Source organism: Rana temporaria, chromosome 9 (assembly GCF_905171775.1).
Source record: "Rana temporaria chromosome 9, aRanTem1.1, whole genome shotgun sequence".
Taxonomy (NCBI): domain Eukaryota; kingdom Metazoa; phylum Chordata; class Amphibia; order Anura; family Ranidae; genus Rana; species Rana temporaria.
The window spans coordinates 160,472,585-160,544,673 of NC_053497.1; the positions used below are offsets into that span (position 1 = coordinate 160,472,585).

Below are 72,089 nucleotides of genomic sequence, written 5' to 3' on the forward strand. Positions count from 1 at the left end.
TAGTTCACTGTATTAGTTTTAAACAGTTTGCTGCACTCAATTGCACTTATTCTTGGACTTGAGTTATAGTTCACTATAGATTTTGGTTCACTGTTTTCTTTTGATATAGGTTTTTCAATGGATTGTTATCAGTTTTGACTGATTTATTATTCACTTTTAGATTTTTCAATGTGCGCTCATCACTTATACTTTTATACCTTTGTTTTTGTCGTTGGCACATATTAGATTTGAGAAGCATTTTGGTTTTACACCAGTCATTCACTTTTCACTGTTGGCCAGCGCTGTAGTTCATCCTTTTATTATGCGTTCATCTGTGTTGGCCGTCGGTTTGAGGATTGTTGGAAAGACTGGAGCCCCGGTCCGTACATTTACAGTGACAAGATGGTCCTCAAATGTCCTGGGAAGATAGACCAAGTTTATTCTATTACCACCACCAACAAGAGAGGAGACATCATCACCTTGCCTGACCCAAGATTTTACAAGTAGGCCCAATGCTTGCATTGTCACTTTTGTTTGCTGCTTTAAAGAAGTTGCGGACGGGAATGATTGCCCTTTTTCAGTTTTGTTTTCATTTACATCGGATCCACATTTTGTTATATGTGCAGAACTTCGGGGGGTTTGATGAGTTAGTAAGAATAGGGTCCCACCGGCTTCTCTATAGCACAAGAAAAAGAAAAGAAGAAGAGGAAAAACATTTTTTTTTATTTTTCTTTTCTCTTGATTGCTTTGATCTGAGTATGGACTGCCTTATGATGGTAGTACCAGCACACTGACCGCTAGGGGCAGTGTTCTGCAACTTCTACCACCGCAGAGACTGACTTGTACATATGTTTCTCACAAGTCTTGCATTTTTGAGAAACTCTCAGCACTTCGTTTTTTTTTTTCCTGATGTGTCCCTTTGGGAGGAAAGGAGGTTTCGCTTTTTACTGGGGAATGTGCAGCTTCAGTTACAACCTTAGTGACTTTAAACTGCATAACTGATGTGTATAAGAAAGAAAAATGTTACTGCGCTGATCTAATTATCCAGAGGGTTTAATCTCTGGAGGTGTGGACTGTGGACTGATATAATACACCATCAACCATATGTGAAATATATATATCAGGGCCACAATGTACCCAATATTGGGTGTAGATAACCTAAATACAAACAATCTATAAAGATATATAAATTAAATTTAAATTGTGCAAGTGTGACACAGTAATTTTAAACTTGAATCACAGTTATGAATTAGTGTATCGGCATACACATCAATCAATATGCCACAGTGCTCCTGTGAAGAAAAATGGCTATTATTACTACTACTAGCCAGCTAAATGGTGAAAACAAACAATACAGAAAAATATATATATATATATATAAAAAATTCAGAAGACAAACACACAATGTGCGATGTGCCAACTGCACCGTGAATTATCCAATAGCTGATATTGGAAACAGATGGGCCTGATTCCCAAAAGAGATACGCAGACTTAACTGCTGTTCAGTCTGTGCCTAACTTTGGAAACGATCCTCAAAAGGCTTTTTCCAAAGTTAGGCAGAAAATCTGACATGTGTAAGACACTTACAGGGTCAGATCTTAGGATGTAGTACCGCATACGCCGCTGGGGGCATTTCTCATTGAAATGCAGCTTTGAGTATGCAAATGAGGACTTAAGCAGATCCACAACGCTTTTTAGCACTGTGATTTCTGCGTAAGTTCCGATTTTGCCTGCGCAAAACTAGGGCTGGTTTTACAATGTGGAAAGTTAGTCACACCTTGTAAAGGCCCATTCAAGCGACGGCATTTGGTATGCATTCCCGAGGGAGAACTCCACGGCAATTTTTAAATTCAAAACCGGCATGGGTTCCCTCCCAGGAGCATACCAGGCCCTTAGGTCTGGTATGGGTTGTAAGGAGACCCCCCCCACGCCGAAAATTCGACGTAGGGGGTCCCCCTACAATCCATACCAGACCCGTATCCAAAGCACGCTACCCGGTCGGTCAGGAAGGGAGTGGGGACGAGCGAGCGCCCCCCCCCTCCTGAGCCGTGCCAGGCCGCATGCCCTCAACATGGGGGGGTTGGGTGCTCTGGGGCAGGGGGGCGCACTGCGGGCCCCCCCACCCCAGAGCACCCTGTCCCCATGTTGATGAGGACAGGACCTCTTCCCGACAACCCTTGCCGTTGGTTGTCGGGGTCTGCGGGCGGGGGCTTATCGGAATCTGGGAGTCCCCTTTAATAAGGGGGCCCCCAGATACCGGCCCCCCACCCTAAGTGAATGGATATGGGGTACATCGTACCCCTACCCATTCACCTGGAGGCAAAAAGTAAAAGTTATTAAACACACAACACAAGGGTTTTTAAAATAATTTATTATTCTGCTCCGGAGGCCCCCCCTGTCTTCTTTATTAGCTCTAATACCAGGGGGGGCTTCTTCTTCCGCTCTCCGGGGGTCTTCTCCGCTCTCCGGAGGGGGGCTTCTTCTTCCGCTCTCCGGGGGGGGGGCTTCTCCGCTCTCCGGGGGTCTTCTTCTATCTTCGCCGCTCTCCGCTGTTGACTCGGCGAACCCCGGTTCTTCTGCAGATGTCCGGTGCCTTCTTCTTCAGCGCTGGCTGCCTGCTATCTTTGTGTGTTAGCTCAATTACTAGCAGGCAGCCATCGCGGTCTTCTGTGACGTCAGGTTCTTCTTCTCCCCTCTTCCGATGTTGACTCGTCGCCTCTTGTCGCTGCAATGATGGAAGCGCGCCTTGCATCCCATTTATATAGGCATCACCGTCCCATCATGCTCCGGCAGGTATCCACGTGGTGGGTGCCTACCCACGTGCACCCACCACGTGGGTACCTACCGGAGCATGATGGGACGGTGATGCCTATATAAATGGGATGCAAGGCGCGCTTCCATCATTGCAGTGTCAAGAGGCGACGAGTCAACATCGGAAGAGGGGAGAAGAAGAACCTGACGTCACAGAAGACCGCGCTGGCTGCCTGTTAGTAATTGAGCTAACACACAAAGATAGCAGGCAGCCAGCGCTGAAGAAGAAGGCACCGGACATCTGCAGAAGAACCGGGGTTCGCCGAGTCAACAGCGGAGAGCGGCAAAGATAGAAGAAGACCCCCGGAGAGCGGAGAAGCCCCCCCCCCGGAGAGCGGAAGAAGAAGCCCCCCCCGGAGAGCGGAGAAGACCCCCGGAGAGCGGAAGAAGAAGCCCCCCTGGTATTAGAGCTAATAAAGAAGACAGGGGGGGCCTCCGGAGCAGAATAATAAATTATTTTAAAAACCCTTGTGTTGTGTGTTTAATAACTTTAACTTTTTGCCTCCAGGTGAATGGGTAGGGGTACGATGTACCCCATATCCATTCACTTAGGGTGGGGGGCCGGTATCTGGGGGCCCCCTTATTAAAGGGGACTCCCAGATTCCGATAAGCCCCCGCCCGCAGACCCCGACAACCAACGGCAAGGGTTGTCGGGAAGAGGTCCTTTCCTCATCAACATGGGGACAGGGTGCTCTGGGGTGGGGGGCCCGCAGTGCGCCCCCCTGCCCCAGAGCACCCAACCCACCCATGTTGAGGGCATGCGGCCTGGCACGGCTCAGGAGGGGGGGGGGGCGCTCGCTCGTCCCCACTCCCATTCCTGACCGGCCGGGTAGCGTGCTTTGGATACGGGTCTGGTATGGATTGTAGGGGGACCCCCTACGTCGATTTTTCGGCGTGGGGGGGTCTCCTTACAACCCATACCAGACCTAAGGGCCTGGTATGCTCCTGGGGGGGGGAACCCATGCCGGTTTTTTCTTTGAAAATTGGCATGGAGTTCTCCCTCTCAGGAATGCATGCTGAGCGACGCTGTCTTTTTTTTTATAATTATTTGTTTTCCCGGCGCGTATATTTTTTTTCACCCGTCGCAACTTTAGTGTCCCGTCGCAATCCACAAAGCCGCCCGGCGTCAATTACGTTCGCGCGCTGCACGTCGGGAAAATTACGTCACACGAATGCGCAGTACGGCCGGCGCGGGAGCGCGCCTCATTTAAATTTTAAACGCCCCACGGAGAGGAGGACCGCCTTGCGACGGCGGCACTTAAGTTACACGGCCTGAAATTTCTAGGTAAGTGCTTTGTGGATCAGGCACTTAGGTAGAAATTTTAAGTCAGTGTAACTTAACTGCTGAAATTTAAGTTAGGCAGCTTTTTTGGGAATCAGGCCCAGATAATCCCAAAAAAATGTCAAAGAATAAAATAATTATCAAACAACCAGTAAAATGTGCAATGTGCTAGCTGCACTGAAAATAGTCCAATGGCAGGCAATCTTTCTCTTATACAATAGGTTCCAGTAAACAAAAGGTTCAATGTTGGTAGTGCTGTATACAGAAAAGTGCCGCTATCTCTTCCACCCGACAAAGATGTGCCACCATCACCAATGGTTAAACTCAACACTCACCAGACCCCAGATAATATTAGGCCCCAAAGTGGTGTCTTTTCTTTGTCCGTCAGTGGGTATTGCCTCCTTTTCTCATTTACAAGGTATCCTTAAATCCTCAAAAACAAGGGGCTCATCATGGTGTAGTATATTAAAATATATTTATTAAAAAAGGTAAAAAATAACACTTACAATATAAAATGCCTCTGACCGGCACTGAGTGTCTTTGGCAGTGTCAACCGTTAAAATCCGCTGACCAGCATTTAAATGGCGTCCTAGAAGGTGTGCGTACCCCACTTTTCTCCGCATGTGTTGCTACAAGGGGTCCTTGCGTGCTGGTGTGCTTCACCCTCTGTGTGTGTGTCCAGACAGCCTCTACGCGTTTCGCTATTGCGTCGTCAGGAGAGCTGATGTGTATTTGTATATGTTCTTCCAATTTTTGTCTTGCAGGTTGCTGACCATTCTATCAAAACTGTTGGAGAATGGGACAGGATAGATAGTCAGGAATGTAAATAAAGTTAATATGCATCACTGTGAATAACTGTACAGATCAATGTTTTATATTTTTATATTTTTATATTCCTATCTATTTCCTACTATACTGTAATGCAGATTCAGGTCAGGTATTTAGGCTTGAATACCTTTTGGTAATAAAGAGCACAGCAAAAGACACCTGTTGCGGACATTCCTTTACTACTACTATATGCACCATATACCCCTAGGAATTCGGAGAGCCACGAGGTAAATGTGCCACCCCAAACAAACCAGCAGCTCCTCCGGGGGTAGTGCTACAGATGTAAGGGAGGAGTGAATACAATTATTTAAGGGGGCACTGATATAAAGGTTTCCCCTTATCTCAGTAACATCAAAGTCGGCAGGATTGGGGGGCGTGGCCTGGAACGGCATGTGAGTAGCTGCTTTCTCACAGAGCTCCCGCCTGTTACCCTGCTTTGATCCTGTTCCCGGCAGCAGCACGCTGATTTAAAGCCACTAGCACAGATGCCAGCCCCATACCAACACAGGCAGAGGAGACAGAGGGAAACAGTGAGGACGTGCAGCTTACCCTTGCTGAGATCTTAAGGGCTGTTAACAAATGTACTGCCTCAGTTGATACTCTGCAAAAACGCTTTGGTGGCCTGGAGGAGGATGTGTCTTTGATCAGGCAGGACATTCAAAAGATTAGAGAGCGGATCACTGCGGCTGAAAGCAGGATTAGTGATGTGGAGGATAAGAGAAACACAGCATAATACCAGGATGGTGGCTGCAGTGGATCAGTGGATCAGCGCGCAGATGACCTCGACAACAGGATGAGGAGAAACAACGTGAGAATTGTCGGTCTCCCAGAAAAAACAGAGGGTAGAGACCCCACCAAGTTTATTGAAAAGTGGCTGTTGGAGGTATTTGGGAAGGATGCATTTACACCCTTGTATGCTGTGGAGAGGGCTCATAGGGTGCCCCTGTGTCCCCTTCCCCCGGGTCATCCCCCTCGTCCTGTCCTTGCCCATCCATTACACTATAGAGACAGGGAGACCATTCTACGAATTGCCAGAGAGAAGCAAAACATACGATTTAATGGAGCACGTATTTCCTTTTACCCTGATTTTTCCTTGGATGTACAGAAACGCAGGGCGCGGTTCACGGAGGTCAAGAAAAGACTGCAGCGGTTACAGGCCCCCTATGTTGTATCCTGCCCGACTCAGAATCAGAGCAAGGGGCCAGGTTCACTTTTTTGAACAGGCGGCAGATGCGTCGGCCTGGCTGGATATGAATGAAAATGCTTTTCGCCCGGCCGAACGGAGAGAGGCGGAAGGGGACTGACATGCCCTGGGAGCAGGACGTTCCAGTTTTGCCGGGAACACAAGATGATTTGTTGCTCTTCGTCCCCCCACGGAAAGAGTGAGTGAGACCACGACGGAATGTTATCTAAGAATTGGATTCCTTACGTTTTTCTTGATGAGATTTCCCGACTGGTGGTTGTGAGGCCAGCGGAGAGGAGGACCTGTTGTCCTATAATCCTGCGGACCCGTTGTCCTATAATCACAGCTTTTGTGCATTTCCCAGGCAGGGGGATTGCACAGGGCAGTGCTAGAGTGCAGTTGCACTCAGAGGTTCAGACAGTTTTGAACAATTTATGCAGTATGGTACAGTACTTACAACACTTACAGGCTTGGATAATGTCCTTGATGCATATGTTACAGGTTTTTTGGTACTGGGAGGGGGAGGAGGTGCAAGATTTGGATCGTTTTGGAATGTGATATGCTGCCATTGCCAAGTTGAGAGTATATTATGGTGGGTGGGTTGAATGTGCTTAAAGTGGTGTCCTGGAATGTTAGGGGCTTACGTGATCCTCTTAACCACTTAAGGACCGGACCAATATGCTGCTACATGACCCAAGGGGTTTTTACAATTCGGCACTGCGTCGCTTTAACAGACAATTGCGCGGTCGTGCGACGTGGCTCCCAAACAAAATTGGCGTCTTTTTTCCCCCACAAATGGAGCTTTCTTTTGGTGGTATTTGATCACCCCTGCGGTTTTTATTTTTTGCGCTATAAACAAAAATAGAGTGACAATTTTGAAAAAAATTCAATATTTTTTACTTTTTGCTATAATAAATATCCCCCAAAAACATATATATAAAAAAAAAAATCTCAGTTTAGGCCGATACGTATTCTTCTACATATTTTTGGTTAAAAAAAATCGCAATAAGCGTTTATCGATTGGTTTGCGCAAAATTTATAGCGTTTACAAAATAGGGGATAGTTTTATTGCATTTTTATTAATTATATTTTTTTTACTACTAATGGCGGCGATCAGCAATTTTTTTCGTGACTGCGACATTATGGCGGACACTTTGGACAATTTTGACATATTTTTGGGACCATTGTCATTTTCACAGCAAAAAATGCATTTAAATTGCATTGTTTATTGTGAAAATAACTTGTAATAATTTAACTGCTACTTAGACCCACTGGTTGAGGCTCTTGCCACACCCCGCTGAGGAAGCTGATTGAGGAGGTGGGATGGATAGATTTGTGGAGGGTTAGGAACCCTGGGAAATGTCAGTTTTCTTGTTTTTCAAAATCACATATGTCCCTGTCACGCATTGACCTGTGTATATGTTCGGAGCCCCCGGTCCGCTCGGTGACAGATATTACTTATGCCCTGAGGGGAATCTCGGACCACTCGCCATTGATTGTGGACCTGGAGGTATGTTCCCCTTCAGCGCTGCGTAGGGCTCCATGGAAGCTTAATGTCTTCTGGCTTGATCTCCTACCATCACCATCCCAAATGTTACAGGATATAGTTGACTTCTGGGGGGTGCAGGTAGATTATCCGGATGTAGGGGTGAGCTGGGACACATTCAAGGCCTTTCTTAGGGGGTTGTTCATAAATGAAATAAACAGTTTTTAAAAAGATTCAAATGCACTGAGTGAGGGGGTGGAGCGCTTGGTTCATGACTTGGAGGCCAAATTTGTAGCAGACCCTAGTGAGGAACATAGAGATGCATGGGTGTCTGCGCAGGACATGCTGAATCGGCTCGCCTCTTCGGCGGCTGAGCGGACGCGCTTCTTCAGCAAACTCGCCTTCTATGAGGAGGGGGGGCATACCAGTCGCCTCCTGGCAAAAATCTCCCATGCTCAGCAGGCGTCGCCATCTATTGGTGCCTTGTGGACATCTGATGGCAAGATGACTAGTTCTCCGGATGACATAATGAATATTCTTAGCTCCTTTTATTCAAATTTATATTGCTCCCGCAAAAATTACACAGATGCCTCCCTGCAGGAGCATCTTGACAAAATAGAGTTACCTACTCTGACAGATCTGGATAGGCAACAACTAGATGCTCCTCTGACTTTGGAGGAGCTTCAAATAGTGACCGGTATGTTCACTAACGCCCAAGCGCCGGGGGAGGATGGACTACCTATAGAGGTGTATAAGAACTATGGGCAACAGCTATTACCTAAACTACTGGGTGTAAGAGAACTATTAAAGCTCTTCGCGCGCATCCGCGGGAGCGTGTGTGGGAGCGCGCCCGCGCGTCCCTTGGCACCAGACAGCTTTTTTAAAGGGCGCACTGACCCCAGCCTAGTGCTGACGGATCTCAGCGGTTCCTGTCCCTTTTTCCAGTGCGTATTCCTGTTGCTCCTTTTTTTTCCCACCTCAGGCTCAACCACAGCAAGAGACTTTGCTCATGATTTTATTCATAATTCCGTCTCCACTTTTGGTTTTGCATAATTTGTGGTGTTTCAAACGTTATTTTATATATTTTTACTTTTTTTCATTATTATTAGTTATTTTTACTAATCTCTTTTCATTCAATTAATATAAACCTTACCCACCCTCTTCCGCCCCCCACCCCTAATGGTTTGTCCCTTACTTTTTATTTTTTACTTTACTTTTTTTTTTTTTTTTTATCTACTTCTTCAGCTGCTGTCTACTATAATTTTCTCCAGATATTGCTCCGTTGATTTAAAATCTCTCCACGGCTTCCATCTCTTTCTATATGTATTAAATTGGCCCTCATTACAGCTACATAGATGTTCCAGATTGTTGTAATTTTCCACCCTTTTGAACCATTCTTTTATGTCGGGTTTTCTAATACTTAACCAGTTTTTTGGTATCAGTCCCTTTGCGGCATTTATCAATGATGGAATTAATGTTTTCTTATAGCTACTATTTGACTCTTTTGATTCATGGAACAAACAAGCTTGTATGGTATTAGGTACTTTTTTTCCAGTTATGGCTTCAATATACACCAGAATTTCCTGCCAATATTCCTTTATCCTTGGACAGTCCCACCATATGTGTGTAGTTGTTCCTATCTGTCCACATTCTCTCCAACACAATGGCGTTTTATCTTTACTAAATTTATGCATAATTTCAGGTGTCCTGTGCCATCTCGCGATACATTTATAATTCATTTTGATTGTAGTTATGTCAATTGCGGTGTTATGTACAGATGCTATTATTCTTTCTACTTGTTGGTCTTCAAACTTCCTGTTTATTTCTTTTTCCCATTTTCCTATAAAGTATGGATTTCCTTGTGAATCTAGTTCTGTCAAAATTTGATATACTTTTGATATAAAATGCCGTAATGGGATTTTTATACAGCATAGTTTTTCCAAAGCTGTTATTTTTTTTCTTCTCTTATAGGCGAGGGTATTGACTTTACCAGATGCTTTAGTTGTATATATTCCCATTCACTAATGTCCCATATATTCTTTTCCTTTATCTCTCGGAATGTTTTTATTTTCCCTTGCTCCATGATATCCTTTATTTGTGCTGCTCCCATTTTAGTTCCCAGCCGAGTCCTTTTCCCAGGGATAAAAAAATAGTTTCCGTAAGTGAAATTAAAGGTGAATTATAAATCCATTTATTCTGTCTATAAATTAAGTCCCAAACTTTGAAAACATTTTTTGTTATTCCATGTGTATCTTCATCCAACACTCTATATTTTTGTGGTACCCATAGATTTTTGTGCAGTGTTGTTTTACTTATACTATTTTCCATTCAAATCCATTTTTTTTCTTTTTCTTTATCTTTATTCCCCCATTCTACCATACATGCAATAATCGTGGCTTTATAATATCTATTTATGTCCGGTGCTGCTAATCCTCTGTGTTTTTTTTCTCTTGTTATTGTGGCAAAATTGACTCTCTGCTTTTTGTTTTTCCATATGTATTTTATCAACATTGATTTAAGGATCTCAAAAAAACTCTGCGGAATTTCTATGGGTAGCATCTGGAATTTGTATGTTATTTTTGGGAGGATGACCATCTTAAAAGCATTTATCCTTCCTAGCAATGAAAGTGATCTTGTTATATTCTTTTTTAGGTCTGTTTTATTTAATTTAAAAGGGGAACATAGTTAGCCATATATAGGCCCGCTACCGTAGATGTCAATTTGATCCCCAAGTAGGGCAGCTCTTCTCTTACCCATGTGAATGGGTACTGCTTTTGTAGCCAGAGTTCTTCTTTCTTCTCCACCCCTATATTTAAAATTTCTGTTTTTATAGGATTTATTTTAAAGTTCTAAAGTTCTCCGTATTTTTTTATTTCTTAGCTACATTTGGCAAGGTCACTCTTGGGTTAGTTATGTACATTAGGATATCATCGGCGTAGGCCGCTATCTTATGTTCTTCTTCGCCTATTCTCGCCCCTTCTATATTTTGGTTATTTCGCAGAGTAGCCAGGAAAGGTTCCAACGTCAATACATATAGAAGTGGCGAAAGCGGGCACCCTTGTCTAGTCCCATTAAACATTTAAAAAGGTGCTGACACATTACCATTGACCTTGACCATTGCCGTTGGTCTACTGTACAGGTTTTGAATCCAATGTCTAATCTTGGGTCCCAATCCCAGATGTTGCAGTGTATCCATCATAAACCCCCAATCCACTCTGTCGAATGCTTTCTCAGCATCTATTGACAAGAGTAGGACTGGGGGTTTTCCACTTTTATTTTTCTGCAGTAGTAATATGTTTTTTAAGCTATTGTCTCTCCCTTCTCTTCCGGGTATAAATCCTGTCTGATCCGGGTTGACTAAATCTGGCATTAGGTTCTTTAAACGGGTGGCCAAGACTTTGGCATATAGTTTTGTATCAGCATTAAGAAGTGCTTTAGGCCTATAGCTGGAACACAAAGTCTTGTCTTTTCCGGGTTCTGGTATTATAGTAATATGGGCCATTAGAGATTTGCGCCTTATTTCTTCATCTTCCCCTATTTGATTAAAGTAATCACATAGTCTCCGAGACTATGTGATCAGTTGGCTCTGGAATTTTTTATAATATTTAATGGTGAACCCATCTGGTCCAGGGCTTTTCCCTGTAGGTGTTTCTTTCAGTGCTCTTATAATTTCCTCCTGTGTAATTACTGCATCCAAAACTGTCAGGCATTCTTTATGTATTTTTGGCAAATTCGCCTTCTTTAAATATTCTTGTATTTTTTCTTTTCTCTTCTCCTTATACATATCTTCATTTTTAATTGCATATGATGCACTATAGTATGTTTGGAATGCCGTGGCGATGTCTGCTGTTTTATTTACCATTTCTCCTCTTCCATTCTTTATCTTCTCAATATAATTTATAGACTTTTTACGTCCTAACATTTTTGCAAGATATTTTCCAGGCTTGTTTCCTCCTTTGTATCTGTCTTTTTTGAGTCTGTTAAATTCCTTTCTTGTTTCCTGTTCCATGAGGTCTTTCAATAGTTCCCTTTTTAATATCAGAGCTCGTTGGATTAATTTTTCCGCATTTCTTTTATGTCTATATTCTAGATCGTGGATTTCTTTTAATATTTTTTGCATGTTAAATTCTCTTTCTTTCTTTTTTCTGGTACCAATGGCAATCAATTGGCCCCTGATGACAGCCTTATGTGCTTCCCAGATTGTTGCTGAGCTTACTTCTGATGTATCATTGGCCTGTAAATATTGATCAATTTCCATTTTTATAATATTCTCTACTTCATGGTCTTCAATTATGTCTTCATTTATTCTCCATGCTCCTCTCCCCAGCGCTTCCCTTTTTAGTTTTATTCTCATTGTCACTGGAGCGTGGTCTGATATTGTAGCTGTTTCTATTGTTGTTTCCATAACTACATCCAGGGCTCTATGTTCAATCAACATATAGTCAAGTCTGGAGTACATTTCGTGTACCGTTGAATGATATGTAAAGTCCTTTATACTAGGATGTTGAATCCTCCAGACATCTACTAGTTGATGTTCAAGTAATTTTCTTTTTATTCTTCTTAGTATTTTTTTTCCCTTATTGACAGTCCCGGAGGTGGAGTCTAGTTTGCTATTCATAGTAAAGTTTAAATCTCCAGCTAGAATTAAGTAACCTTTCTTGAATTCACTCAGTTCCTTTAAGATTTCTAGAAAATATTTCTTCGGATGCTTATTGGGACAATAAATATTTGCCAAGGTATATCTTGTATCAGATATAGTTCCTCTCAGGAACAGGAATCTGCCTTCAGGGTCCACCTTTCTATCCTTTATCACAAAGCCAACATTATTTCCGAAGCCAATCGCCACCCTTGTTGCCCTTTTTGTAGGGGAATCTCCATAATACCATGTGGGAATCTTCCTGGAGTATAATTTAATATTAACGTCCAATGCCAGATGGGTTTCTTGTAGAAATATTATTTCTGCACCCATTCTTTCTATTTCACGTAGTACCATATGCCGCTTCTGTGGCGAGCTTAACCCTCTAACGTTGTACGTTATAAATTTTATCAAATCCATTCTACTTTTTTCTTTTGTTCACTTCTTCCATTCCTCTCTTTACACAGGGATGGAGAGGTCCCGGGCCCCGTTATGCACCAGGGGTCTTTCCATCCCCTCATCTCTAAAAACAGCAACTTAAGTAAGAATTCTTTTCCCTTTCTTCTTTCCTGGACAAACCATTCAATCCCTCCCCCGCTCCCCCCCTCCCACCCCCCCTATCCTGCCCCCTCCCTCCTCCCCTTCAGATGTTTCAGATGTTTTAGACCCATGGTCTGAAAGCAGGTGTCTATGGCCATTCTTGGCCTCCCTGCTATCCTACTCCGAGGTGGTGTACTGTCTGACGCTATTGCCTGCCCCCTTTATAAAAAGGGGGGCTGGCTCCGGAGCCATTCCAAGAGCACGGGTCCCCTAATTCCTTTTCCTATTTTTTTCCCTTTTTTCTTCCTTTTTTACGATAACTTCCTCGACCTCCCATCTCACCCCAAAACTCCGCCCTAAAAAAAAAAAAACAAGCCCCCCCACAACCTCCATCTGCTATCCTATGTACTAGTTCTCTTATTTTCTTCCATATCTGTTTCTTCTATTTCTTCTTTATGTCTTTCTACTAGGTACCAGATGCCATTCTTCCTCTTCTTGTGTTTCCTCCTACTGTCTAGTATTTCTTCCTTTTAACCACTTGCCGTCGCTGCACCGCCGAAATACGTCCACAAGGTGGCTCTCCTAGGCGAGACCACGTAAATGGACGTCCTGCCTATTAGCCGCCACTAGGGGCGCACGGGCGCCGCCGGAGGCGCGCGCGCGCGCCCCCCGCTCGCCCCCGACTCCCGTGCGTGTGCCCGGCGGGCGCGATCGCCGCCGGGCACACGCGATCGCTCGGTACAGAGCGGGGAACGGGAGCTGTGTGTGTAAACACACAGCTCTCGTTCCTGTCAGCAGGGGAAATGCTGATTTTCTGTTCATACAATGTATGAACAGAAAATCAGTGTTTCCCCTAGTGAGGCCACCCCCCCCCCCACAGTAAGAACACACCCAGGCATACTTAACCCCTTCCCCGCCCCCTAGTGTTAACCCCTTCACTGCCAGTGGCATTTTTATAGTAATCTAATGCATTTTTATAGCACTGATCGCTATAAAAATGCCAATGGTCCCAAAAATGTGTCAAAAATGTCCGAAGTGTCCGCCATAATGTCGCAATACCGAAAAAAAAAATCACTGATCGCCGCCATTACTAGTAAAAAAAATTTTAATAAAAATGCCATAAAAATACCCCCTATTTTGTAAACGCTATAACTTTTGCGCAAACCAATCAATAAACGCTTATTGCGATTTTTTTTTACGAAAAATATGTAGAAGAATACGTATCGGCCTAAACTGAGGAAAAAAAATGTTTTTCTATATATTTTTGGGGGATATTTATTACAGCAAAAAGTAAAAAATATTCATTTTTTTCAAAATTGTCGTTCTATTTTTGTTTATAGCGCAAAAAATAAAAAACGCAGAGGTGATCAAATACCACCAAAAGAAAGCTCTATTTGTGGGAAAAAAAGGACGCCAATTTTGTTTGGGAGCCACGTCGCACGACCGCGCAATTGTCTGTTAAAGCGACGCAGTCCCGAATCGCAAAAAGTACTCTGGTCTTTGGGCAGCAATATGGTCCGGGGGGTAAGTGGTTAAGGCCTCTGGGACTGGAATTCCCAGTTTTTCACAAAAGTCCGGTGTTTCCTCCACGAACCTAAGTCTTACTGTATGTCCATTTTTCTTGCCAATCAGGCATGCAGGAAACCCCCAATTATATTGAATCTCATGCTCTTGTAGCATTTTTAGTAGGGGTTTTAGCATCCACCTTCTTCTTAGTGTGTCTTGTGCTAGGTCCGGAAAAATTTGTAGTGGTTTTTCCCCATATTTTATCGGGGGCTTTCCCCTCATGTTTCTCCATACTTGATTTTTTTCCTCCAATTTCTCGAATCTGACAATTATGTCTCTTGGACTTTCTGCTGTAATACCAGTAGGTCTCCTTATTCTGTAGGCTCCTTCGATCTTTGCAGTATTTGCTTCTTGGCTTCCCAGTAATGGATTAAATATTTCCCCCACAATTTCTATCAGATCTTCCTGCTGAGGGTTTTCCGGGAGTCCTCTTATTCGCAGATTTTTTCTCTTGTTCTTATTTTCCTGTTCTTCCATCCTATAGGCCTGTTCCCGCTGATCTGTTCTTAGGGATCTTATCTCTCCTTTTAACTTTTTTATTATAGTTGTATCAGGACGCTCTCTAATGCCGCATACACACCATCACTTTATGTGATGAAAAAAAACGACATTTTCTGTGAAGTAAAAAACAACGTTTTTGAAACTTCAATTTTCAAAGACGAAGTTGCCTACACACCATCGTTTTTTCACAATGCTCTAGCAAAGCGAGGTTACGTTCCACCACGTTTTTCCATTGAAGCTCGCTTTATAAGTAGCTTCTGGGCATGCGCGGATGAAAAAACGTTGTTTTAAACGACGTTTTTGCTACACACGGTCAATTTCTGTGAAGTAAAACGACACATAAAATTGAAGCATGCTTCAATTTTTTTTGGTCGTTTTTTAGAAGACATAAAACGACGTTTTCCCCCACACACGGTCAATTAAAGTGACGTTTTTAAAAACGTCATTTTTTTTCATCACATAAAACGACCGTGTGTACGCGGCATAAGTGTTAGAGACTTCAAGGAGGTGTGAATTACTGGGCGTGCCGCAATTCATACTGGGAAATGTAGTTCTTACATGAACGAGCGATGCAAAGCAGGAAGTGAATGAGAGAACAGAAACTAGATTGCCGAAGGTGATATAGATGAAGGAATTTAATAGGTATTTACTTGTTTTTTAACAGAATCATTACACTATTCTGTTTGTCTACCTTGCAGACATTAATTTTAGGCAAAAAATGTTTTTCCATTAACTCCTTTAATACATTCTATGCATTAAGGTAAGGTGACCAGATTTTTAAAATGAAATCCGGGGACATATTTTTTCCTTACTAGTAATGGCGGCAAAAAGCGACTTTCTGCCCGTCGTCGCCCGCCTCACAGCCTCTCAAGTCTTACTCTCCGGGCCCGGCTACTACTGGATGGGGAGCGGAGGAAAATCACTCCGCCAGGGAAGGCAAGGAGATAGGCAGGTGGCTGGCCAGGATTTGAGCCAAGGCAGAAAAACATGCGAGCGGAGCTGAATGGGCATGCGCCCGAAACTGAAGAAATATTCCCTCCGCTCCGACCAGCACATGATCATCAGAGAGGGGCACAGATAATGGGAAAAATACAACCCACCTATGCTAGTAGGCACGGCGGAGCGGGGGTGTGTAATTCAATGTTTTTTATTTTAGTTCTGCACTGACTGTCTTTGAAATTGCCCCTGCCCCCTATTAAATCCAATCTGGGGACAAAACCAGTGACAGACTTGGTCCGGGGACAGTGTCCTCAATCAGGGGACAGTCCCCTGAAACTGGGGATGTCTGGTCACCCTACATTAGGTGAAAAAACTTCCGACAATACCGGCCTCCCCAGCCCCCCCGTTTACTTACCGTGAACGCGCTGGCATCTTGGCCGGCTTCCCAGCTCATTCATTAGTCGTTTGAAGCAGCGCAGCCATTGGCTCGCGCTGCTGTCAATCACAACCAATGATGCAGTGCACCGGGGGGCGGGGCGAGTGATACAGTCGGTGGCTATGGCCGTCGGCTGTATCACGGGAGCGTGCCCGCAAGGACTCCACATAATGCAAGCTCCCTCGCATGAATGTGTGGAGTTCTTGCGGGGAGGACCAGAGACAGCCGCCGAGGGACCCCAGAAGACGTGGATCGGGGCCACACAAAACGAGCTGCACAGTGGAGGTAAGTATAAAATGTTTGTTATTTTTAAAAAATAAAAAAGTTTCCTTTAGTCTTCCTTTAAGCCTTGCTAGTGGCTGAAAAGGGGTCGCTGTCGTATCGCTTTGCGGGCACTTCGGCAACGGCGGCCATTGATTTCAATAGCAGGGGCGTTTTAGGAGGGGTGTATTCACCACTCCCGCAACGCCCCAAAGATGCTGCTTGCAGGACTTTTTTTGCCATTCTGCAAGCGCGCCACCCCTGTGTGAAATCACTTGGGTTTTCACACTGGGGTAACAGGAATGGTGTTATTTTTAGCCATTTAACGCCTGAAAAACACCTTAGTGTGAAAGTAGCCTAACGTTAGTGTATTTTTCACTGAAATTCGGCGTTTCCTAGACCTTTGCGGTAATATTGCGTGACATGAAACATCTAGGGCAGGGGTGGCAAACACAAGGCCCGCGGGCCGAATCCGGCCCGCCAGGCCAAGTAATGTGGCCCGCGCAGCGGCATGCCAGCCTCCACTTCCTCTTCTCACAGCCGCTTTCTGTTGCTAACACGAAACAGGTCTCCTTGGCAACCGGAGTAAACACTTCCTCCCTCTCCTCCTCAGTACTGTGTGTAGCTGAGCGCATGCAGTGGATCCAGCATGTACCTCCCCCAGCAGTTTTCCAGCCTATCTCCTGCAGGCTGCTGCTTGAGTGGGAGGGAAACGGATGTGCCTGACCCCTGAGGCCGCGCCTGCCTGGAAGAGGGAGGTGTGAGCAGCTGAGCAGAGGGAGCCGAGTGACTGAACTTCCTGGAAAGTAAGCTCAGCAAGCAGTACATCGTGGATTAGATAACAAGCACCTCTATGCTTAGTTACTGCAGCTTAGCATAGAGGAGCTGTTAGCTGACAAATCAGATTGAATCTTTTCATGTGGCACAATGAGAAATTGGGCTCATTAAAGCATTGTACCCCCAACTAGTGCGTGCTTTCTTGACCTCTCTGGTGTGTGCTCTCCTCACCTCCCTGGTGTGTGCTCTCCTCACCTAACTAGTGCATGCTTTCCTGACCTCCCTGGTGTGTGCTCTCCTCACCTCCCTGGTGTGTGCTCTCCTCACCTAACTAGTACGTGCTTTCCTGACCTCCCTGGTGTGTGCTCTCCTCACCTCCCTGGTGTGTTCTCTCCTCACCTAACTGGTGCATGATTTTGATTTCCTGACCTCCCTGGTGTGTGCTCTCCTCATCTAACTGGTGCATGATTTCCTGACCTCCCTGGTGTGTGCTCTCCTCACCTAACTAGTGCATGCTTTCCTGACCTCCTTGGTGCGTGCTTTCCTGTCCTCCCTGGTGCGTGCTTTCCCGACCTCCCTGGTGCATGCGTTCCTGACCTCCCTGGTGTGTGCTCTCCTCACCTCCCTGGTGTGTGCTCTCCTCACGTAACTAGTGCATGCTTTCCTGACCTCCCTGGTGTGTGCTCTCCTCACTTAACTAGTGCATGCTTTCCTGACCTCCCTGGTGTTTTCTCTCCTCACCTAACTGGTGCATGATTTCCTGACCTCCCTGGTGTGTGCTCTCCTTACCTAACTGGTGCATGATTTCCTGACCTCCCTGGTGTGTGCTCTCCTCACCTAACTGGTGCATGATTTCCTGACCTCCCTGGTGTGTTCTCTCCTCACCTAACTGGTGCATGATTTCCTGACCTCCCTGGTGGGTTCTCTCCTCACCTAACTGGTGCATGATTTCCTGACCTCCCTGGTGTGTGCTCTCCTCACCTAACTGGTGCATGATTTCCTGACCTCCCTGGTGTGTGCTCTCCTCGCCTAACTGGTGCATGATTTTCTGACCTCCCTGGTGTGTGCTCTCCTCGCCTAACTGGTGCATGATTTCCTGACCTCCCTGGTGTGTGCTCTCCTCACCTAACTGGTGCATGATTTCCTGACCTCCCTGGTGTGTGCTCTCCTCACCTAACTGATGCATGATTTCCTGACCTCCCTGGTGTGTGCTCTCCTTACCTAACTGGTGCATGCTTTCCTGACCTCCCTGGTGTGTGCTCTCCTCACCTAACTGGTGCATGCTTTCCTGACTTCCCTGGTGTGTGCTCTCCTCACCTCCCTGGTGCATGCTTTCCTGACCTCCCTGGTGTGTGCTCTCCTCACCTAACTGGTGCATGATTTCCTGACCTCCCTGGTGTGTGCTCTCCTCACGTAACTAGTGCATGCTTTCCTGACCTCCCTGGTGTGTGCTCTCCTCACTTAACTAGTGCATGCTTTCCTGACCTCCCTGGTGTTTTCTCTCCTCACCTAACTGGTGCATGATTTCCTGACCTCCCTGGTGTGTGCTCTCCTTACCTAACTGGTGCATGATTTCCTGACCTCCCTGGTGTGTGCTCTCCTCACCTAACTGGTGCATGATTTCCTGACCTCCCTGGTGTGTTCTCTCCTCACCTAACTGGTGCATGATTTCCTGACCTCCCTGGTGGGTTCTCTCCTCACCTAACTGGTGCATGATTTCCTGACCTCCCTGGTGTGTGCTCTCCTCACCTAACTGGTGCATGATTTCCTGACCTCCCTGGTGTGTGCTCTCCTCGCCTAACTGGTGCATGATTTTCTGACCTCCCTGGTGTGTGCTCTCCTCGCCTAACTGGTGCATGATTTCCTGACCTCCCTGGTGTGTGCTCTCCTCACCTAACTGGTGCATGATTTCCTGACCTCCCTGGTGTGTGCTCTCCTCACCTAACTGGTGCATGATTTCCTGACCTCCCTGGTGTGTGCTCTCCTTACCTAACTGGTGCATGCTTTCCTGACCTCCCTGGTGTGTGCTCTCCTCACCTAACTGGTGCATGCTTTCCTGACTTCCCTGGTGTGTGCTCTCCTCACCTCCCTGGTGCATGCTTTCCTGACCTCCCTGGTGTGTGCTCTCCTCACCTAACTGGTGCATGATTTCCTGACCTCCCTGGTGTGTGCTCTCCTCACGTAACTAGTGCATGCTTTCCTGACTTCCCTGGTGTGTGCTCTCCTCACCTCCCTGGTGCATGCTTTCCTGACCTCCCTGGTGTGTGCTCTCCTCACCTAACTGGTGCATGATTTCCTGACCTCCCTGGTGTGTGCTCTCCTCACCTAACTGGTGCATGATTTCCTGACCTCCCTGGTGTGTGCTCTCCTTACCTAACTGGTGCATGCTTTCCTGACCTCCCTGGTGTGTGCTCTCCTCACCTAACTGGTGCATGCTTTCCTGACTTCCCTGGTGTGTGCTCTCCTCACCTCCCTGGTGCATGCCCTCCTGACCTGCCTGGTTTGCTTTGGGAGGGGACAGAGTGCTGGGTGCAGAACCCAGGAGAAGGGGTGAAAGTGAGATGTTGCACATTGGGCACAGCCCACCCCTAAGCTCTGCCCTCTGTATGTAGCACACCCCTGAATTTCTGCACGTAGCACACCCCTGAATTTCTGTACGTAGTACACCCCTGAATTCCTACCCTCTGTATGTAACGCACTGCTGAACCCTGCACTCTGTACATAGCATAATCCTGACATAATGCTATACTCTGTATGTAGTGCGACCCAGATACAACTGGCCCTTTGAGGGCAACCACACTGCTGATGCGGCCCTCGACTAAATTGAGTTTGACACCCCTGATCTAGGGTGTCGGCTCTCAGAGAACATACATTTGTGTGTGGGGGGACTAAAATTATTTTTAAGCATGTGTGCAAAAAACGGCTCTGGCAGCAAAAAGGTTAAATAGGTTATGCGGTGAAAACAGCATAATGCCTGAGGTACTTTTTGCCATAGTGGAAGTAAAAAATTGCTCTGTTCATAAGGAGTATACATGATAGACTAGATGTTATACGCATACAAATAGCGTAGGTCTAACCCAACGCTGATTCCAACAAATCCCGCCCCCTCCAAGTCCACGCTCGGACTGTACCATAACGCTATCCCATCCTCCCCTTAGATCGCCTCAAATTGGAACTGTCCATCACCCGGAAGAACTCCGCTCCTCGATATCTCCTCCCTTTCCTGTTGCAGCTGCCGACGACAATGGTGAGTGGAATGTGTTGCTCCGGTGTAATCCGGTATAATCCTTCGCCTTGAGAGGCTCATCGCTCGATCACGTAGTGCAGGGAGAGAGGGGACAGAGCCTGGAGTGAGTTTCAGGCTGTATTGCGGGTTCATATATAAATGTCACTGTGGCTCGTATGTTCTGCTATAACAGGGAGGCCTTGTCCTTGTGAGGCTTTCGTGTACTTTGTGGCAGAGAGCAGCGTGTCGTTTATAATGGCTGCGGCCTGCAGTCAGAAACGCTCTCTGTATATTTTGAGACGCCATAACGGCAGGTTTTTGGAGTGTGTTAAACATGTCATAGGGTTCCTCTGTCAGCTTCCATGGCAGCAGTGTAAGTAACCCTAACTAGGCCGAGCATTGAACGAGAGTAGACATAACAATACATTCGTTATTGCAGAGCTTAGTTTTACCATACAAATGCCTGTACTGTATGGTGTACTTTACTTTTAGAAGGAGGGGAGCAGGTAGCACAGTGGCTAGCTCTGACTTCTGCCCAGCAGCGCCAGGTTTGTTCGTTTAAATCCCAACCATGGCACTACCTGCAACAGAAAGGGAAGCCGCTTCAGGTGTGGATATCTTCAAGGTAATCACTTCTCCCAGAACCACGGGTGCTTGCAATGCATGTATAAGGCAAAAGAAGAATCCTCTGGACAGCTGCATTCTGTATAAAAATTGCCTTTATTGTGAAATCCAAAACACTACAAGTCACAGCACACTGGTCAAGCTGATGTTTCACTCTATACTAGTGTTTAAGCATGGCTACCTAACACACAAATCTTTACTTATTATATACCACTCATAGGAAACCATGTGACCAAAATGAGAGGGTGTGGGTAATTAACATATAATTGGTAGTGAAAATGTGTGGTTCAGTGATCCTGAACACTGAATAAAGTGAACAGGGCCATCTGAAGATGTATATGTATATAAATCCAGTGAACTCGAGTAAAAAACAATGGAATTATGTGGTATTAAAGAATGAAATCCTCTTCATTTCATTCTTTAATACTACATATTTCCATTTGTTTTTTTACTCTAGTTCACTGGATTTATATACATAGATGTATCTTCAGATGCCCCTCCCTGTTCACTTTTTACTTCAGGATTCCTGAACCACACATTTTCACTACCAGTTTACCAGTAATGTTACCCACACCCTCTCATTTTGGTCACATGGTTTCCTATGAGTGCTTTATAATTAATGATTTGTGTTAGGTAGCTATGATTAAACACTAGTATATAGTGTGAAACGTGTCATCTTGACCAGTGTGCTGTGACTTGTAGTGCTGTTTTGGATTTTACAATAAAGACAATTTTTATTCGGAGTGTGGCTGTCGAAGAATCTTTTGTTTTGCCGTGGCACTACCTGCCTGGAGTTTGCCGGTCTTCCTTCGGGAACTTTTTTTTTTTTTTTTTTCCATTTCCTCCGGCTCTCCAAAGACAGGCTGGTAGCTTAATTGGCTCCTGTCTAAAAAGTCCTTGGTATGTATGAATGTTACAATACATGTAAATTGGTGTGAAACTAAAGAGTTGGTAAACCATGATGGGTTTTAGTTCCTCTTTCCCTGCAAAGGTAAAGCATAAAAAAAAAAATCACCCTATTGCATTACCACTTTCCATCCGGGCCAATTCTGGCACTTCGCTCCTACATGTAAAAATGTTTATTTTTTTTTTTGGTAGAATTAATCAGATCCCCCAAACATTGTGTGTATTTTTTTTTTTATGTATATCGGAGACCCTAGGGGAAAAATGGAGGTCGTTACAACTTTTTGGCACATGGTATTTGCGCAGCAATTTTTTTAACATGTTTTTTAAAAAAATAGGTTTCATGAAATAAAAAGCTAAAGTTGGCACGATTTTTTTATTTTCTAGAATGTGAAAGATGTTATGCTGAGTAAATACCCAACATGTCATGCTTGCAAATTGGGCACGCTCATGGGATGGTGCCAAGCTTCGGTACTCATCTTCATAGGCAATGCTTTCCAGCCGAGTATATGGCATCATTTACAACTGGCAGGCTGGGTATGTTGCAACGTCGTGCCCTGGCCTCTGATGGTCATGGGGATGACCAGGGACCATCTGTTCCCGGGAAATCTCAATGGTCAACTTCAGGCATTGGTGGATTCCTTCTTTGTCTTGTGAATCGCACAGGTGTGCTGTGAAGCACTGAAATGTGGTGGAAGGGCCTGAACTGCCACTATGATTGTTCTTACGGTGCAGGGAATTTCTGGCTGAAGAGAATACTGGGGTTGATGATGCCTGACACCATGGTCAATTTACGTACCTGTCATCGGCAGCTCTCCTGTATTCTCTTCCCTTCCAGATTGTGAGAGCTGTATTCTCCCTGCCCCTCCCCTGCTGCTACTATACTGTGTAAAAAAACAAACAAAAAACTGCTTAGTGCCGGTTCACACTTAGGTGGCACGACTTCAGGGGCGACTCCGCAAGGCGTCCTGAAGACGACTTCGGAGGCGACCTGCAAAATGACCTCTGTATAGAAGTCAATGCAGGCCGCCCCGAAGTCGTACAAGAACCTTTTTCTAAGTCGGAACGACTTGCGTTGCTCCTATTGGAACGGTTCTATTGCATAGAATGCGACTCGTCAGGCGGCTGAGTCGCCTGACGAGTTGCCCCAGTGTGTACTGGCTCTCAGTAGAAGCCCCTCGGTTATAGCCTGTGATATTGCTCGCTGCCCTTGTTTAATACAAATTATGTGGCGCAATATCTTATTGAAGAACTGATGGGTCACGTGATTGTCCGAGGCTCTCATCCTCAGCCCTTCCCTCTGGAGTCCTTGGCGTGGGGTAGGAGAACCCTCAATCAGCTGACTGCGCAGCGATTCTTCAAAATAAGGTTCTGCGCTGCATCATTTCTATAAAACAAAGGTATTGAGTGATATCGCAGGATATAACAGAGGGGATTCTACTAAGGACACAATGGGGTTAATTTACCAAAACTGGAGAGTGAAAAATCTGGGGCAGCTCTGCATATAAACCAATCAACTTCCAGGTTTTATTGCCAAAGCTTAATTGAACAAGCTGACATTAGAAGCTGATTGGCTATCATGCAAAGCTGCACCAGATTTTAGGTTCGCCAGTTTTAGTAAGACCCGGTTCACACTGGCGCGACTCGTCAGGCGACACAGCCGCCTGACAAGTCGCGTCCCATTGTAGTGAATAGAACCGTTCTAATAGGAGCGACGCGAGTCGCTCCGACTTAGAAAAAGGTTCTTGTACTACTTCGGGGGCGACTCGGGGCGATTTGCATTGACTTCTATACAGAAGTCATTTTGCAAATCGCCTTGGAAATCGTTTTCAGGTCGCCTGGCCGAGTCGCCCCCGAAGTCGTGCCGCCCCTGTGTGAACCGGCTCTAAATCTCCCCCAATGCCTTGACAACCACTTTAAAGTGGATGTAAACCCTTGCATATACCCAGTGAAGTGGAACAGCCTAAGATGATAGAGATTAAACAAATCTCCCTATATACGTCTTCTTTGCATCAGGGTGGATTTGATTTAAATCGCTATTAATTTGGCTTGATATAAATCATTTTTAAAGCGCAGCTGTCATCTGTCCCGCATTGGCTCCTCTGACACGCCGTTGACTCGGTCCTATTCATTTTATTGGGGCTGCTAGTGATGCGGCAGTGACAAAACAAGGCGAGGGCCGGGGCAGCAGCAGGTGAGTGGACGCCCGCTAACGGGCGCTACCGTGATGGATCTGAAATGACAGGTGCTCTTTAAATGTAATTGCTTATTCTTGCTGGTAGTTAGAATCTTTAATATTGGCAAACAAAATGGTTTCATATTTAGAATATTAACCCTTTCTCTGCCACTAGCGGGGGTTAAAAGCACCCCGCTAGTGGCCGAAATGCGCCGCAAATCCGACGGTAAAATAGCAGTGTTTTACCGCCGACGCTGTGGTCGACACCAGTGTAAAAGGGGGTCTTGCATTCTAAAATGCTAGTTGCTCGGTTATCAAACTAATCCTCCAGCTTTAACAGTCTGAGTAGGACCACAGGGATTTATGCAGCTCTGACACACTGGATGCAGGCTTGCTCCAGATCTGTGGGTCAAACCACTGAACTTGCAATATCAACTTGACAGTTAGGTACCTTCCATCAGAAAGGGCCTCTCAATTGCAACATTGCCATATAATTACAGCCTCGACTATCGCAAGAAGAAGCTATACACAAGGCAGTGAATGCTAGAACTGAGTATTTGAGAGCTACTAAACGGCGATTGGGAATGCAACAGATTAAGGGCACTTTGTCCCAGACTTGCATAGCGTTGAAGCAGACAAGAACATGGGCGGGTTATAAGGTGCACCTTGGACCAAGAACATAAACTGAATATATTGCAGTTTAGCAGGTCTCGGGTGCGAGTGATGCAATAGTGTGTGTGTATGAATGAATGAATGAAAACTTATATAGCGCAACACATGCGAACTTAATCGCCTCTGGGCGCTTGTTGTTCCTGTCTCCTTTGGTATCAAAAGAGATGAGTCTTGATCTTTCTCCTGAACGTCAAGTGGTTCTCCTCCAACCGAATGCTGGTTGGTAAAGCGTTCCATAGTCTAGGCCCTTGGACCGCGAATCTCCTTTCGCCTTTGGACTTGTAGTTGGCTTTTGGTATCTGGAGGAGATTTTGATTGGTGGATCGCAGAACGCGATTGGGATTATGAGCTTTTATTTTTTCGCATAGATAATGGGGAGCATTCCCATAGATACATCTATGCGTTAGACAGAGTGCTTTAAAAGTGATTCTGTCTTTTGCTGGTAACCAGTGAAGGGTTCTCAGTGAAGGTGAGATTGATTCCCAAGGTTTTTTCCCAGTCACAAGTCTAGCGGCCGTATTTTGAACGACTTGTAGACGAGCGATTTGGTACTTGGAGTCCGAGGTAAAGGGCATTTGCATAGTCCAATCTTGAGTTTACAATAGCTCCCACCACGACCGCTATGTCTTCCTTGGGAATAAAAGGAGCAAGTCTGTGTAGTAGGCGCAGCAGATGGTGAGATCCGCTGACTACTGACCCTATTTGTGCATCCATTGTCATGTAGGAGTCAAAGATGACCCCAAGACTTTTGACTTTGGCGCTAGGGGTGATGATTTTGCCCAGAATGGGCGGGGGGTCCAAGTTGTTGCAGGTTGATTCATACGTTTGGCGTGAAACAGGAGAAGTTCTGTTTTCGCTCAGTTGAGTTTAACCACTTCCAGACCTGCGCACGACGATGTACGTCCTGTTTTTAAAGATTGATATCTCGGTAATGGCAGCAGCTGCTGCCACAACCGAGGTATCGATCTTTAGGGTGAGCGGTCTGGAATCCGATAATGGCGGTCTCCGCGGTGGATTCGCCGCAAGATCGCCGTTATCGGTGGCGGGAGAGGTGCTCTCACGCGCCCTCCGCCACTTACCGGAGCCGTCGGTAGCGGCGGAGGCGATCGGGTGCTGTCGGCTGGTGAGCGGGGACGAGACTGAAGGAAAAATCTCCTTCGCCCGTCCCCATAGCTCTGCTGGGCGGAAGTGACGTCAAAACGTCAGTCCCGCCCAGCCTCTTAAAGAGACACAATTTTATTTTTTTGGTCATTTGAAAAAATGACTTTTTATTTTTTGCATTTAAGCCCAAATATGAGATCTGAGGTCTTTTTGACCCCAGATCTCATATTTAAGAGGACCTGTCATGCTTTTTTCTATTACAAGGGATGTTTAAATTCCTTGTAATAGGAATAAAAGTGATCAAATTATTTTTTTTTCAGTATAAAAAAGAAAACAAAAACATTTTTTTTAAAGCGCCCCGTCCCGACGAGCTCGCGCGCAGAAGCGAACGCATATGCGAGTAGCGCCCGCATATGAAAACGGTGTTCAAATCACACAAGTGAGGTATCGCCGCGATCGTTGGAGCGAGAGCAGTAATTATAGCCCTAGAGCTACTCTGTAGCTCAAAAAATGCAATCTCTAGAATTTTTTAAACATCGCCTATCGAGATTTTTTAGGGTAAAAGTTTGACGCCATGCCACGAGCGGGTGCAATTTTTAAGCGTGACATGTTGGGCATCATTTTACTCGGCGTAACATTATCTTTCACAATATATAAAAAAATTGGGCCAAATTTATTGTCTTATTTTTTAATTCAAAAAAGTGAATTTTTTCCAAAAAAAGTGCGCTTGTAAGACCGCTGCGCAAATACGGTGTGACAAAGTATTGGAATGACCACTATATTATTCTCTAGGGTGTTAGAAAAAAATATATAATGTTTGGGGGTTTTAAGTAATTTTCTAGCAGAAAAAACTGTTTTAGTCTTGCAAACACCAAATCTGAAAAACACCTAAGGTCTGGAAGTGGTTAAGATAACTTTGTCATCCAGTCCTCTATCAAAGATATATATATCTCTATCTCGCTCCTTCACTTTTACCTGGTGATTTTTATCAGCAACACTTTCTGCCCTAGGGTGACAACACTCTATTTAATACAGGGTTTGACAAATTTGCTTGGAATCTAGGAGCCAGCTAAAAAAAGTTAAGAGCCAGAAAACGCGCCCGTCCTGACGAGCTTGCGCGCAGAAGCAAACACATATGTGAGTAGCGCCTGCTTATGTAAACGGTATTCAAACCACACGTGAGGTATCGCCACGATCGTTAGAGCAATAATTCTAGACCTCCTCTAACTCAAAACATGCAACCTGTAGAATGTTTTAAACGTCGCCTATGGAGATTTTAAAGGGTAACATTTTGTCGCCATTCCACGAGCGGACGCAATTTTGAAGCGTGACATGTTGGGCATCAATTTACTGTTTTATTTTTTTATTAAAAAAAGTTTTTTCCCCAAAGTGCACTTGTAAGACTGCTGTGCAAATACGGCGTGACAAAGTATTGCAACAATCGCCATTTTATTCTCTAGGGGGTTAGAATAAAAAATGTATATAATGTTTGGGGGTTCTAATTAGGAGATGGCAGTGAAAATAGTGAAAAATTACATACTACAATTGATTAACTTGTAATGCCAACGGCCTCCACCAGATGGCATCAGCTCACAGAAGGAAGAGCTTGGGATTTCACAAAGCCGTGGCCTCAATTACCGGCCGTCGCGATCGTGGGGGAACACGGAGACACAGGCCTAAATTACCGGCGGCCGCCAGGTCACAATTTCTTGTCGCAATTGCGACCTGGCACCCGGATATTGTCGACCCCTGATTTAATATATGTAAAGGCAGCTTTGTCACCCTAGGATAGGGCTACAGAACATCTCAACCTCTCCTCTATTAACAAAGTTTAGTAGTCCCTTTGGAGGATGAGAATTCTGCAATGGTAGACCTCACTAGGGCAATAGCATTTTCACCTCATCCAATCAGGGGGAAGTCTTGTAATTGAAAATACAAGGCTTCTCCTGAACAGCATAGATGAGCAACTGTTAAATCCAACAGCAGAGGGAGGTTGTTTGAACTACATCCAAACTCAATCAAAATGTATGGTTTCTGTCGCACAAAGAACTTTCTTCTGGTGATATTTGACCACCACTTTTTTTTATTGTGATTTATAAACAGTTTTTGAATAGAACTTTTTCACTTTCTGCTATAAAACATATCCAATAAAGTTTTGGCCAATTGGAGTTCCTGGGGGATTGGTGCCCCCCATCATTGAAAAATGGCATATTACATTTTTTTTTTATTTTTTTTTTTAATCCGATTAACCACTCCCCGCCGGCCTTGACTTTGAGCAGGTATATCTGATGCCTACATCTATCATTTAGATATTGTCTTTTTCAGCCTGAGATTCCTTACACCATAAGAATGATTATAGCAGCTATTCGGGCGGTGAGAGGGGACATTGTCCCCGGATGCTTCTACCGACTCACCGATGCGATCGGTGAGTCTGAGACAGGAGATGGAGTGTCTATGATCATCAGAGGCCGGGCACGATGTTATGGCCTCACGCCCGACCTCTGCATTCAAACAAACGGTGCTGCCTTGGGTGGGAAGATGAGATCTTCTCAGGAAAAGGGTCCGATCATGCCATATTCCTAGGGATGTTTACATTCCCTGTAATAGGAATAAAAGTGATCAATTTTTTTTTTTTTTTTTTTAAACGGTCAAACTAAAAAATAAAATACAAATTTAAGCGTCCCCGTCTGCTCACATACAGAAGCAAACTTCAGTCCGGCCCACGTATAACGGTGTCACTGACATCAATACAGCTGGCTGGGTGATCAGGGGAATAAGTGTGTGTGTGTGTGTGTGTGAAAAATCTGGTTTTATTTATGTTTCTCATCCCTGCAGGAATGAGAAACAGATTGTTCCCTGTGCACAGGGCTGTGAATGAACAGCAGGTCCCGTCTGTGAATCAATGGCTGGGACTTGCTGAGAAGCTCCCACTGTACGATCAGTGGGTGCAAGTAGGCAGCGACATATGGGTATGTTGCTTTGCCTAATCGGCTGATTGTCTGCTGTACAGTGCAGGCAGTCACAAAGTGGATAATATCATCATATCCCACTCACAAATAATTGTGAATCTGTTCTGGAAAATGTAAAGGTCTTCAAGTTGTGATGTAAAGCTTTGTAATTGTAAGCATTGTGTTTAGTTGAAATGTGTAGCTTTATAATTGGTAAAATTCCTTTTTTGTTTATAGGCGAAAATTAAGGCTAGAGACCTGCGTGGTAAGAAGAAGGAAGAGCTATTGAAACAGTTGGATGACCTCAAGGTTGAACTGTCTCAACTCAGAGTTGCTAAGGTGACAGGAGGAGCTGCTTCCAAGTTGTCCAAAATGTGAGTATTTTACACTTTTTGTAGAGTGCACACCCTTTTTCCTTTCCACCTCAACTTGAGATTGTTGAACTATTCACATCAGTTCTTGGTTGACGACATGGTTAAAAAGAAGTTGGCTCAAATAAGTGCCATGTGTACCCCATCAAAATGGATGTGGAAAATATAAATATATGCTTAAAGTGGAGGCAAAACTTTATTTTGGATTATAGTAGTCTTTTTTCCTTGTAATGATCAGCTATTTTTAGTGGGATTGCAGCGGGCAGATCTGACGCCTGGTTTTTGGGACCAGTGATATTAGTGATCAGACCTCAAAATATCCACTAATCACTGTACACTGGCAGGGAAGGGGTTAAGTGTACTAGGGAGGTGTTTTGGACTGTGGGGTGAGTGGACTGATTGGGCGTACAGAGTGTTAATTGCGATCGAACAGACGATCACGCTGCACTCCCCTGGCAGAACGGGGCTCTGCTTTGTTTACATTGGCAGATCCCCATTCTGCGTCTGAGGAGTGATCGCGGGTGGCCTGAAGACATTGCTGCCACCAGACCTGCTCATTGGCTCCCCTACTGTGGTATCGGTGGCGGGAGAGGGGCCCCCCCCTTCCGCGCCCTCCGCCGCTTACCGTAGCCGTCGGTAGCGGCGGAGGAGATCGGATGCTGCAGCCTGAGCGGTGAGGACTTGAGTGAGGGCAAGATGGCCCCCACCCGTCCTCATAGCTTTGCTGGGCGGAAGTGACGTCAAAACGCCAGTCCCGCCCAGCATCTTAAAGAGACTTCTTTTTTTTTTTTTTGTCATTTGAAAAAAAAATTCAATTTTTTTTTTCTTGCATTGAAGTCTAAATATGAGATCTGAGGTCTTTTTGACCCCAGATCTCATATTTAAGAGGACCTGACATGCTTTTTTCTATTACAAGGGATGTTTACATTCCTTATAATAGGAATAAAAGTGATCAATTTTATTTATTTTTTTATTTCAGTGTAAAAAGTAATAAAATAAATAAAAATAAATAAGAAAACCAAAATTTTTAAAGCTCCCCGTCCCGACGAGCTTGCGCGCAAAAGCATATGCGAGTAGCGCCCGCATATGAAAACGGTGTTCAAATCACACAAGTGAGGTATCGCCGTGATCGTTGGAGCGAGAGCAATAATTCTAGCCCTAGAGCTACTCTGTAACTCAAAAAATGCAACCTATAGAATTTTTTAAACGTCGCCTATCGAGATTTTTAAGGGTAAAAGTTTGACGCCATGCCACGAGCGGGCGCAATTTTTAAGCGTGACATGTTGGGTATCATTTTACTCGGCGTAACATTATCTTTCACAATATATAAAAAAAATTGGGCCAAATTTATTGTTTTATTTTTTTAATTCAAAAAAGTGAATTTTTCCCAAAAAAAGTGCGCTTGTAAGACCGCTGCGCAAATACGGTGTGACAAAGTATTGCAATAACCACTATTTTATTCTCTAGGGTGTTCGAAGAAAAAAAAATATGTTTGGGGGTTTTAAGTAATTTTCTAGCAGAAAAAACTGTTTTAGTCTTGCAAACACCAAATCTGAAAAACACCTAAGGTCTTTAAGTGGTTAAAGATATAGTTCAAACCAATTCTGCATGGACTTTGATTTGCCACGCACCTACTTATTTTAATATCAACTTTGGCATGCTGTGCAATTTGGCTTTTTGGATAACCCTATTCGGATGCCACCTCTAGAGAATTTAAAAAACCCAGGCCCTACTAAACTTTTCTCCACTTATTATGCAGCCCTTAAAATAGATTCTTGGCCCTAGGCTGCTCAGGTGGTCTTTCATGGATATACCCTTCAGAGGCAGAGTGGTTTAAGTTTGGTGACACATATAAAACCTGTTTCTTTATCGTACATGGATGGACACGGCTCCATAAATCTTGACAAGTGGGTTATGTTCCTGTTCACAGGAGGACTAGGCAGAAACATGTTGGATAATTAAATGCATGTTACTTTAAGAGTTGAACAGCCCTGTCCAGGGGGTGGTCCCTCAGGACATAACCCTCCTCCCTGCAGCCTCAGTTTCTTTCTGCCTAGCAAAGGACGTATGGCTCCCTTTTGGCCCTGAGGAGGGTCCAATCGGCCCAGGGTCGATTAACTCTAGTGGACTCCCGTCTGCCGGGAGGGGTAAATATGGTTCCACCTGTCTTGGCAGGATGGAGCAGCTGGGCATTCTTGGGGCGGGGTTGACCAGGGTCTCTCGCTCTCCCTGTCTTTCCCTCCTCCCCATACTATGGGCCGCTGTGTGATTGGAGGTTTCTGCAGTTTGCAGACTTAACTGGCCGGGGGTCCTCTCATTTTTGCCTCTAGAAAAGAAAGAGAAATACCCCCCAAAAAGCTTTCAAGGCCAAACTCAAAATTAGAAAGTTTAATAAATGGACCAAACAAGATACGGTTGATGCTTGATGATCAAGGTATATGTACTGTACACAACAGTTGAAAAATATATGCAAAATAGACAACACCAGGGATGAAAGTGCACCAAGTGTCAAAAGAAAAAGGGGAGGGGTTTAACACAAATGCAGTGTATTATACAACATGTAATTAAAAAACTCTCCAAGGGACGGTAAAGGATTCCCAACGCTTTTCTGGTCTTATGGGGAAGCAGAAGACCATCATCAGGGGCCAGAGGAGTGTACGATGTATAGATTCTCAATCTAAAAAATAATAATAAAACCGCAGCATGGAACACATATGTTAAGGGTGATATACTACTCCATCCAGACCGACTAGCACCTTGATTGGTTTCAAAAATACACATACTGTTGGTATACGGATAGAGTAATCCCTTGATGGTATGACAATGGTGTATGGGCTCAAGATACGATCCCCTCGGATTGAAGGTGCAACTGCGTGTCCAGGAGCAAACGGGGGTCTTGGACACGTACACTCCTCTGGCCCCTGATGATGGTCTTCTGCTTCCCCATAAGACCAGAAACGCGTCAAACATCCTCCACTGTCCCTTGGAGTGTTTTTTAATTACATGTTGTATAATACACTGCATTTGTGGTGTTAAACCCCTCCCCTTTTTTCTTTTGACACTTGGTGCACTTTCATCCCTGGTGTTGTCTATTTTGCATATAATTTAACAGGTGTCAGGCGAGTGTGGGTCAGCATGGCATCAGAACCTGGCGCTTCTTTCCCAGACATCTGTTGTGGCAACCGGTTCCCCTTCACCTGCTTTGTCGGCGGTCCTGGAGTCTTTTGTTGCCAGGGTGGAAGCGGTGTGCGGGCGCAAGGGGGTTCCCCGCCCATCTTCTGGGGAAAGCTCTGATTCAGACTCAGGCCCCGCGGACCAGGACAGTGAGGAATCATGGCGGTGCGGGATATCCTAAAGAGAGGATACGGCGTGGGCATCTACAGAGGTTTTTGTTCCTTTTGGGTCCCACAAGCCGGCCCGCACAGCTAGGGTGTTTCCCTACCCAACTTAGTTTATCTACAAGGAATGGGAGCGCCCGCAGTGGGCCTTTTTGGTTCCAAAACGCATGTCGGTGCATTGCCCTTTTGAGGAGAGTTTCATGAAAGAATGGTAATCTCAGATTGTAGAGCCCCCCCACCGAATCCAGGTTGAATAAGGTAACCACGATTCGGGTGGAGGGGACCCCTGCTTTTAAGGACTCTGCCGACAGGAGGATCGAGACCGTTGTGCCGGTCCATGTTTACGGTGGTGGGGGTCAGCATTGCGGCCAGTGTTTAGCCATGGCACTGGTGTCGCAAACTCTTACTGAACAGGCTAAATTATTGCACCGTGAGTTGGAAAAGCAACAGGCCCCCCCCGGTCTGCGTGGAACCGGCAGACCAGTTGGTGCATGGCCTTAAGTATGTCTGTGATGCGGCCTCGGATACGGCCCCCTTGCTTTCTAGAGCCTCCGTATCTGCTGTGGTGCTACGTTGCCTGATTTGGCTAAAATTCTGGGCTGCGGACCAGGCATCTAAGAAGGCTTTGGCAGAGTTTCCTTTTCAGTGAGAGAGGCTCTTTGGAGCTTCACTGGATGACCTTATTAAAAATGTCACTGGGGGTAAGAGTACATTGCTCCCTCAATCCAAAAAAGGTAAGGAGCCAGGGCCCTCCTTTTCGGCTCAGAAGCATTTTTTCGTACACACCCTGGCTGGCAGTTAAGCATTCCCAGACCGCCAAGGTGTCCTGTCCGCTGAGGGACAGAAGCGTCCTTGGTTTCGCAAGCCTGCGAACAAATCTATGGCAGCATGAAGGTTTGCCCCGCCCGTCTCTCGGGGGGGGGGGGGGGGGTGTCGCCTTTGGGAGTTTGCAGCTCGGCGGACCTCCCCTGCTTTCAGACCAGTGGGTCTGCAAAGTGGTTTCATCAGGATAGATGGTTTCTTTCTTGTTCACTAAACAGGTTTTTTCCCTCAAACCTGGGGCAGTGCAGGACCTGCTGCTGCGCGGAGTGATAGTGCCGGTGCCGTCGCAGGAATAGTTTCAGGGCTTCTACTCCCTCCTTTGGGACTACAAACAAGTTGAAGGGGTCTGTCCGATCCTGGACCTTAAGGCCCTCAACAGCTTTGTGAAGGTGCAAAGGTTCAGGATGGAATCGGTTCGCTGTGTGGTCGCTGCACTCCATCAGGGGTATTTTCTGGTGTCCCTGGACATCAAGGACGCATACTTGCATGTCCCCATATGCGTCAGGCATCGGAGCTTTCTTCGGTTTGCGGTCGGACGACCACTACAAATTTGTAGCTCTTCCTTTTTGGCCTGGTGTCGGCACCAAGGTTTTTGCCCCTATTCTGGCTTTGCAGAGACAGCGAGGAATCGCAATTGTGGGCTTCCTGGACGACCTCCTGAGAGCAGGAGGATGTGGCAATCGCCAGTCACTCTTCGGGGGTTCAGCTGGGTTCTCAACCTCCAGAAGTCTGTGTTGCTACCGACTTAACGCCTGGAGTACCTGGGCATGATTCTGGACTCCTCAGAGGCAAGAGGGTTTTTCTCCCTTCGGACAAACTGCAGACTCTTCGGTCTGCGGTGAAGCTGTTGGCGTCTCACAAGTGGTCGTCTCTCTCATGGTAGCCACTTTCGAGGTGGTACCGTATGCTCAATTCCACACGGGCATTATCGGGTGTTTTATGTCCCCCCCACCCCTGATCAAACTTCCCCCCCTCGTCTACTTCGCAGAGTAGAGACCGAGGGGATTCCGGTGATTGGCCCAGGCGCCCCTGGTATGCCGACATAGTACGAATGGTGGCGGGTGTTCCTTTGGCGACTGCCGATGCGAGAGGTCCTTCTCTCGCAAGGCTCTATACGTATTCCTGCTTTAGTCACTGGCTTTAACTGCGTGGCTGAAAGTCGGGTGCTAAGGGATGGGCGAAGGAAGTCCTCTTAAGATTTATCGCACATAGAAGGCCTACATCTGTGTGAGGAAATGGGGTGGCGTCCGCGTACATCAGGGGTGACTAACCAGTGGCCACGTGTTTCCCACGACCACCTGCTCTGGGATGGCGGGTTGCTGTGTTTAACTCCCAAACGGCAACTGTCATTTTCACAATAAAGAATGCAATTTAAAGTCATTTTTTGCTGTGAAAATGACAATGGTCCCAAAAATGTGTCAAAATTGTCAAGTGTCCGCCATAATGTCGCAGTCACGAAAAGAATCGCTGATCGCCGCCATTAGTAGTAAAAAAAAATTAATAAAAACGCAATAAAAATATCCCCTATTTTGTAAACGCTATACATTTTGAGCAAACTAATCGATAAACGCTTATTGTGATTTATTTTATTTTTTTTACCAAAAATAGGTAGAATACGTATCGGCCTAAACTGAGGGAAATTTTTTTATATATATATGTTTTTGGGGAATATTTATTACAGCAAAAAAGTTGCATTTTTTTCAAAATTGTCGCTCTATTTTTGTTTATAGCGCAAAAAATAACCGCAGAGGTGATCAAATACCACCAAAAGAAAGCTCTATTTGTGGGGAAAAAAGGACGCCAATTTTGTTTGGGAGCCACGTCACACGAGCGCAATTGTCTGTTAAAGCGACGCAGTGCCGAATTGTAAACGCCTTTGGGCATTTAGCAGCATATTGGTCCGGGGCTTAAGTGGTTAAGGGTTTTTTTTTTTTTTTTTTTTTTTTTGCTCCTTGGCACGGCTCATTAATTGGCGAGTACAGTTGCACAGGGGTTCGACATGTGGCCCCTCCGGTTCGACCACCACTACCTCCGTGGGATTTGAATCTGGTACTTCAGAAACCGCTGTTTGAAAACATTAGGGAGATCCCCCTATTTGTCACTTTCTCAGAAAGTAGCCATGGACGAGGTCAAGATTTAAAGTGTTGTGTCCAATTAACTTCAGAGAATTATTTTTACAGTGAGTACAAAAATCTATTTGTTCTGTTGAAGAAAAAAAGCTCTTTTCCAGCTGTATTGGTTTACGAGGATGTGCAGAATCATTTAACACTGGCAGGAGTGCTTACAATGATCAGCTTTTAGGATAAAGATTTCACATGAATAAAACCTGTTTAGTTACAGCAAAGTGTGAGTTTGGCTTTAATTTGTTGGTGCACTTAAATCTAGTACATCTTGTGCCACTTTTACCTACAGGTAAGCCTTATTATAGGGCATGGTTTAGGAGATATTTACCATATACAGCTGAAACTCGGAAAATTAAAATATAGTGCACAAGTTCATTTATTTTACTAATGCAAATTTAAAGGTGAGACTAATGAGGTGGACTCATTACATGCAAAGCAAGATGGGTTCAAGCCACGATTTAACATAATTGTGATTATGCACCCCATGAAAACCTGAAATCCACAATCTCAGAAAATTAGAATATTGTGAAAAGGTGCAATATTCTAGGCTCAAAGTGTCCCACTCTAATGGCCTAAGCCATAACACCTGCAAAGGGTTCCTGAGCCTTTAAATTAAATGGTCTGTCTGGTTCAGTAGTAATCGCAATCACGGAAAAGACTGCTGACCTGACAGTTGTGCAGAAAACCATCATTTACATCCTCCATAAGGAGGGAAAGCGTCAAAAGGTAATTGCAAAAGAAGTTAGATGTTCCCAAAGTGCTGTATCAAAGCACATTAATAGAAAGTTATGTGGAAGAAAAAGGTGCACAAGCACCAGGGATGACCTCAGCCTAAAGAGTATTGTTGGGGGGGGGGGGGGGGGGCATAAAAGTGTTGGACTTTCACAAGGAGTGGACTGAGGCTGGAATCGGTGCATCAAGAGCCACCACAAACTGATCCTGGACATGGGCTTCAAATGTCATATTCCTCTTGTCAAGCCACTCCTGAATAACAAACCACGTCAGAAGCTTCTTACCTGGTCTGTTTCTCAGTGGTCCAAAGTCCTCTTTTCTGATAAAAAGGTTAATTATGGACAGAAATCATTAAATCCGAGCACCTCGTCCCATGTACTGCAGAAAATAAGGGGGGGGGGGGAGGGTACCTGAGGACCCCAGGGACTATTAAACTGGTGCTAAATAGAAAATGTAGTCAACAACAAAGTATAGAAAGTGTTTTATTTATAACACATAATAAATATATGTAAAATAAATCAATTAAGAGGGAAGAAAATTACATGATCTCCAGACATATTTTGGAAGATCAATTTAAGCATTGATATAGGTGCTTGCTCGACATGTTTTGCGCTATACAGAGCTTCCTCAGGAGCTTTTGAATAGACAATGCTAGGTATCAAAGAGTAAATAGTTAGATTAAAGGGTCACTAAAGGAATTTTTTTGCTGGACATAAAAGTTAACTGATTCCTTTTAAAAAATGATTAAAAATAGATTAAATGCAATCATATAATGTGCCTGCAGTTTCACTTTCGTTTTTAAACTGGTTTCATGTTTATGTGAAGTAAAGAGACCCACAGAACAAAAACAAACAAATCCAGGGCAGTGTTTTGTTTTTAAAATGAATCTGATTGGTTCTGTTAGGCTCTGTTCACACCTAGGCGTATATACGCCTGAAGCGCGACGCCGCAGCAGCCCTTAAGACGCTGGAGGGATGATTTTACATTGCCCTTTATGGAGATGGTTCACATCTGAACGCTGTACGCCTGCCGCCTGAAAACAAGTCCCGGACCTTTTTTTCAGGCGGCGTTCAGCATAGGAGATGTGGACCTGGGGGTAGGCTGCATTCACAATCGCGGCGTTTTGTCGCCGCAATTCGCGGGACAAAACGCTGCGATTAGGTACGCCAAGCTGTGAATGCAGCCTTAAATTTTAGACACGGTAATGACAGCTTAGACCACCGTGAAAAGCTCCCAGTACTGTGGTTATAAGGAGCCAGACAAGCAGGAAGTGTGGAGATCACAGCAGAATTACAGCTACTTCAAAGAAAAAAACTAACAATGAGGACATGAAACCAGGACTGCAGTAAGGTAAAGGAAGCTATTTAGCTAAAAAAAAAATTCCTTTAGTGATCCTTTAAATAAATGCTTTCTACAATGATATAGATGCAAGAATGACTGCATGACAATATATTAACGTATAAGGGAAATGCATGGCTTAAATAAATACAAAGAGTGTTGATCAATAAGAGAATGCACAAAATGAGCGCCAGCCAAAACTTACCACAGATAAAGGGAATTCCTTTTTAGTAGAAAAAAAAGGAAGCAACAAATAGCAAGAATATACCAACATCTGGAACCGTTGATGGACAGCGGAAACTCCAAATTACCAAGGAGCCACAACAAACTAGAACGGGGCCATAGCCTACCAAAAAGCCTAAAGGAGAATAAAACATATTCAACAATGGATGGTTGAAGTGAATGGGTCTGTAAACAGGTGATGGAGAGAGTATTTTAAATGTACCTGATTGAATTAAATTGGGCAATAGAACCAATGCGATTGACCAAGATAAGAGATCAATTCTAGATTGTAAGCTCTAACGACAGGGCCCTCTGATCCCTCCTGTATTGATTGTATTGTGACTGTACTGTCTTCCCTGATGTAAAGCGCTGCGCAAACTGTTGGCGCTATATAAATCCTGAATAATAATAATAATAATCAATTGGTGCGAGGAGCTGTAGAGACGTTGCCTAAAACAGCTGTTCAAGAGAATCAGTGCTGCAGCTGATTGGTATCTAAAAAAGATTATTAAAACAATTATATATAGCTTTCCCAATAGGATCAAACAAGGGATCAATAGGATTTTGGGCATAAACAGGGGGGTGAAGAGTATCACCCAGAAACAGAAATTACCGGCAGAGGTTTTAAATTGCTGGATGGAGACTTGATGACCATCGGGTCACAAGCCAGGAGAACCTGCTTGTGACTTGCAGTAGGTCTGGTAAGGATGTAAACAACTTTGCGGCTACGAACGCCGCGCTATTTGGTTGCCCTCGCGGTGGCGTCAGACATACGTCGCCGCAAGGCGGACACGTGACTTCGCCGACAACCCGTCACGTGGTACGCCAGTGAACCAATGCAGGCAGACAGCGAAGCATCCATCAGCAGGCCAAAGGGACCAGGCCTGCGTGGGCGGCGCTGGAAGCAGCCATCGCTAAGGTAAAGGAGTAGGTGCACGGACAGGATGAAAGAAGGTGCAAAGACAGGATGATAAAAATATAACAGGCAGGAGGGACATCAAATAAGGACCGAAGGGGGCAACATTTGGGATTGGTTGAACCATTTCCTCCATACGGTCCCGGCTAGCCAATCATGAACTCAAAGGGAAAAGGGGACCTCGCCCATTGCAGCAACATTCCGGGAGGGAAAACAAAGTAAAATTTTTATATACATACACAAAAATGAATGGCTATTAAGAGGCACCAAAAAAGGGAAATAAACGGCCTCGCTGCATTTGTGCATTGAGACAACACAATTTGTTACATAGATCAAATGGGTACAAGTTTAACAAATGATGCACATGATAATACAGAAGTAAATATATTGAATATAATGACATGTCAACATGTTATGCATACTTACAATGAAATTAAAGAGAAAAAGAAGAAAAGTAAATGAAAAAATGAACATATAAAAGTTTTGACGCTAAATGCTTCGTTTAGGCCTGGAGGGACCAATGCGGATAGAGAATGTATCCACTTGGCCTCTTTTTGAAGCAAAATATTATCGTAGTTGCCCCCTCCTTCACCTGGTGGAATGTGTTCAAGAGTGGAGAACTTCATTTTATGACTGTTAAATTGGTGATAGATGCCAGAATGACGACTGATGGGGGGGGGGGGGGGTCGGGGGTCTCCTTTTTTTTTTTTTTTTTATATAAATGAGAGCCATATGTTCGTGTATTCAATGGAAGAAGGGGCGCTTTGTTTTCCCCACATAAAAAGTCGCATTGCATAAGATAAACAATGCCTACGGATTGGCAGGTCACCGAAAAGGTTGGTTTGTGAACATGTCCATTTGGGAGTGCTATTGTAGTAGAATCAATATAGCAACAAAAGGGGCAATTGTGGCATGGTCTAGTTCCCCTTGGTCCCTTTAAGGGTGACGTTTTGGACAATGACTGCGAACCAAACGGTCCCAAAGTGAACGTGATTTTTTAAAAGTAATTTGAGGGTAATTTTGAATGCGTTTGCTAATGAGCAAGACACCAGTATTTTTGTAGAATATAACAGACTTTGTGGTGGTGACCAGAAAAGCGAGTAATCGGACGTATACCTGGATTTTGTTTAGGTAATTTGGGATCATGGAGAAGGGATCTCCATTTCTGCTGTTTAGCTCGCTGATGGGCTTTTTTTTTTTTTTGCTACAGCAACAAAAGTCTAAAAAAAAGCCGATCGGTGAGCTAAACAGCAGAAATGGAGATCGCTTCTCCATGATCCCAAATTACCTAAACAAAATCCAGGTATACGTCTGATTACTCGCTTTTCTGGTCACCACCACAAAGTCTGTTCTATTCTACAAAAATACTGGTGTCTGCTAATGAGCAATAACACGGTATCAAAATTACCCTCAAATTACTTTTAAAAAATCACGTTTGGTTTGCAGTCATTGTCCAAAAACGTCACACTTAAAGGGACCAAGGGGAACTAGACCATGCCACAATTGCCCTTTTTGTTGCTATAATTCTACTACAATCGCACTCCCAAATGGACGTGTTCACAAACAGACCTGTTCGGTGACCTGCCAATCCGTAGGCATTGTTTATCTTATGCAATGCGACTGCAGAGCTTTTTATGTGGGGAAAACAAAGCGCCCCTTCCATCGAATACGCGACCATATGGCTCTCATTTCAAAAAAGAAAATGGAGACCCCCATCAGTCGCCATTCTGGCATCTATCACCAATTTAACAGTCGTAAGATGAAGTTCTCCACTCTTGAACACATTCCACCAGGTGAAAGAGGGGGCGATAAGATTTTTATTCAAAGAGGCCAAGTGGATACATTCTCTATCCACGTTGGTCCCTCCAGGCTTAAACGAAGCATTTAGCTTCAAACCTTTTTTATAATTTTTTTTATTCATTTTTTTTTCATTTACTTCTCTTTAAATTCATTCTAAGTATGCATAATATGTATTGATGTCGTTATTTTACATATTCAATATATTTTCTTCTGTATTATCATGTGCATCATTTGTTAAACTTGTACCCATTTGATCTATGTAACAAATTGTGTTGTCTGTCAATGCACAAATGCAGCGCGGCCGTTTATTTCTATTTATAATAGCTGTGTGTGTGAGTGAATTTTTACTTTTTGTTTTCCTCCCGGACTGTTGCTGCAATGTGTGGGGTCCCCTTTTCCCTGGAGTTCATGATTGGCTAGCCGGGACCGTACGGACACGTAGGGACCCTATGGAGGAAATGGGTCAGCCAATCCAAAATGTTGCTCTCTTCGGTCCTTATTTGATGTCCCTCCTGCCTGTTATATATTTTATTTTTATCATCCCGTGTTTGCACCTTCTTTCAACCTGTCCGTGCACCTACTCCTTTACCTTAGCGTGGTGGTTCCTTTCCAGGAACCAACATGGCGATGGCTGCTTCCAGCGCCGCCGACGCAGGCCTTTGGCCTGCTAATGGACGCTTCGCCGTCTGCCTGCATTGGTTCACTGGCGTACCACGTGATGGGTTGTCGGCGACGTCACGTGTCCGCCTCGCGGCGACATATGTCCGACGCCGCCGCGAGGGCATACACATAGCGTCGTATTCGTAGCCGCAAAGTTGTTTACATCCTTACCAGACATACTGCAAGTCACAAGCAGGTTCTCCTGGCTTGTGACCCGATGGTCATCTAGTCTCCATCAGCAATTTATTACCTCTGCAGTAATTTCCATGTTTCTGGGTGATACTCTTCACCCCCCTGTTTATGCCCAAAATCCTATTGATCCCTTGTTTGATCCTATTGGGGGAAAATATATATATATATATATATATATATATATATATATATATATATATATATATATATATATATATATATATATATATATATATATATATATATATATATATATATATATATATATACTTTTTTTTTTTTTTTTTTTTTATTAGATACCAATCGGCTGCGGCACTGATGCTCTTGAACAGCTGTTCTAGGCACCGTCTCCACAGCTCCTCACACCAATTGATCTCTTATCTTGGTCAATCGCATTGGTTCTATTGCCTAATTTAACTCAATCAAGTACATTTGAAATACTCTTTCTTTATCACCTGTTTACAGCCCCATTCACTTTAACTATCCATTGTTGAATATGTTTTATTCTCCTTTAGGCCTTTTGGTATGCTATGGCCCTGTTCTAGTTTTGTCGTGGCTCCTTGGTAATTTGGGGTTTCTGCTGTCCAACGGTTCCGGATGTTGGTTTATTCTACCTATTTTTTGCTTTTAGTAGAAAAAAAAAAAGGAATTCCCTTTTATCTGTGGTAAGTTTTGGCTGACGCTCATTTTGTGCATTCTGTTATTGATCAACACTTTGTATTTATTTAAGCCATGTATTTCCCTTATACTTGAATATATTGTCATTCTTGCATTTATATCATTGTTGAAAGCATTTATCTATTTAATCTATTTACTCTTTGATACCTAGCGTTGTCCAGGGCTCGACAATTCCTGGGCGCCAGGTCGCCATGGCGACTAGAAATAGGGTCCTGGCGACTTGGCTTGGAAGGGGGGCAACATTTTTTTTGTGAGCTGGCACCAGCTGGTGGTGAGCCGTCGGTATTATAAGTTAAAGGGTCACTAAAGGATTCTTTTAGCTAAACAGCTTCCTTTACCTTACTGCAGTCCTGGTTTCATGTCCTCATTGTTCGTTTTTGCTTTGTTGCTGTAAATCCTCTGTTCTGGACACTTCCTGGTTTCCTGATCACCACAGTACTGGGAGATTTCTCACGGTGGTCACTAATCAAGACGGTGTGATTACTGTGTGTAAAACGAAACTTGATTGGTGCTGAGGAGTTTTAGACAAAGTATCACTGCTCTCTATTGGCTGACTGCCCTCTAGTGGCTCTCTGTACATCAGAGAACCAGCAAACGGCAAAAACGAAACTAAACTGAAGGCACATTATATGATTAGTTTTTTATCTCTTTTTAATCATTTTTAAAAGGAACCAGTTAACTTTTATGTGTCTATACCCTGTAAACAGTCATTTCAGCAAAATTTTTTTTTCCTTTTAGTGACCCTTTAAGCATTACAAGTTAAACAGCAATTCTAATGTAATTTTTCACTGCCATCTTCCCTCTAATTGGAACCCCCAAACATTATATATATATTTTTTATCCTAACACCCTAGAGAATAAAATGGCGATCATTGCAATACTTTCTGTCATGCCCTATTTGCGCAGCGGTCTTACAAGCGCACTTTTTGGGGAAAAAATTACACTTTTTTTTAATTAAAAAATAAAACCGTAAAGTTATCCCCCCTTTTTTTTTTTTTTTTTAATATGAAAGATAATGTTACGCCAAGTAAATTCATACCCAACATGTCACGCTTCAAAATTGCGTCCGCTCGTGGAATGCCGACAAACTTTTACCCTTTAAAATCTTCATAGGCAACGTTTAAAAAAATCTACAGGTTGCATGTTCTGAGTTAGAGGTCTAGGGCTAGAATTATTGCTCTCGCTCTACCAATCGCGGTGATGCCTCACATCTGTGGTTTGAACACCGTTTACATATGCGGGCGCTGCTCACATATGTGTTCGCTTCTGCGCGCAAGCTCGGCAGGACAGGGCGCGTTTTCTGGCTCCTAACTTTATTAGCTGGCTCCTAGATTCCAAGCAAATTTGTCAAACCCTTGCGTTGTCTATTCAAAAGCTCCTGAGGAAGCTCTGTATAGAGCGAAACATGTCCAGCAAGCACCTATATCAATGCTCAAATTGATCTTCCAAAATATGTCTGGAGATCATGTAATTTTCTTCCCTCTTAATTGATGGGGGGGGGGGGACGCGGTAATGGGGGGGGGGGCGCACGGTGAGGTGGCAATGGAGGGGCACGGTGAGGCGGTAATGGGGGGGCACGGTGAGGCGGCAATGGATGGGCAGTTTAATATGCTATGTATTTGTGTCCAATTTTTTAATGTTTGGTTATTTTATTATATTGACTTGGAGCTTTTCAATTCTGGTTATTTTTAAATCAATGTAGCTAATTTAAAATGTCTCATGTAATGCATACAATTAAAAAAAAAAAAAAATTGAAATGGGGGGCGGGGAAGGTTATTTTTCAGTTTCGGACTGACATTTTATTTCCATTTCAGTGCACCTCTACTTTTTGATCCTGAGATCTATTATCAACTGCTGGCTGGATTTCCTAGACTCTTGTAGTCTCCCCAGTCCAGCCATTGAGCATGAGCAGACCTTTAGCTACATGCTGGGTGGCCGGTGAGCTATATGCTCCGGGGCACATGGCCGTGGCAGGCAGCTACCCCCATACTACCCGGGTGGTGGTCTGTCCAGAATGCGTCCTTGCAGGACAGGTAAGTAGTGTTCCACCTGGTTTGGCAGGTTGGAACAGCTGGGCATTCTTGGGGAGGTTGACTAGGGGGTCTCGCACCCTTTTTTCTTCTCTCCCTGTCCTTTTCATCCTCCCCGTGCTCTGTGGTGGCTGGGCCTGCTGTGTACTGACCAGTGGGGCTCCGTGTCCTGGCTGGGGGCTGCAGGGTGTCCAGGGTCCTCTCGCCATGTGGGGTCTTGTCTAGAGCCATGTGGGGGCCTCCTTGCTGAGGCCCAGCTAGTTCACAGCCTTTTTCTCTTTACCTCAGAAAAGCGTTTGGCCATTTTGGCACCCAGCGCCATTTTCTTGTAGCCATGCTTGGTTTTAATGCTGTAGAGCGGCAGCCATTTTCTTGTCCGCGCTTTTTCACAGGGGCGGCTGGCAACCATTTTCTTGTAGTCCTGGCTTCGTTTTTGCCTCTAGCAGTGAAAATGTCCCTTCTGAACGGTGCAAACAGCGCAGAACACCACGGCCACACGGGATATAAGGCATATGGGGAGAGCGGACGGCGGCGCTGTGCAGCACCCGGATCAGAGCGGTGAGTCCTCTGGGGGGGGCCCTCAGTCTGAGCAGCTAGGAGGTGGACTGTTTATACCTGGTCTTGGTCCCTATGGGTGTCAGGCAAGTGTTTGCATGGCGTCAGAAGCTGGCGTTTCTGCCAAGACATCCATGTGGTGACAACCGGTGCCCCTGTACCTGGGGGCCCTATGGACGCGTTGTCAGTGGTTCTGGAGTCCCATTATTGCCAGGGTAGAAGCGGGCGCAAAAGGGTAAAAATGCATTAAACATGTCGGATGCAGACCAGGACCTTTAGGACAGTTCTTCCGGGTCAGTGCAGAAAGGCGCTTATTGGAGCACTTTTCACCGCGTGCGGGATCTCCAATACAATGGAGGCTACAGCGAGGGCATATATTAAGATGTCTGCCCCTTCTGGGTCCCACAAGCCGGCCCGCACCGCTAGGATGTCCCCCCCCCCCCACCTAGCTTATTTGATAAGTTTATATACCAAGAATGGGAACGGCCGCAGCATTCCAAAAAATCGCATAGCTGTCTGTTATCGCTGAGGGTTTCCTGGAAAAGACATCTCTCTGGATGGGCCACCCCAGTATCCAGGGAATTGCCACGATTCCGGTGGAAGGACCTCTAAAAAAGACCCTGCAGACGAGAGAACCGAGGCGGTGGCCCGGTCCTTGTTCATGGTATTTGGGGGTTAGCATTGCGGCCACTGTTGGCCACGACCCTTGCGTCACTGACGCTTCCTTGATGGGCAAAGATTTGCTGCACCGTGATTTGGATAGCAATGGGCTTCCCCGGTCTGCATGATAGCAAACCAGTTGGGGCATGGCCTTAAGTATGTCTGCAACGCGGCCTTAGATACAGCTCCCTGGATGTCCAGAACCATCAGTATCTGCAGTGGGGCTACGCTGCATGATTTTACTGAAATGCTGGTCTGTGGACCAGATGTCCAAGAAGGCTCTGGTGGATTTGCTCTTCCAGGGTTAGAGGCTTTTGGAGCCTCGCTGGATGACATTAAAAATGTTTGGGGTGAGAGCGCTGTGCTCCCACAATTCAAAAAGGTAAAAAGCCACACTGTAGGCCAGGGCCCTCCTTTTTTTTTAAATCTACCACCCTTGGACGTCAGGGATGCATTTATTGCAGTCCTCATATGCGTCGGTTTCTGCGGTTGCACACCGGGTTGAGCACTGCAAAATGGTGGTTCTGTTGAGCCTGGCGTCGGCACCAGGAGCTTCTCCAAGGTGCTTGCCCTGACCCTGGCCTTGCTGAGGCAGCAAGGAATTGCAATCATGGGCTATTTGGTTGATCTCCACCTGAGCAGCTTCTGCCTCAGAATTAGGGGAGGATGTGGAGATCGCCAGTCAGACTCTTCAGGAGTTTGGCTGGGTGCTGAACCTCCAGAAGTCTGTGTTGCTGCTGACTCAATGTCTAGAATACCTGGGCTCGATTCTGGACTCGGAGGCGAGAGTTGTTTCTCCCTTCGCATGTTGCAGACTCTTCAGGCTGCGGTAAAGCGCTGGGCGTCACGCAGGCGGTGGTCACTGCGCTTTTGCATGCAAGTCCTGGGTTTCGTGGTAGCCACCTTCGAGGTGGTACTGTGTTTAATTCCACACTCGAGTCTTGCATACAGAGATCAATATGGGACACACTTCCATTGTCCCTGGATTATTAAATCCGGGTGAGCCGGCTAGTCAGGGATTCCCTGATCTGGTGGCTAAGGCCTTCGGCCCTTCTGTCTGGGAAGTCGTTTCTTTTTTCACTGGATGGTAATCGCGACTGACGCCAGCCCAACCGGTTGGGAGGCAGTTTGGGCGTCTTGACATGGGGTCACTGGATGATGGAAATGCCGCCTGCCGATCAGTGTGCCCCTCCACATGGTCAGAGGCTGCGGGAACGTCCAGTCAGGATCCAGTTGGACAACGCCACGGTGGTGTCATTTCACCCATTGAGGCTGGGTTCACACTTGTCCGACAAACGGTCCTACATTGAGAGCCTCATGTAGCATGACGTGTGAAAATCAGTGTTTCCCTATGAGAGCTGTCTTAACTGGTCCTACACAAGTCGGTCCGACTTTGAAAATGCTCCCTGTACTATTTTTGGTCCTACATTGATCCTACTTCAACCCATTGAATATCATTGAAGTCGGACCAAAGTAGTATCCTGTTCATGAAAGTAGGATGGATGTAGGACCAATGTAGCAGAGCAAAGTAGGATGAAAGTAGTGTAGTAGTGTGAACCCAGCCTGAGGAGGAACAAGACGCTCAGCTGCAGCATGCTGTCGCTCACATCTTGCGAAGAGCAGAATGTGCTGGCTCTATCGCCTGCCTACAGTCCAGGTGTAGCAATCTGGCAGGCCTACTCCCTGAGTTGTCGGATGCTGGACTATGGTCGCTACACCCAGATGTGTTTTGACTCCTTTACTGGAGATGGATCGCCAGATGTGGATCTCCTGGCTTCTTGACTCAATTGGAAGGTTTTGAGGTTTGGGGCCACGTCCAAAGATCAGTGGGCAGACGGGTTGGTGGTCCTGAGGGGACAGTATCGGCTAAGTTGTGCCTTCCTCCTGCAAAATACTCTTCCTCGTCTGCTTCGTGGAGTAGAGGCAGAGGGGATTCAGAGAATTCTAATTGCTCCAGATTGACTTTGGCATCCCTGGTATGCCACCTTGGTATGACTGGTGGCAGATGTTACTTGGCGACTGCCAATACGAGAGGACCTTCTATCGCAAGGTCATACATTTCATCCTGCTTATGGCCACTGTCCTTCACAACATGACTGACAGTCAGATACTAAGTGACTGAGGCCTGTTGGTTTTGGTCATTTCCACAATGCTGAGGGTACGGAAGTTATCTTTTTGGAAGATTTTCCATCGCTCATGGAGGGTCCACATCTGTGTGGAGAGGGAGTGACGCCCACGTACATATTAGGTTTCCAGAATCCTGCTATTTTTACAGCATGGAGTGGATCAAAGACTTGCTTTGGGCTCATTTTAAAGGGCAGATGGCTATTTTTTGTGTGACCCTTGGCGGTTCATTCACTGGCGAGTACCTTTGTCCAAGGGGTTTGACATGTGGCCCCTCCAGGTTCAATCACTGCTGCCTTTGTGGGATTGAATCTGGTATCCTTGGAGTTTCAAAAACTTGTTTTAAAGACATCGGATTCCCCTGTTGACACTCTGAGGGTAGCTTTTCGGGTGGCTGTTGCCTCTACCAGAGGTTTTCTGAGTTGGTGGCCTTGTCTTGCAAGTCCCCCTTACTCCTCCACAAAGGTAAGGCGGTGCTGCGCCCGCAGCCTTTGTTTCTTTCAAAGGTATTTTTGGCCTTTTTATTCAAATGAGGACATTGTGCTTTCATCCTTGTGTTCTCGGCTGTTGCATCACAAGAGGTTGCTTGGTGCAAGCTCTGGGTGTATCTGTCTGCTACGTCTCCGCTTCAGAGGTCTGCCCCCCATATTTGTCAGTGGTTGGCCCACGGAAGGGCCTGGCGGTCTCGTTGGCCACTGTTTTTCAGTGGATCAGTCAGATCGTGATTCAGGCTTATGCCTTAACAGGGTGGGCGCCTTCCCTTCCTGTTACGGCACATTCAACCAGGCCAATAGGTGCCTCTTAAGCTTTCCGACATCAAGCATCTCTCCCAGGTGTGTAAGGCGGCGACCCGGTCGTCCGTTCACTGAATTTTACAAGGTTGATGTGAGTGCATCTTTGGATGCAAGGTTTTGCAGACGGCTGTTTAGGGTTGCAACTCCGCCGTTGAGCTTTTTGTTTTTTTTGGGGTGAAGTTTGTTTGGTTGCTGTTCCCACCCCTCGTTTTTTGACACTGCTTGGGGATGTCCCTATGTCAAGCTTATGTGTCTGTCCATGAACGAAAGAAAATGGGTGTTTTTTGTACTCGCTGTAAAATCCTTTATTTGATCATGGATGGACACAGGCACCCACCCCTCTATTTATTTTTTGCTGCTTTTTGACCAACTGAGCTGCTGCATGCAGGGAGAGGGGTTGTACCCAGAGGGACCGCCCACCTGGGTGGTACTGTACAGTTTTGATTTGTTAACATATTAATGTTTCTGCCTAGTCCTCTCCTGATGGGCTAATGCCCTACTGTCAAGATTATGCTGCTGTGTCCGTCCATGAACTTCAGAAGAGTATTTGAGTACAAAATCCCCCCCCCCTTTTTTTTTTTTAAACTACATCAATTGCTCAACTATGCGTTATGCATACTTGGGCAAGCTGGGCCAAGATACTGCACTTCCGCTTTAACCACTACCCACCCACGCTATAGCGATGGACCACTACAGCCATAGGTGGCCAGTGCTCTGTGATTGCTGCTTCCTTCGGACACAGATGATCACAAATCAGGATAAAGGACCAATCGCAGCAGCCCTACCTGTGTCTTGCAGCTGATCACTATGTAAACGCAGGCTGGTTATCGGTATTCCTTTCCTCACGCTGACAGCAAGAGGAGAGTCGATAACGGCTTCTGTGAAAGGGACATCTACACTGATTTGGGCACTGATCATCGATGCCCACCAGTGAAGAATTACCGGCTTGCAAAATTTTCTAACAAACTATGAAAAACGTGTTCCAGAATTTTGCTAAGTGATTTTATATGCCACCAAAAGTTTAATTTGTGTGGAAAATTGAATGACAACTGTACCATGACCTTTTTAAAGTGACAGCGCTGAAATCTGAAAATTCACGCAGGGCTCATGGTGAAAGCTTGGTACAAAATCATGTAGAACAGTGGTTGTCAACCCTGTCCTCCAGGGCCCACTAACAGGCCAGGTTTGCAAGATAACTGAAATGCATCACAGGTGATATAATTTGCTGCTCAGTGATTCCAGTCTGCATCTCCCCATGGTAATGCATAAAACCTGGCCTGTTGGTGGGCCCTGAGGACAGGGTTGATGACCACTGATGTAGAACACAAATATTGTGTAAGGAACACAAGACTAGAGAATTTTCATAACTATAATGTACTTTCTTTCAGCCGTGTTGTTCGCAAGTCCATCGCTAGAGTTCTAACTGTGATCAACCAGACACAAAAAGAAAACTTAAGGAAATTTTACAAAGTGAGTTTTTATTTTATTTCTTTAAATGTGTATTCAAATGTTCACCAGTGGAGCCTAGACCTTCACTGTCCTGTAATTTTACCCTTGCCAGCACAAAATCAAATGTATGTTAACCACTTAAGGACCCCTCACTGTATATATACATTTATTTATTTATTTTTTAAAGATGGATATCTCTGTAACGGCAGCAGCCGCTGCCACAACCGAGATCTCTTTTCAGTTAGCGGTCCTCTAAACCAGTGGTCATCAACCTTGTCCTGCAGGGCCCACTAACAGGCCAGGTTTGCAAGATAACTGAAATACATCACAGGTGATATCATTTGCTGCTCAGTGATTGCAGTATTCTAGTCCGCATCTCCCCAAGGTAAAACATAAAACCTGGCCTGTTAGTGGGCCCTGCAGGAATGGTTGATGACCACTGCTCTAAACGATAACAGTGGTCTTCGCCGCAAGATCACCATTGGCGGCGGGAGAGGGGGCCCCCCCTCCCGTGCCCTCCGCCGCTTACCGGAGTCGTCGGCAGCAGCGATCGTGTGCTTCCTCCTGCTCGACAAGTGAGGGCAGGATGGCCCCCAACCGTCTCCATAGCATAAGCAATGTCAAAAGGTCACTTCCGCCCATGCTTCTTAAAGGGACATTTTTCTTCTCATTTTAGTCTAAATATGAGATCTGAGGTCCTTTTGACCCCAGATCTCATATTTAAGAGGACCTGTCATGCTTTTTTTTATTACAAGGGATGTTTACATTCCTTGTAATAGGAATAAAAGTGATTTCTTTTTTTTTGTGCGTAAAAATTTATACAATCAAAATAAGAAAACCAAAAAAACATCGAGCGCGCAGAAGCGAACGCATACGTGAGCAGCGCCCGCATATGAAAACTGTGTTCAAACCACACAAGTGAGGTATCTCTGCGATCGTTGGAGTGAGAGCAATAATTCTAGCCCTAGACCTCCTCTGTAACTCAAAAGATGCAACCTATAGAATTTTTTAAACGTCGCCTATAGAGATTTTTTAAGGATAAAAGTTTGACACCATTCCACGAGCGGGCGCAATTTTGAAGCGTGACATGTTGGGTTTCATTTTACTCGGCGTAACATTATCTTTCACAATATAAAAAAATTGGGCTAACTTTACTGTTTTTTTTTTTAATTTAAATTTTTTTTTTTTTTTAAAGTGCCTTTGTAAGACTGCTGCGCAAATACGACGTGACAGTATTGCAATGACCACCATTTTATTCTCTAGGGTGTTAGAAAAAAAATATAATGTTTGGGGGTTTTAAGTAATTTTCTAGCAAAAAAAGTTTTTATAAACGTTTTTATCTTGTACACACCAAATCTGAAACGGGCAAGGTCCTTATGTGGTTAAAATACCTGCATACCTTATCTCTTTGGTATTTGACCAGTTTTGATGCAGCAATTGCCTTTTTACAACTTTATATTGTGGTTCCTCAGTCGGCTCATACTTCTGTAGTGATGTACAAGGTTGGCAGAAGAAGCTTGGTTGGATAAATGTCAAATCTTGCAAATGTAGCAGACTGAAGTCTGCTCTCTGCTGAAAACTGGTCACAGGGGTGCAAAGCAAATTGCAGTCCTGTGACTCAGGAGCCCAGTCAAACAAGCTTAGGCTGAACTTTTTAAGGTACAAGTCTAAAATTGGTATATAAATTGCCCATGTGCTGTATGCTAAAATATGGCTTTTACAGTGAACCCCAAATGCCTCCTTTTTTTATAAACCAGAGTTTAGTGTCCAATTTAAATTTTTTTTTTTTTATTTTTTTTTTTTTTTTTGCAAGACCATCACCCAGCATTGTGCTTTTTAGTAGCAACAGTGTGAATCTGTTCTTGCTATATTAACTTGCACCAAGTGGCAGCCTGCTTTTCCTCCAAGGGGGAGTGGGCTTTACTAGTGTATACATTGTTTTGGGTAAATTGTCTTAAAGGGGTTGTAAAAATAAAAAAAATTCCCCCCCTAAATGGCTTCCTTTACCTTGGTGCAGTCACTCCTGCTCGCCCCCTCGAGAGGCTTTCTCCACACCCGGGAGAGCCTCACATTACTGTGTGTAGTTAGACAAAAGAACAGAAAGTGAGGATTTCTCAGAAGAAATTAGGACATTTAAAAGCAAAATTGAAGGATGAAGTAAGTGAAGGACTGCACTAAGGTAAAGGAAGCTATTTAGGGAACCCCTTTAAAGGTTTAAAGTACAAATTTCTCTGAAGGATGTAGAGGTTGTTTCAAACTTTGCGCCTGCTGGTCACAGAGTGAGGGTACAGCCACTGGATCACCCTTGATAGAAATCAAACGGTGGGCTTTTGGCGTGTGTACATGCTTCAGCTGCTATAGCAGCCAAGCTTTTTGAACAAAACCCACTGCCACCAACCTTTGGCATAAGTCTGTGGCAGTAACGGGGTTAAAGGTTTCAACATATCTCTGCTTTCCTCCAGACTGTACATTATAATTTCCTGAATTCATTACGAATTTGTTTTATCCCCACAAACGTGTGTGTGTGTGTGTGTGTGTGTGTGTGTATCCAGTGTATTACCAGTGTATTACTGGATTTTAGACGGCATAGGCACTCTAATGTTTTTAATGGCTAGATCTGCAAAATTGGCCAGCATAAAAGGGGTCCATCAGGACTTAATTTTCTGATTTTTAAAGTGCCACTTAAACCATTTCAAATGGTTTAAAGCCTTGGTCTGTGCACAAGTTCAATCTGACCACAGTTCATAAAGGAGCTCATAGTTCATGTACTAATAAAAGTATTATACAGGATTTATATATCGCCAGTGATTTACAACTTTGGGACAGTACAGTTTAATTCAATACAGGAGGAATGAGAGGACCCTGCTTGTTAGCGCTTAAATTCTAAGAGGGAGGATCAAGTGCTACAAAAGGTTTTAACTGGAGGTGAGCTGATGAAGAAAATTAAAGTACAGTTGGATGGAGGCAGGCTATGCTTCTCTGAAAGACTTTTTTAGTAATCGCCTCAAAGTGGCTGGAGTTTGAGCTAGTCAAACAGATAGGAGTAGAGAATTCCAAAGGGTGGAAGAGTCTCGGGAGAATTCAGAGGCTAATTTTGGATGTCACGATGGCTTTGTAAGTTATTGTTGGTATATTTAATTTGCATGGGAGCCAATGAAGGGATTGGCAGAGAGGGGTAGCAGATGCTGAGCGGTTTGTAAGGTGGATGAGTCTGGCAGCAGCAATTATGATGGGCTGAATGAAGGACTAGCCTATTTAAAGGTTGGCCAATGAGGGTGTTGCAGTATTCGAGGCTAGAGATAACCAGGGAGTGAATTGGGAGTGTTTTGGTTTCATTGATTAGAGTAAGGTAGGTGTTTTAGAGATGTTGAGGCGGCAAGCCTTGGAAAGTGATTGGATGAGGGGCTGAAAGGAGCGTTCAGAGTAGGTCAACGCCTAGCACCCTGGCACGTGAGGATGGGTGGATGGTTATGCCATTGCTCTTGACAGAAGTCAGGGAAGGAAATATGAGCTCAGATTTGGACAAGTTTAGTTTGAGGAAGTGGTGAAACATCCAGACGGATATGTATGTTAGATTTTTTTTTTTTTGTGTTTTTTTGGAGGGGGTTGGCCACCGTATCAAAGGCAGCTGAAATGCTTAGGAGTATAGAATAGTGTCCATAGCTTTTTGCTGTTGGTCATTTGAGTTTTAACCATTTAGAGACCTTGCCTGGTTTTAAAACAGGTTTTTTTGCTAGAAAATTATTTGAACCCCCAAACATATTTTTTTCTAACACCCTAGAGAATAAAATGGTGGTCATTGCAATACTTTTTGTCACACCATATTTGCGCAGCGGTCTTACAAACGCACTTTTTTGGGGGGAAAAATCTCCCTTTTTAATTAAAAAAATACGACAAGTTAGCCCAATTTTTTTTATATTGTGAAAGATGTTGCGCCGAGTAAAATGGAAAGGCGTTTAATTATTTTTACACTTTTTTAAAAAAAGTCACTTTTTATTACAAGGAATGTAAACATCCCTTGTAATAGAAAAAAGCATGACATATCCTCTTAAATGATATCTGTGGTCAAAAAGACCTCGGATCTCGTATTTGGACTAAAATGCAATAATAAATAAAATTAAAATTTCATTGGAAAAAAATAACAGAAAAATGTGCCTTAAGCATGAGCGCTAGTGATGTTTTGACATCGCTTCCACCCTGCTATGGAGACAGGTGGGGGTTATCTTGCCCTCACTCGCAAAGCAGCGTGAAGGACCCGATCGCCGCTGACGGCGGCAGGAGGGGCTCCCTCTCCCGCCGCTAACGGTGATCCGCCGCAGAGACCACCGTTTATCGTTTACAGGACCGGCCACGTTAAAGATGAATATATTGTTACTGACATATTCATTTTTAAGTGCTGACGTATATGTACGCGAGTCGGTCCTTAAGTGGTTAAAGGGGCAGTTTCAATGGAGTGTGAGTGAAATCCAGACTGAACGGGGGTCAAGAAGATTATTCCTAATGAGGTTGTCACTCGTTTGTAGACCAAGTGTTCAAGGTGTTTAGCGGAAAAGGGAGAGCAAGGAGATTAAGATTGGTAGGGTCCAAGGGGTGGATTTTTAAAAGTATGGGGGAGTAACCAGTGCATGTGTTGGAAGGTTCCAGGAGGAAGAAATTGAATGTGTAGGGTGGTGGTTAGGTGGGTGTTAACGAGTTTAGCAACCTTGTCTATAGTAGCACGATTGAATAAGGGGGAGTGGTGATTGTACCTGTTGACATTGGGGTGGTAAGTGGGGGAAGATGCATGCATGTAGAGTGGCGATTTCATCACAAATTGCCAATCATTTCAAACATGAGACTAATTCAGTCTACTGGGGGGCAGGGAGTTAGTGAAGGATGAAGTGGAGTTAACTGAAGTAGAGTTAACTTAAAGTAAAGGTAAAAGAGTTAACGGATAGGATGAGAAGGTGTTAATGAGTGATGCAATAGATCTGCTTGGCAGTGAGGAGGCAGGATATTTAGTTTTGGAGGGAAGATTTTATATGGGTTGAAGTCTCTAGTCTTGTGCGACAAACGTTCAAGAGCACCGAGTCCTGTTATCTGTTTTTTCAGGGTGGTAGGGATCGTGGCCCGATTCTGTAAGTATTTAAGGGGGATAAGGATCTATTGTAAACAGAACTTACTGCATCGCACATTGGCAGTATTTTTTTCCCCTTGTTGGAACATCCCTTCCGTTGCACAATCTCATGGGTAGCGGTAATTTGAACAGTGGCTTTCTTAAATCACCTGTCATGATAGGTTTGAACAAATTGGCGTTTTTATAGTACAAAAAACAGATAACTATAACTACTATAGGCTTTTTATACTGAAACGGGGGGGTATATAGATGGCTATAGAGACTGATTTAAAATTTAAATAATAAAATAATAAAGATCTGTTTTGTTATTCGGCCCTAATATTTGGTACTACACGTGTCAGATTCTAGCATAGATTCTAAAGAGGTAGCATAGGCACCTACTAGGTTAATGCCAGCAATAGGTAGGTACTTCAGTGCTTAAAAGTGTTTGTATACCCCTGTAGGTTTTTCCTACAGGTAAGCTTATGAGGCTTATTTGTAGGTAAAAATTAATATCTCCTAAATCTGCACGTTTGGGAGATATTCACCTTGCATGCAGCTGCTGGCATCGGCGGTGAATGTTCTCTGAGGCCGGATTCACACCTATGTGAATTTGAGTGCGGCTTAAACTGCATCCAATACGCAGAACATTTCTAAATACATTGTTTTCAATGAGGCTGGTTCACATATGTGCGATGCATTGCAGAAAAACGTGCGTATTTTAGGCATTGCGATGCGGCTCAGGTGCGAATTCAGGCCCATTATCTGAATCGCAGATGTGTTCATTTCTCCAGTATTTCTCTCGGCTCAATACACTCCCCCCCCCCTCCCCTCTCCCAGGTCTCCAAATTCGCAGCTAATCTGCAGCTAAAAGGCAATGGATCTGCTGAACACTTCTCTTCTCTCTGCAGAGAGAAGAGAGCTGAAATTCGCACCGCACTAGTGTGATTCTGACTTGAAGGTCCGGTTGATGCTGCCGGGAAATCAAAGCATCATGCCTGAGACTCCTGCATCTCAGTGCCTGAGCTGCGAACCCAGAAGAATCTGAGTGAAAAATGTCAGCTGCCTCAGAGTTGAATGGGAGGTGATGCTGGCTCTTGGTTCTAAGGCAAGTGTTTCATATTGACCTAGTATGCGGTATAGGGCTGCAACTAACTATTTTCATAATCGATTAGTTGGACGTTTTTTTTTTTTTTTTTTCAATTTAATTGGTTAATAAACTTAAAGGTAATTTTGCTGCGATTTGCATTTAGACTTTTTTTTTTAATTTTATTTTTTTTTGGCCAATTTGTTGAAGATTTAAAAACACAGCTTCTCTATTGAACCAAAATGGCACTCTTTCGCGTCGAAAGAAAAAAAAGTCCTTGCCGTTTCCAAATACGCAGCAGCTGAGAAAATCGTGCATGTCAACGTGTCCCATAGGAAACATGTAAATGCACTGTATTTCTGCAAAAACAGGTGTGACCCAGGCCTGAGATGTTTAGTAACAATGTGGTTAAAACTAAAATTGGTACAAAAGAGCAAATCGCTACTGTAAGGGGTTCATTTTTTACTGTGAAGTATTTACAGTAGCAATTTTGTGTTTGTACCCAAGGGCTAATTTTAGTTTAATCCAATTATGTTACTGGTTGATCGATTATGAAATTGTTTCGGCCCTAATGCGGTGCATACTGGCTCATTATGCCCCTTTGCCGTGTGTGTGTGTGTGTGTGTGTGTGTTTGTTTTTTTTTTCTCCCCTCCTGTAAACTACTAATCTTGGTCCCCATGTAAAGAGATGAACAAAGGCAGATATGTTTGCAGCCTGTGTGGCAGCCATCACTCCCTCTATAGTTGACATTGAGAAATAAGCCCCCTTGGGACATCAAGGTGTTAAATAGTTTTTTTTTTCACAGGATTTAAAAAAAGGGGTGGGGGAGCCTGGAAAACACAGGCACCTTGTACTTTAAGTGTAGGGTTATACTAGATTGCAGTGGCCTAATTTGATGTTTAGGTTTGTATTTTATTATTAATATACCTTGTCTTAACAGGGTAAGAAGTACAAGCCTTTGGATTTGAGGCCAAAGAAGACCAGGGCTCTCAGGCGCAGACTGAACAAGCATGAGGAGTCTCTGAGGACTAAAAAGCAGCAACGAAAAGAACGACTGTACTCCATGCGCAAATTTGCTGTCAAGGCATAAGTCATGTGTTAATAAAATGTGTTCAGTTGTTTTGCCTTGTCTTATTAATATTGATGAACTTTTTTTTTTTTTTTTTTCTCTGGTTTGTTCCAGATGTAATACAGAATATTCAGGGGATTACTAGACCTCAATTACAGCAATGAACAGTCAGGGGACCATAAAATGGTGCAAAAGCAAGCCTCAGTTTTGTATCTCCCCAGTGTTGCAGTTACTGGAGGTGCAGTAACACCGTATGAACATAGGGGTTGATTTACTAAAACTGGGGTGTGCAAGATCTGTTGCAGCTCTACATAGAAACCAATTGGCTTCCCAAGTTTTATTGTTAAAGCTTAATTGAACAAGCTGATAGGCTACCAGGCACAGCGGCACCAGATTTTGCACTCCAGTTTTAGTAAATCAACCCCAGTGTTTTTTTTTTTCTTTTTTACCCTAATCCTTGGTCTTCAATAGCAGTTATTGAATGTTGAATGGATGTACCCCATCTTTCCCAGATTTTCGATTTCTCCTATGGACAATTTTCTATTCATATCAAATTTTTTGATCATTCTGACCATAAATGGTCTCCAGAAAATCTTTATCTGGTCCATACTGTTGCACATAAAAACAATGTAATAGATTCCAATGGAGGGGCTATCTAAGTTATAGATTAATAAAATGGGAGGTGTCTGAATTAGAATTTAAATACAGTGCCTTATCCATTATGACAAATATTAAATAACTTAAAATATTTAGTTCAGAAACTTGAGGAAATATGCCACAACCCTTCTGATTTATTTATTTTTTTTTAAACTGCCTCAATACTGGGCACTTTCACCTCCCCCTTTCTGCCCAGGCCAATTTTCAGTGCTGTCGTATGTTGACTGATAACTACTCAGTTATGCAACACGATACACACAATTTTCATTTTCCCTGTTCGTCTTTCAGGACAGGTACTGTAGAGAGACACAGGCTCCTCCCCTCACAGGAAACACCGCCTTCCAATTAAGAATTTAAGCCTCATCCTCCCTCAGCTCCTCAGTTTATGGTGTTTCCTCCGGAGGGGAGACACCGCTGGGGGCCAAGGGCCAGACAGCTGGGGAAGCTGAGGCCAGTTTTCCTGAGAGGGGGGACCTGTTCTCCCTGAATCAGGGCTATTTTTTAAATGCATGGCGTCCTGGTTGACTGGGGAAGTCACTTACCCAGGACATCGCTGTGTAGCGTCCCGCGGACATTCCTGGGGTGGATTCAGCCGCGGAGGCCTATTTACTAAACGCACAGGGGTGGCGCTGCAGGCGGGGTGCACGCTCCCTGTGAGAATTCACAGTCGGCCAGGAGCTGGACCGGATGACGAGTGACGTCAGTTCCGGGGGGGCGGGCACTTCCGCCGGATACGCGTCACTGGTCCCGGACGCTGCAGTGTGAAAAGGCCTGACGCTGGGCTGGTGCGGCCTCTCTCTTCTCAGCCGTAGTGTCGGCGTTTTTGCAGGCAGTCGCGACCACATTCCTCAGCGAGATGTTGGAAGCAGAGGCTTCCCGTGCACCTCCGGATGACGACAGCACCAGCCACTCTAAGGTAAGGAGAACCCTGGGGTGGTGTTCCCTTATCATGTTATACAGCTTCACTGGTGATTTTTTTGTTTTCTTCTCCTGGTGGTCGGGGAGTTTATTAGTGTAGTGTGTCTGGAACCCTGGTGGTGGTTGGTCCTAGAACACTCCTGGTGGTTACCTGTGTTATGCGCTGGTCTCTCTTTTAATCTAGCCTCCACTTTCTTCTGTGTTTTTCAGAAATCCACAGAAAAATCAGCCCACAGCAGGAAGAAATGCCCTTCCTGCAGATCTTCACTTAGTGAGAGTTGGAACAAAGCTCTTTGCAGGAGATGTATTGAGGGGCTGGTTAAAGAAAGGGAGGCAGAGCAGGCATCTGAATTAGCAGCTTCTATGAAAGAGCTTTCTGGCACCTTTCAATCGTTTAAAGATATTTTTGCTAATTTTCAATTGCCCCAAAGCAGCCCTTCTGTAGCGCAACAGGTAATTCCACCGAATCCTGAGGTTCTTCCCTCTGGGAGTAGAGAGAAACCTGCGGATATCAGAGGATGCTGAGGAGGAGCAAGACAGTGCCGCTTCTAGCTCCCAAGAGGAGTCAGATAGTGAGAAGACAGAGGCAGGGTCCTCTAAGGTCTCTCGCTACAAGCTTTCCCTTGAAGAGGTGGAAGAGTTATTGGAAACTATCCACGCTACTTTAGGGATAGTTGAGGAGAAAAAGACACTGTCACTCCATGACCAGATGTACAGTGGTTTGGGAGAACAAAAGAAAAGGGTTTTTCCAGTCCATGAAGTACTGGTCAATGCCATCAAAAAAGAATGGCAGGACCCAGAGAGGAAACCTTTCTTCTCAAACTCTTTGAAGAGGTTTCCTTTTTCTGAAGAGGAGGCTTCAGTGTGGAACAAATCCCCCAAACTAGATGCCGCCTTTTCGCAGGTATCCCGACATACGGACTTGGCGTTTGAGGACATGGGGGTCCTTTCAGACCCCATGGACAGGCGGATGGATTTGCTATTAAAAAAGTCCTGGGATGCTTCCCAGGGGAACCTTAAGCCAGCTATGGCAGCAACAGTGGTGGCCCGTAATTTAGAGCATTGGCTCTTACAAATTAAGGCACATATTGAGGCCGGAACGCCTAAAGAGACTATACTTTCCTCTTTTCCAACTTAACTGAGTGGCGTGCGGTATGTAGCGGACGCCTCAGCAGAGTCAATCCGCATGTCTGCCAGATCTGCAGCTCTATCTAATTCTGCAAGAAGAGCTCTCTGGCTCAAGACATGGCAGGGGGATAGCGCCTCAAAGGTTAAATTGTGCGGGATCCCCCTTACAGGAGACTTATTATTTGGGCCAGGCTTGGAGGCTGTCTTAGATTGTACAGCCGACAAGAAGAAGGCTTTCCCCTTAAAGAAAAAATTTGGGGGACAGGCAAAGAAAAAATTCTGGACCCAAAAGAAGGTGGAAGTCCCCAAACCTGAGGGAAAGAAAAAGTTTTGGGGACCAAAAGGGAAAGGCCGTACCGGGGCGCTTTTTCGTGCTCCTGAACAGCCCCAAAAACCTCAATGACGGAGTCAAGGTGGGAGGAAGGTTGGGGGCCTTTCTCCCACAATGGGAGACGATCACCAGCAACCAATTTGTGCTGGGGATCATAAGGAGAGGGTACAGACTAGAGTTCTCAAGTCCCCCCCCATCCAGACTCTTAGTCACCAATTTGCCCCAGTGCAAAGAGAAATCTGTGGCTCTGATCTCCTCTCTTCAGGAGTTGGAGGATCAGGAGGTGGTAGTTCGGGTTCCATCGGAGGAGATAGGAAAGGGCTTCTACTCCCACATATTTGTGGTCCGCAAGCCTTCAGGGAATTTCAGGCTTATACTGAATTTAAAACCTCTAAACACCTCGGTCACGTACAAACGGTTTCGGATGGATTCCATCTATTCCGTGAGGACACTCCTCTTTCCGAACTGCTTCATGGCATCCATAGATCTAAAGGATGCCTACCTACACATCCCAATAGCGGAATGCCATCAGAGATTTCTCAGACTGGCCGTGAGGTCCAGAGAGGGAACGTTTCACCTGCAATTCAAAGCACTCCCCTTCGGGCTCTCCTCTTCCCCCCGCATATTCACCAAAGTGATGGTGGAGGTACTAGCCTTTCTACGTCTCAAGGGCATCCTGGTGATAGCTTACCTGGACGATCTGCTATTTTTTGCAGACTCCCCGACACGGTTGTCCCAGGACCTCCAGGTTGCAAAGGGGATTCTGGAAAACCTAGGTTGGTTACTCAATCTGGAAAAATCCAGCCTGACACCCTCCCAAAGAGTCACTTTTCTGGGATATGTACTGGACTCAACCAGACAGATGACTTTTCTCCCAGTAGAAAAAGTTCAGAAGGTGGACAATGTAATATCACTTCTTCAGAGCAGTGGCCAGCTTCCGATAAGGAAAGTCATGTCGGCTCTGGGGTTATTAACATCTTGTCTTCCTGCAGTACAGTGGGCGGGTCTGCATTTCCGACCTCTACAACTGTTCATACTGAACATTTGGGACCACAAACCGGAATCCTTGGATTCCCTGATATCCATACCGGTTCACATCAAAAGGTCCCTTTGGTGGTGGAGGAAGGGGGCGAACCTTTTACAGGGCCTGGATTGGATCTCCCCGATCTCCAGAACAGTGACAACAGATGCCAGTGGCTCCGGTTGGGGAGCACACCTGGACTCCCTTCTGACACAGGGTCGCTGGGCAAAAGAGGACTCGCAAAAATCCTCGAATTGGAGAGAACTAAAAGCGATAGTTAGCCCTCAAAGCCTTTCAGAAGGAGCTGCAGGGACAGCATGTTCGAATCAGGACAGACAACTCCTCGGCAGTAGCTTATGTCAACAAGCAGGGGGGCACCAGGAGCAAGTCCTTATGGGATCTGACAAAATCTATTCTCATATGGGCGGAGGCCAATGTCTTGTCCCTCTCAGCCATACATCTGAAGGGAGAATTAAATCAGGTCGCAGACTTCCTCAGCAGGAAGAAACTGAGGGAGGGCGATTGGGTTCTGAATCAAGAAGTTTTCAGAGCGATCACTCAAAGATGGGGTCTTCCGGAGGTGGATTTATTCGCCTCAAGAGAAAATGCCAAAACTCAGCTCTTTTTTTCCCTAAACAGGTGGGATGGAGCTCTGGCGGTGGACGCTCTGGCCCAAACCTGGAAGTTCTCCAGGTGTTATGCTTTCCCCCCTCCGGTTCTAATACCAGCAGTCCTGAGGAAACTGCAGGGGGAGAACACAACACTCATTCTCATCGCACCTCATTGGCCCAGGAGACCATGGTTCTCTATCCTAAAAAATCTATCAATAGAACCTCCTTGGATTCTACCAATTCGGGAGGATCTCCTTTTGCAGGGTCCAATCTGCTGCCCGCAGGTAGAGAGATGGAACCTGGCAGCCTGGCTTCTGAGGAAGAGCTGCTGAGGGGCAAAGGGTTTTCAGAACGCCTGGTTGAAACACTCCTAAGCTGTAGAAAGAAGGAGACGCAAGCCATTTACCAAAAAGTGTGGAAACGGTTTAACATCTGGTGTGCAGAAAGCTCCTTCAGTGTCAACAGCTCTGTGGCTGTTTTAGAATTTCTACAAGCGGGGGCTGATAAAGGGCTGGCAACTAGCACGCTGAAGGGTCAGGTGTCAGCACTAAGTGTATTTTTTGAAAAACAACTAGCATTCGACCCCTGGGTCTCTAGATTTTTTTAAGGCTTTGAGTAGACGGAGACCTGTAAAAACCTCCAACTTTCCAGTTTGGGATCTCTCATTGGTTCTTCAGGCCTTTACAGTAGAACCATTTGAGCCTTTAGACAAATGTAGTTTAAAAGTGATCACTCTCAAAACAGTATTTTTAGTAGCGATCACTACTGCCAGGAGAGTGAGCGAACTCGAGGCCCTATCTATTAGGGTCCCCTTTTTTCAAGTTTTTCCGGATCGCATCATTTTTAAGACAGATCCGGCTTTTCTACCAAAGGTAGCTTCTAAGTTTCACAGAAGTCAAGAAATAACATTGCCTTCTTTTTGTTCAAATCCTGTGAGGGAACAGGAACACAAGTTTCACAACCTAGATGTTAGGAGGTGTGTCCTACAATACTTGGATTACACAAGTCAGTTCAGGAAAGCTGATTCACTATTTGTTTTGTTTTCTGGGTCCAGGGCTCCTAGACGCACGATAGCCAGGTGGTTAAGGGCAGCCATCGTTCTAGCCTATTCTTCTAGGGGAGTAGAGCCTCCACAAGGTATCAAGGCTCATTCCACCAGGGCAGTAGCAACTTCCCAAGCAGAGTGTGCTGGTGCCTCCCCGGAGCAGATCTGCAAGGCTGCAACATGGTCTAGTTTCTCAACGTTTGTAAAACATTACAGACTGGACCTACTTTCAACCAAAGACCAGGCTTTTGGACGCAAAGTACTGCAAGCAGTTGTCCCACCCTAGGGTAAGGTGCTCGCTTATCCTCTCTACAGTACCTGTCCTGAAAGACGAACAGGGAAAAACGGGGTTACTTACCGGTAACATCCCTTTTCCTGGAGTCTTTCAGGACAGCACTGGTACCCACCCTCTTTGTTGTAGGGGATATTATGGAAACTCATCAGACGAGGCCGTCAGGTAAGATGTAATTTTATACTTTTATGACGTGTTCTTGTGTCTCCCCAGCTGGCCGGAGGTACTCTGGAAAAAACTGAGGAGCTGAGGGAGGATGAGGCTTAAATTCTTAATTGGAAGGCGGTGTTTCCTGTGAGGGGAGGAGCCTGTGTCTCTCTACAGTACCTGTCCTGAAAGACTCCAGGAAAAGGGATGTTACCGGTAAGTAACCCCGTTTTTCGTTCATGGATGGACATGGCATCAATCTTGACAAAGTGGGTATTCAGCCTTCAATCGAGAGGACTAGGCAGAAACAGGTTAAATGTTTAAACATATAAAAAAAACTGTACAATACCGCCCCTGGGGCGGTCCCTCTAGCGAAGACCCCCGCTTCCTGCCTAATGCAGCTCAGTTTTTTTTTTTTTTTCTCCCTGCCTAGTATAGGAGATGGACATGGCTCCCTTTGGGCCCATGGTCTGGCTAAAAAAATCTCTACTTTTTGTTCCTGAGAATCTACTTTTAACTGCTGACTGGATCCCAGATCCTTGTAGTGCCCCCCCCTGTTTTGGTCATTGTGCCGACCTCTAGCTATGCACTGGGTTGTCAACGATGTGCTCCGTTACACCAGAGGCCCAAATGTGGTACATGCTTCAGGGCCCAAATGTGACTGGGCTCTATGTCTGAATCGGTAAGCCGGCCCGCACTACCAGGTGGTTTCTTGTGTAGTTTATTGGGATAAGCTTTGGTACAAGGATTTGGGGAAAACATGGAATGTTTTTTCTTCGGCCCCAAAGAATTTGGGAATCGTTTCCTAAAGAATTGGAGGCCCCTACTTTCAAGGAACCTGTGGACATGACAGCTGAGACGGTCTCCCACTACCTGTACACGGTGGTGGGCTCAGCGGTGGCTGGGGCCTTGGTGTCTCGGGCCCTTACTGGGGGGGGGGGGAGAATGCTCCTCCATAGGTTAAAGGCACATTGGGCTCCCCGGATGGGGTGGCTCTGGCCGACCAATCGGTACAGGGCCCTGAGTTTTTCAGGCTTGGATACGATTCCCTTGCTACCCGAAGCCTCGGTCTATGCAGTGGTGTTGCGCCACCTGATCTGGCTAAGGTGTTGGTCTGCGACCAATATTCCAGGATGGCCCTGATGAAGGGCGACTGACTTTTGGTGCCTTCTCTGGATGACATAAAGGATCCACAGGTGTGAGCACGCTACTCCCACAAGCCAAAAAGAGTAAGTGGCCTCGCCGTAGGCAAGGACCCTTCACCGCGCGCAGGCGTTTTCACCCACATAGTGTGGCAGGTAAACGTCCCCAGGCCGATAATGTGCCTGTGGAGGGACAGAAGTGTCCCTGGTTTTGCGAACCCTACAAGCCTGTGGATGGCTCTGCATCCACATGAAGGTCTGCCCCGCCCATCTCTCGGGTGGGGATGTCTTCGTGTTTGTTGTTTGGAGTAAATCTCTGGTCCCTGACCGGTGGGTTTGCGAGAGGATTCCCTCAGGGTACCAGATGGGGTTTTCTCTTGCCCACCGAACAGATTCCCTCCCCCTCGCCAGCCGGCCCGTCTGGAAGCCCTGTTTGGGGCAGTTTAGGATCTGCTGACTCACGGGGTGATCCTGCCTATTCAGATAACCTGGGGTCGCTGGACTCCTGCCTGCTGATCAATGTCCTGGCCTCTCTGCACAGTCTCTGAGGCTACAGGGGCATCCAGTCAGGATCTGGTCGGCCAACACCACATCAGTGGTGTATGTCAACCATCACAAAGAAACATGAAGCGTGGCGGCTGCTTCAGAAATTTGCTCACTCCTGAGGTGGGCAATACGGAACGTGCCGCCTCTTGGCCGTATACATTCTGGGCTTGGACAACTGGCAAATGGACTACCTGAGTCTCCAGATGCTGGAGCAAGGAGAATGGTCTCTACACCTGGTTGTGTTTTCGTCTCGCTCACCGGAGATTGGACACGCCAGGTGTGGACTTAAAGGGTCACTAAAGGAAAAAAATTGTTTTGCTGAAATGACTGTTTACAGGGTATAGAGACATAAAAGTTAACTGATTCCTTTTAAAAATGATTAAAAGTAGATAAAAATCAATCATATAATGTGCCTCTAGTTTCACTTTCACTTTTAAACTGGCTTCATGTTTCTGTGAGGTAGAGAGACACACAGAACAAAAACAAACAAATCCAGGGCAGTGTTTTGTTTTTAGAATTAATCTGATTGGTTCTGGGAAGTTTTAGACACACAGTAATGACAGCTTAGACCACCGTGAGAAAGCTCCCAGTATGATGGTTATAAGGAGCCAGACAAGCAGGAAGTGTGGAGTTCACAGCAGAATTACAGCTACTTCAAAGCAAAAACAAACAATGAGGACATGAAACCAGGACTGCAGTAAAATAAAGGAAGCTATTTAGCTAAAAAAAAAAATTCCTTTTGTGACCCTTTAATGGCTTGTCTCAATTGGAAAGTATTGAGGTTTGTGGCCAGGTTAAGGACCCCCCTGGCAGATGCGTTGGTGACACCGTGGGGATCGGTATCGGCTGATCTATGCTTTCCCCTTCTAAAGCTTTCCCAGGGATCCCGATGATCCGGATTGGCCTCGGCGTCCCTGGTGCGTCTGGTGACAGACATTCTCTGTCTGCCACTATGAGAGGGTCTTCTGTCGCAAGGTCCCATACTCCTTCCTGCTTTGCAGTCGCTGGATTTTTAACGGCATGGCTGTTGCAAGCCTGGTGTTCTGGGACAGAGGCCTGTCGGTTTCGGTGTTTGCTACCTTGTTGAGGGTACGAATGTCGTCCTTGATTTTACTGTCGCACCTGGAAGGCTCACACCTGTGTGAGGTGATGTGGCATCCACGTACTTATTCGGTTGCCAGAGTCCTGCTGTTCTTACAGCGTGGGGTGGACCAGAAGCTTGCCTTAAGTACGCTTGAGGGGCAGATTTTTCTGCTTTGGCTGTCTTTTCAAAAACCCTTGGCGGCTTACTCTCTGAGTAGGTTTTGTCCAGGGTTTTTTTAAATCAACATTTCCATTTAACAATATATCACACGATAAACATCCTTATCTGTATCCCATACCCCCCCTGGGGAAAGAAGAAGAGGAGAAAGATAAAAAAAAGGGGAGAAAAGTTGTTGTCCCCCACTTATTCCCCACGCCCCCCCAATGAAGAAAACATTAGATATGAGGCTTCTAAAAAGCCATTAACCCCTCTATAACTCATTATTCCTTATTACCCCATCACCTTCCCCTAAAAACACTTTTAACAAGTGTTTGAAATCTGAGGCCTCTAAAAAGCCATAAGGCCACTAATAACTTACCCCCCTTTTTAAATCCCCCCCCCTTCCTGGTTACACACAAACCCCAGAAAGGGAAAAAATATAATAAATTTGCACCCCCACCCTCAGTGCCCCCCTCTTAAACCTATACAGTTGGGGGCAGTGCCGCACGGGAATTCATATTGAGAGCTAAGAGAAAGCAAGGGGGGGGGGGGAACTAACAAACAAATTAGTTGCCACCCCCCCCCAACACAAGCTTTCCCTCTTACGTTTTCCTTCAGCTTCTTAAATTACTCAATCTCTAGCGAGCGTTGTTCCCATTCTGACCATATTTCTCTAAACTCTTCCTTTCTATCTTTAACCCTGGAAATCCATCTCTCTTCCTCCATAATTAAAGTCACTTCTCTCTTCCATTCAAGAATAGTTGGCCTTTTATCCTGTTTCCATAATCTAGGTATTAATAATTTTGCTGCATTTAATAAATGGGGTGTAATACTCTCCTTATATGATCCCATGGACCTCGCTGACCCGTGGAATAAGAAGTTTAAAGGTGTCCGTTCTATTGCCTCGGGAGATAGCCTTCCAACCCAAGGGGCAATCTCTTGCCAAAATCCTCTGATCTTTGGGCATGACCACCACAGGTAGAGTACCCTCCTGTCCACATCCCCCTCCAACACCTATTGTCCGCATGCCTATACATCTGTGCCAGTCTTACTGGGGTTCTATACCACCTTGATAGAAATTTATAAGACACCGCTTGAATCTGTGAGCTTACAGATGTATAGTGTGCGGAATCAATGCGTTTTTTTAATTTGTAGCATGGTAAACCTGTGATTTAGCACTCCTTCCCAATCTCTAATGTAGTAAGGTGTTGTTTTTATCCGTGTCCCTAGGATTAATCTGTACATTTGTGACAATAAGTGTTTGGCCCTTATCTTTGCACATCTAGTTTCAAATATAGTAAGCGAATTAAGAGGCCTTATCCTGGTTTTCCACTTTTGAAAGAAGCACCCTAATTGATACCTCCACTCCACCATTGGGACTGTTCCCAGGCCCCGCCTCAATTCTGGTAAGGAAATCAGGGTTCCACATGGGGCAAATTTGCTGCATGTGGTGTCCCCATCCCTTCATTGATCCTATTTCCTCGCCTGGGGGAACCACGGGAATCCCTCCAGGGGGGCCAAGGGATATCCCAGGGGCACAGTCTCCTGATTGATTTATTTTATCCCATAGCCTTAATGTATTATTAGTTAAAGGTGACATGCATTTTGAGAGCCCTCTTTCTATCTTCAGGATCCACGGTGCTCCTGCTAGGTTCCTTCCTGCCATTGTTTGCTCTAATTTTACCCATATTTTCTTTGAGTGACTGTGATTCCAATTTAGTATACATACTAGTGCCATTGCCCTATAATATGTTACATCTGGCAACCCCACTCCGCCCTCTGACTTTTCTTTACATAAAATTTCATAGGCTAATCTGGGGCGTTTATCATTCCATACAAAGGACACGAAGGCCTTCCGTATGCCCTTAAAAAAAACTCTGGGAGGGAAATTGGCACTGTATGTAAGACAAGTTAAAAACTGCCCCTTCCATTTCTGAAGGTCATCTCTTACCCCTTCCATTAAGGCACCATAATTCAGATCGTATGGAGGTTTTGGGTCAGGCGTTATATGCATCCCTAAGTAGACTAGTGTTTTTTTTTTATTCCATACGAAGCCATATGCTTCTTGTAAAGTGTTCGCCATACTTAGATACATGGCTAGGAACAGGGGTTGGCCCGTCCACCATACCTCCATGGGACTTGACCCTGGGCCTCTCGGTGCTTTTCGAACCACAGTTTAGGGAGTTTTCCTTACTGGTGCTTTCTCAGGAAGTGGTCTTCCTGGTGGCTATTACGTCAGTTAGACGTGTTTCTGAGCTGGCAGCCTTGTCTTGCAAGGCTCCATATCTGGTCTTCCACACAGTTATGGTAGTGCTGCATCTGCAGACTTTTCTTCTTATGGTTGTTTCGACTTTTCTTCTTAATCAGGACATTGTGCTTCCATCCTTGTGTCCTTGCATGTTGCATCCTAATGGGAGGCGTGTCATTTCTTGGACGTTGTCCGAGCTCAGAGTATATGCGTCGACCAGTGCTCCGTTCCGGAGGTCAGACTCGCTGTTTGTTTCGGTAGCGTGCCCAAAGGTCTCGTTGGCCACCATCTCTAGGTGGATTGTGTTTCAGGCTTATGCCATGAAGGATTGGGCACCCCCCCCCCTTCCTGTCAGCGCATTCAACCAGGGCAATGGGTGCCTCTTTCAACGTCAAGCGTCTGTTTCCCAGGTGTATAAATCGGCATGTTTTGTGTTTTCCAGACCCTCCCAGGAGCACCAACCTGTTTTCCTAGGTCTGGTACCTGTGGTTGGCAGACCTCCCCCTCTTGGGAGAGGGACCCGGTCTCCAATAGGAATGAGCTTTGTGTTCAAGTCTAACGCAAGTTTGACTATGTCCAATTCGTTGAATTACGAATGTTATGGGGCGTTCGCGCCAAATTTCGAGTGGCGTGTCACGGCCCATAATTCACTGCGGCATCGAAGTGCATTGCTGGCTGATTGGCCAAGCATGCACTATGACCCGCAGGCTTGTCCAATCACAGCTTGCAAAAAAACGGAGAGCCATAATTGGCCAAAGCCAGGGTGGCTTTGGCCAATTATGGTTTAGTACATGCCCTACACTATATAGGGCCACCTGGAAGTCGGCCTTGTGTAGTGTGCTGTGGTGGTTTACAGAGAGTGTCATTTTTTGGAGTTGGAGCAGGCAGGCTAGCCAGTTAGAGTTAGTGTGTAGAGAATATATCCCAGGTGTTGTGTATATATTTATACACTGTATTGAGTTTAGCTAGATCCACTCTTCCTAATATACTGACAGGCAGGCGATTGTGCTAGCTATATCGTGTGCACCTAAAGCTACGTCAATAGATTTGCTGGTGTTCTCATATTCCTACAGGCAGGGATCTTCTCTTATTAATACCACGGGCAGGGGATCATTTTGCAAGTATTTTCACGTGGTGTACTGTGTCCTCTGCACCTAAAGCTACGTCAATAGATTTGCTGGTGTTCTCATATTAATACCACAGGCAGGGATCAGCAAGTATTGTCAGTATGCCTCGCTGGACAGGCGGTCAGTGGTAAGGTGCATATTACCACTGACTCATGGACAGGGACGTTACCTATTTTTCACGGCGCATTGGGTGACTGCTGGCAGCTGGGAAGGATGCAGGTGGTACAGTAGTGTTGGTGGTTGTTCTGCCACCATGCCTCCAAAATGCTACTACTGGTTGTGACACCTCTCTACTCCACCCCCTCCTTTTTTCTTTCTCTGTGGCCTCTTCCTGTGCTGATGTGTCCTTGGAACTAGCGGTGCTCCGTAAGCATTTAAAGGGCTACACAGGAATGCAGGCAAAGAGATGCCATGCGGTGCTTGAGCTGGTGTGCTTGGGGGACAGGAGCCACACTGGGGCAGAGGTTCTGTCAGTTCTGCAGGGGTAGGCTCAGAGGTGGTTGATGCCACGCCAGCTTAAGCCGGGAATGGTGGTTTGCGACAATGGCTCTGCCCTTCAACAGGGAAAACTGACGTATGTGCCCTGTTTTGCTAATGTCCTTAACTTGGTGGTGCAGCGGTTCTTGGGTAGGCACCTGGGTTTACAGGATGTCCTGAAGCAGGCCAGGAAACTCTATATGCATTTCCGACGGTCATATGCTCGTCATTCCGACGGTCATATGCCAGTGCTCGGCTGGCAGACCTCCAAAATGAATACAACCTGCCCAAGAACTGCCTAATCTGTGACATGCCCACCAGGTGGAACATGGTTGGCCATGCTGCAGCGGCTGCACACAGCAGAGGGCCATCAATAAGGGTCAGGGGAGCTTGGTTATTTTTTGCCACGTCAGTGGGTCATAATCCCCTGATCATGCATGTCCTGTCACCATTTGAGGAGGCCACGAGGATGGTGAGCAGTGCATGCATCAGTGATACTGTCCCTCTTGTCCAACTGTTGGAGCACACGCTGCGTGGAATAATGGACAGGGCACTTGAGGCAGAACAGAGGAGCACTTCCTTACCTCTCAAGGCCCCCTTATCCAGACAGTGTTCCTGCAGGTCCACCGATCACACAGGAAGAGGATGGTGTCAGTATGGAGGTGGAGCCTAGCACTCAGCATCAGTCTTTAAGGGATCATTTAGAAACCCATGGACTTGTACGTGGCTGCGGATAATGTCGTCCTTAGTGACCCAGAGGACTCCGGACCAAATGCCTCAGCAAAACTACGCTGCATGGCCTCCCTGATCATGCAAAGCCTGCGAAACAATCCTTGTATTCGTGGTATCAAGGAGAGGGATCATTACTGGCTGGCAACCCTCCTTGATCCACGTTACAAGGGTAAGGGTTATCCAGCCGTTGCAGAGGATGAAACATCTTCGGGAGGCCTTTCAGAAAGGTCAGCAACGCCTTTTCAGAGCCTGGGAGGTTACAAATTCCTGGTCCTGGACAACGTGTTTCTGAGGCTTCGGTCAGTCACAGAAGGAGCGGTGGAGAAGGTGGCCGTCTGACTGATGCGTTCAGACAATTTTTTTTTAAAGGTGTCCAAAGGTGCATACAGAGCTTGCACAGTATGCAATTGAGCTACTGGCCTGTCCTGTATCCAGCGTTCTTTCAGAACGCACATTCAATGCTGCTGGAGGCTTTATAACTGATCACAGTGTGCGCTTCTCCACCGACTCGGTCGATCGGCTGATCGTTATAAAAATGAATCAGTCTTGGATCAACAGCTACCAAGCACCTGATGCTGATGTAACCGAATAATTTTTTATGAATCAGAGATCCCTTCAAGACTGCCTATGCTGAGTGACTATTCTGTTATGGTGAGTGACTATCCTCTTCCTCCTCAATGTTCATGTTGAACATTTTTGATTCTGGGCACCGCCACCAGTGGCTAAGGTCCAATTTTTCTGCCCCTGTTTAACAGGGGCATGTAATTAAAAATGTTGCTGTAATACTTTGCAGCAGGGCTTATTCCTGTGGCAACACCTAAGGCCCAAAATACTAGAGTATCTGTGAGGGGTTGCAGTGTTGTGGCACCAGCGCCTAAGGCCCAATTTTTCTGCCCCTGTTCAAGAGGGGCATGTAATTACAATTCTTGATCTAATATTTCACAGCAGGGCCCCTTCCTGTGGCAACACCTAAGGCCCAAATTTCTGCAGAGTATAGGGCAGGCCCCTACTTTCAAACATCCGACTTACAAACGACTCCTACTTACAAACTGAGGGAGACAACAGGAAGTCAGAGGAAATCTACCCCTAGGAAGCAAAATTCTCCCCTGTAAGAGTTAATATGGGAAAAACGTGTCTCCTCTCCACTGATGCTTTATCACCAATCCTTGTTTCCCTAAAAAAAAACACATTTTTTAAATACAATTGTTATTGGGACAGAAAGTGAGGTGAAATCTTCTGAACAGGTGCACAGACAGCAAAACAAATGTTACAGGGGTATAACCCCTTCCCTATGTTTTCTGAAAAGCTTAAAAATAGATTTTTGGCTGGAGATACACTTAAAAAATTTACCTGTTCCAAATTGCAAACAGATTCTACTTAACCACTTCAGGACCGCCGCACGACGATATACATCAACAGAATAGTACGGATGGGTGTACCTGTACGTCCCTGCCTTCCTGCGGGTGGTCCGTTTCGCTTCAGGAGCGATCCTG

General features: G+C 45.3%; 1 protein-coding gene across 1 annotated transcript; it reads left to right on the forward strand.

Moving 5' to 3' along the window:
- The first annotated feature begins 20,364 nt into the window (after positions 1-20,364).
- RPL35 (ribosomal protein L35) lies at positions 20,365-56,982 on the forward strand. Its single transcript, XM_040324875.1, has 4 exons — positions 20,365-20,472; positions 29,113-29,249; positions 49,619-49,700; positions 56,803-56,982. The coding sequence occupies exons 1-4, from the start codon at positions 20,470-20,472 to the stop codon at positions 56,950-56,952; spliced, it is 372 nt and encodes a 123-aa protein (XP_040180809.1). The 5' UTR covers positions 20,365-20,469; the 3' UTR covers positions 56,953-56,982.
- The last annotated feature ends 15,107 nt before the right edge of the window (positions 56,983-72,089 follow it).

What these genes read in the sequence shown, in the direction of transcription:
- RPL35 (XM_040324875.1), top strand. An exon ending in GCTTCCAAGTTGTCCAAAAT is followed by an intron (nt 29,250 to 49,618) that starts GTGAGTATTTTA and finishes ACTTTCTTTCAG; the next exon opens with CCGTGTTGTTCGCAAGTCCA. An exon ending in ACTTAAGGAAATTTTACAAA is followed by an intron (nt 49,701 to 56,802) that starts GTGAGTTTTTAT and finishes TTGTCTTAACAG; the next exon opens with GGTAAGAAGTACAAGCCTTT.